General features: G+C 39.4%; 3 protein-coding genes across 5 annotated transcripts in view; all 3 read left to right on the forward strand.

Annotated features, from left to right (window-relative positions):
• The first annotated feature begins 14742 nt into the window (after positions 1-14742).
• On the forward strand, positions 14743-51505 carry LOC134529053 (probable serine/threonine-protein kinase nek3). Of its 3 annotated transcripts, XM_063362753.1 has the most exons (7): positions 18456-18661; positions 18867-19042; positions 21209-21352; positions 23158-23310; positions 28160-28302; positions 32581-32763; positions 34817-51505. In XM_063362753.1, exons 3-7 carry the CDS (start codon positions 21220-21222, stop codon positions 37199-37201), a joined length of 2997 nt encoding a protein of 998 aa, XP_063218823.1. In that variant the 5' UTR covers positions 18456-18661; positions 18867-19042; positions 21209-21219; the 3' UTR covers positions 37202-51505. The 3 variants fall into 3 exon arrangements, with proteins under 3 accessions (XP_063218822.1, XP_063218823.1, XP_063218824.1); XM_063362752.1 differs by lacking the exons at positions 18456-18661; positions 18867-19042 and adding an exon at positions 14743-15044; XM_063362754.1 differs by lacking the exon at positions 18456-18661 and having other exon boundaries at positions 18801-19004.
• LOC134529054 (uncharacterized) lies at positions 48430-51505 on the forward strand. Its single transcript, XM_063362755.1, has one exon. The coding sequence runs from the start codon at positions 48430-48432 to the stop codon at positions 49684-49686; it is 1257 nt and encodes a 418-aa protein (XP_063218825.1). The 3' UTR covers positions 49687-51505.
• A 20567-nt stretch (positions 51506-72072) lies between these two features.
• The window catches only part of LOC134529055 (zinc finger protein 706-like), a 34055-nt gene continuing 34038 nt past the window's right edge, over positions 72073-72089 (forward strand). The window contains exon 1 of the mRNA XM_063362757.1: positions 72073-72089. This exon is cut by the window's right edge and continues 162 nt beyond it. The gene's annotated coding sequence lies outside the window, so the exon portion shown is untranslated.

Consider the following 72089-nt stretch of genomic DNA (forward strand, 5'->3'; position numbering starts at 1 on the left):
ACACGATTAAACAATGTTTTAAATTAAGCTAACAAAACTTAACCAACCATCCAAATGACTTAAAAGTATTTTAAAAGTAGCTAACGTAATACAAAATACAAAACCAATGGTAAAATACCGGTAATCTACCTCAATTATCTCAACAACTATTAGCAGAATCATCACACATAATTAAAGAATCTCAAAAAACATTTATAAGAATTTTATGTAAATATTTTCATAAGTGCTTAAACTATGAAAAATTGCCAAAATAAATAGCCAAACAATAAAGCACGAATATCAAAAATTTGAATTTATATTTCGCCGTTTTTTGTTAGTTCTATCAACATAACATGACATCAATTAATAATATAATTAAATGAAAATATTTGGTTTGCGTTTACAACCGAAAATTTGGGACACGTTTCAATTGTTCCGAAGTTAATGCAAGTTATTTTAATAACGCAAGTAAGCGTATCAGATATATTAATTCATGTAACAATATGAGCTAAATTTATTTTCTAAATGAAACGTATAAACATTAATACTAATAGTTCAGTTTATAATAAACTTGCATCTGTATGTATCCTACATAAAAATTTGTGACAAGGTTATAATTCAGAAATTCATTAAAAAATAAAACACTTATTGAAATGCTGTGCCTTTGTTTAAATAAACTTTACTCAGCTGTCAAAGTTGAGGCCTACACAAACAAAAAAATCATTTTCTCAAGATCAGTTGCTATAAAAACTTATTTTGACCATTCATATAACCCTACCTCCCTTACTTCGTGCAATAATCTTTGCTAAAATTAGTCTTTGTTTGCACAATAACACTCAGTTCTGACACGTTATAGTTTTAAAAGAGATGGTTATTTATTATTTAATTCATTTTTGTTGTTTTAGTGTTATTTGGGTAACTATATTACACACAGTCTAGCAGTTTGTCAATTCATATCATCAAACTACCATTCAAACCCGCGCTCGTCGGCAGTATCACCAACGAAAAGTATGCGCGCAGAACGTGAAAATATTCGTCCGCGGATCGGGCAGGCCTGTACACTTAGGCCATTCGATTTTTCGCAGTAATCACTTGACAGTGCACCAACTCATACGCCTCACTGAAGAGATAACAAGCGCCTTCAACGTAAAAGATTATGTAGTTGCGACGTTTTTAGACGTAGAAAAAGCCTTCGACAGAGTTTATCACGCGGGGCTAATCTATACAAACTATATCAAACTAATTTCCTGGTCTGCTATACCAAGCTAGTCGCGTCCTACCTAGAAGACAGAACGTTTACAGTATCAACTTAAAGAACTATGTCTGACATCAAACAAATAAGAGCAGGCGTACCACAGGGCAGTATTCTAGGCCCTGTTCTATTTAACATATATAGCCTTCTAGAGATTTGCCACGCCCCGAACACCGCCTAGTGAAGTTAGGCTGCCATGTGCTATGCAAACGACACGTTTCTGTATAGCAGATCATACACACTTCACCTAGCCACTACCAGACTGCATTAGCTTAGATTAAATTAGGCTAGGAAAAAAAACGGATGCATTAGCTGTGTGCTAGCAATGGTGTACGACCTGGCTTAGCAAAGTGAACACAACGATGTCCGAAGCTATTGTGTTTACTCGCGGAAATCTTCCACCTGTAGAACACAGGCCATAAATACGTTTGTTTGGCGAACAAATCCCACACAAGGACGTCGTAAAATATCTAGGCGTCCACATGGACAGGAAGCTTCTCTGGCACCATCATATAGATAATAGATGTCTAGAGAATTCAAGCTGAGGTTAGACTAAGCTCACTATATCCAGTAATGAGCAGGCGATGTGGAGGCACAGTAACGAACGGTTTACTGTGCTCTACAAAACACTGATTCACCCTATTATTACGTACGCAGCCCCAGTCTGGGCAACCACTGCGAAAACACATTTATTAAAGCTGCAGCGAATTCAGAATAAATGTATTCGAATAGCTACAGACGCTCCAATGTATTACCCTACAGAAGCCTTGCATTGTGAAACGGACACGGAAACTTTGCAAGACTTTTACATTCGAACCCCAGAAACATTTTACGATAAATGCGTAAATAGTTAAAACCCACATGTTTTATCGCTCGGAAATTTTGATCCGGACGTAAGACAAAAATATAAGCGGCCGAAATCGCTCCTTGCCCACCGGCCGCCATAGTCGCGCGTGATTGGCCGCGCAGACTGCCGGCCAATGCGCGCGGAGCGAAAAAGCACAGTTCTTGCAATCCTAAGCTGGCAGTTCATAGTATTAAGTATTATTAAGTATAATATGGTTCTAATTGACATACAACGCCCAACACCGACGCAGCCCTCCCTGTAGGTCCTTCCGTGTAGGCGAAAAATACTGTCGTGTTTCGGCCCAGCAGGGCTCGAATTATCGTCTGATTTTCCACTTTTTTGGTCTCCTGTGACCTTGAATGGCGAAGCGCCCAAGAATAATCCCATACACATGTACACATTCATACTGATATTTCTAGTTTAAGAATGTGTGCTGGCTGGCATCATGGCGGGAACACGGACCAAACAGTCCAAGCTCACCACCTTCGCTTAGTAGTGCTTTTTTACTCTGTCCAACTCTTCTTCCAGAACAACCCTTCTGTTCCCGTAACCAACCTGCTTGTTAATTAATACATTAATTTTGCATCCAGCATGAATGAACCCAGGGTTTTCCCTCTGTCAATAGAGGCTTCACCTGGGCCCACCTTATCTAGTGTTAGTCTAGAGTAGTCAGTGAGGGGAGTTTGTCATGGCACTAATGGTGGCCATGGCTGACCAATTCCCTCCTAGCACATGATGCATGCGACCTCTCCTGCATGGCTAACCCCTGCATGATTAGAGCGTATAGGCTTCGGCCTGAGACGGACCTAGGTCTCTCCCTAACCCAGACCCCTCCCAAATACATTTGGTTTTAGTTAGGTTAAGAAAAAAAAGGAAATACACAAAGCATCTAAGTAATCCATAAAACTTCTTTTACTCTTAGCAGTATTTATACTTATTTCACTTAAAAATTTTAATTTTGTCATCACATGTATTCACCAAAATAAAGAAAATAATTATTTCCTCATTAATGGAGCACTATGATCCAATTGTATCTGTAGGAGACTTTAGGGATAATACTTTAGAAAAACAATGAAACTACATATTTTGATTATCATGTATGAATAAAATGTTAGGTATCTGTTACATAACAACACTGATTGACAGCATTTTGACTCATACTCTAGCTCCTATTTTTAGAGTTAAAAGTTATTTTATCTAATTATCGTTAGCTTTAATTGCAATAGCAAAGTTAAGTCTTCGAATAGGCAGCAATAGAAGTTTTCCCGTTTTCAAATAGAATAACAGTGAACTATCGCAATGGCAGAAAATGTATTATACACCTGAACCGCGTCCTTAAGGATGGCACCTTGGCGCTCGACTCTCGTCTTACCAGCAACAAAGCGTGTTGCATGTTTTGTTCTCACCACGTGGAACAATACCAAGTTGTCATAAATAAGAGCACAACGCTTTGGTAGTGTAACGTTTTACACGCAACTTTTTGTCAAATTTGTATTATTATAATATTCTCGTTCCTTTCCCATTATCGACTTGAAAAATCGGCTTCCACTGATCTTCTCAGGGCCGACGATACAACAGCGACTTCCGCCGAATTGTCCGCGAGTTGGTATTCACTATATTCCCAACAAAGAGCTCCTGTATTGGAAACCTCCAGGGCGTGACTGACTGCCTCTACGCCCTCCCCGCAGGCACACAGCCCGGGAGGGCGCCCCGGCTCCAGAGTGCCTGCAGCTGTCGCCCCCGGTTCTTGTTGCGAGGCGAGCACCCCGAGTCGTCCACGAAACAAAGCTTTCAATCTGTGAAAAATTTGCCCAAAGCTGAATTTTTGCACAGTGGTAGAGCCTACTATGCTTAATAACATACCGAAAGTTTACTGCTGTAGACCTTGTACGTATCACCGAAAACGTGCAGTTAAGTCCTAGATGGCAGCGACTTACAGCAGTTCATTAAAATGATTCGCGTATACGCAGTTATTAACGTAGACTCTCCGTAAATGCATCCAAATAATCTAGAAACACCATTTTACACATTTATGTTAAAACATTTTCAAAATGTTAATACCAAAGGTACGATATTAATCGATGAAGTAATAAGAAGTGTCTTTTATTCACAACGAAAGAATTAAAAACACGATTAACATAAAGATATATGGTCCGCCGTAATAATCACTTTTACAAACGTTGTTGCATATTTTTAAAGCTTTAAAATGGTATATTGGTTAATTCTCTGACTCAACTGACCGGGGCTCTGAAAGGTTCCGAGCGTCGTAGTGTGTATCCTACCGTGTGGGTGCTTAAGTCGCTCGGGTTGGAACAAATTTTGGTCTTAGGAAACAAAGTTTTTTAACATATGGAAAATTACATAAAACCTGAAATTTTGTACAGCAGCAGTATCAATATTTCTTAGTAACATATCAAAAGTTTACCGCTGCAAACCCTGTGCGTTGTAACAAAATCGTGCAGTTAAGGCCTAAGTTACAATTTCTTGCATTGACCCACAAAAATAAATTTTGTAAATGCAATTTCTATAGTATAATCTCATAATGAAGCCCAAAATGTTCTAGGAACTTAACTTCAATTGTTAAAAACAAACACATTTATAAAGATTAAATATATTTTCATTAAATAGGTAGTAGATTTCATTTCACTCCTTCTTTGTATCAATACAAAATAGTGATAATTCAATAAAATTGATTCAATTTTATTCATAAAAGTATGCAATCATTTCATCAATATTTTGTTATGACGTCACGTTAAACTATCGTCCATAAACCGACTTTACAGACAACCAATTTTTTTTTAATTTAAGAAAATAAAAATACAATTACATAAACATGAAAGGCCCCACGTAAAATTCATTTAAACCAACGAAGTTGCATATTTTTTAAGCTTTAACAAATGGTATATTGCTTAAGAGTGTGACTCCATTGATCTGCCCGCTGGCGCTGAAGCGTTCCGAGCGGCGTAATGTGTAGGCCTATTCTACTGCGGGAGGTGCTGAAGTCACTTGGGCTGCGGTGAATTTAGCTCTTAGGAAACTAACACTTTTAATATAAAAAAAACATAAACGCTGAATTTATTTAGTAGAGTTAGAATCAACGTTCTGTAGTAACATATCAACAGTTTATCGCCCCATACCTTGTGCATCACTCAGAAAACTAGCGGTTATGTCCTAAATCTTAGCTCCTTGTTGCGCTCTACAAATATGAATTCTACAAACGTTTTTATTATTGTATCTTCTCAGTTATCACATAAAATTAGTTTTCAAAATATTTTATACTTTTGAAAGTTTAGAAGTGTGTGTGTGTATATATATATATACACACAAATTTTTACAAAATCGCAGGAATTAATATATATATATATAATGCAAAATAAGAAAGTTGTATCAACAAAATTTTGCGAAATGTTTTTTTTTTTACAAAATCGCAGGAATTAATATATATATATATATATATATATATATATATATATATATATATATATATATATATATATATATATATATATATAAACTACAGGAACTTGAAAGTCTTTTAAATTAAGTTTCTTGATATTTATTAGTTTTTAAATGGTATATATTTAGTTGTCTACAATAACCTATTGGGTCGCTAGAGCCGTTAGAGCGTCGCAATGTGTACTGCTCTAGGCTTCATGCTAAAGTCGTTTGTGTTGGAGTGTTTTAGTCACAGGCAACAAAGATATTAAAAATAAAGATAAAAATCGCTAGTAAATTCCTCCAATTAACTAATGTAAGTAGATGCAAAAGTTTATTTGATTTTATTACAATACATCAGAATGAAAATATTTACCTAAGATAAAAACCACAAACCTTTATGGGCGCTATGAAAACTGTAAATGTTTTGTTTCTAATAGACCATGAAGCCTGGATAAAAAATAGATTACGTTACTGAAGTAATAGAATAAGACAATAACTATCATATATTTATTTGTTGATTAGTATTGGTATTAATTTTGAATTCTTTACTTAGTTTTTCTAATCTGGTTTTTCAGTCTTTACTAAAGCATTTTTTTTTAAGTTTACGAACTGAAAACATGCTCTCAAATATTGATATTGTGCCTCATCTCAAATGTGACGTCATGCGTCCGATGCCTAGAGTTATTACTTTAAAGTTCATTAGTGTTTCGATTTTCCCATTTCAAACAGATTTAGTCAAATAAAAAATAAAAGCTTAAATCGTTCTTTATGAGAAGGAAAGCTTTCCCAATTTTTTTTAGATATTTGTATACATAATTGTTAAACTTGGTATTTTTGGGTGTTCCTGTTGACAAGTTCTAACAAAATTGTTTATTGCAACTTTATGGAGCCATCATAACTTAAGAAAAAATATTAGATTATTATCTTATTTGCGATAATTTAACTGATTTTTTGTTAAATCGAATAAACGTAACATATCTGCAGCAATCCCTAAACTAAATCTTCGGAACTTTGAAACTTGGCCATGAAGGTCGCGTGCAACGCTCGTCGCGCCGGCTTGCTGCGACCAAAGCACCGCCGCAGGACGGCACACACGCCGACCCTTGTTTTGTATGTAAATCATACTTTTATTTCAATGAATGTTTAAAAAAAAAACATAATCAATAACGTTATCGACTTTGTTTCAACTTTTTATTCAACATTGAATTTTTTTAACGTGATCGTGTTGAATAGTGTATCTGGATTATTTTTATGCACTTACAGAGAGTCTACGTTATTAACTGCGTAAACGGGAATCATTTTAATGGACTGCTGTAAGACTCTAACTTCTAGGACTTAACTGCACGTTTTCGGTGATACGCATAAGGTCTACAACGGTAAACTTCAGGTATGTTATTAAGCATAGTCAACTCTAACAATTGGCAGAAATTCAGCTATGGACAAATTTTTCACAGATTTGTGATTCTTTTTGTATTTCCTAGACAAGGGCCTGGGCAGGGCGACACACCCCGCGCATGCCGTGAGTAAACGCTACGGTTCCCGCATCAACTCCCCTTCGGTGAACTGCACGCCTTAGGTGATTCCCAAAGGACGCAGGGCACTCCCGGCCGACAGCACGCGCGAGCGGAGCTAGCGAATGTACGCCCGACGACAAGAAGGCTATAGGGATGTTAGCTTCCCGGGTGTAGCCAAGTCGGGTGACTATAAGTTTATAGATGAGTTGACACTTTTATAGCCTGAGCGTCTTAGCAGAAAGGAAACCTTTCTTTATACTTTGAAAGGTCGGGTCGTTGCGCTCGTCATAAACCCTTGGAGCAGCTCCACAACACGTCCTCTTCCGATGGCAGCGCAGATTGAAAATTTTCCACCCCTTGCAGTATTAGTAAGACATATCAAAAACTTATATACAATAATTAAGTATGCAATAAATAATAAAATCTATAATAGTGGTTCAAATATAATGAAATAAATAAAAATATCAACATATTTGTCGGGTGAAGCTATTGCCTGCAAGGAAAACAGGGCGTAAGAACTTGTTGAGGACCGTCGGCATTAAAAGTGTCGGCCAAGTAAAAAATTATGATAGGAATATTTTGTTAAGAAAGATTTCAGCATTCATTTGATACATGGCTGATGTTCGACCAATACTTGCTATCAGTCCTAGACTCGTTATCATATAATGCCAGTTTTTGAAATATGTACCTTGTTAGACCTTAAATATATAAAAAAATACTGTTAAGGATACTAATACAATTAGTTAAATAACAAGCCTTACACATTTAGTTTAGGATCCCGTAGTTGGAATTTTTTATTTCAGTTTCTGAACGGAGAAAAAAATGGTTTTTTCAGGTCCTGTAATGGGCGGGTGAAGCTATTGCCTGCAAGTAAAACTGGGCGCGCGATCTTGTTGCTGTCCGTCGGCATTAAAACTGTCGGCCCAGACAAAAATTCTGAACAGTATATTTTGTTAAGTAAGGTGACAGCTTTCATTTGGTATATGGCTGATGTTCGGCCAATACTTGGTATGAGTACTGGAGTCGTTTTAATATAATGCAAGTATTTGAAATATGTACCTTATTTGACCTTAAATAATTTTAATAATACTATTAACAAATACTAAGTTTTTAAATTAAATACAAAGCGCCATATCTTGCGTTTAGGACCTTGTAGGTGGATTTTTATATTTCAGTTTAAAACAGAGAAATAAAATGGTTTTTTCAGGTCCTGTAATGGGCGCATGAAGCTATTGCCTGCAAGTAAAACTGGGCGCGCGATCTTGTTGCTGTCCGTCGGCATTAAAACTGTCGGCCCAGACAAAAATTCTGAACAGTATATTTTGTTAAGTAAGGTGACAGCTTTCAGTTGGTATATGGCTGATGTTCGGCCAATACATGGTATGAGTCCTGGAGTCGTTATAATATAATGCCATTTTCTGAAATATGTACTTTGTTTTACCTTAAATAACTTTAAATAATGTTTTTAAAAATACAAATTTTTTAGTTTAATAAAAAGCCTCACATCTTGCGTTTAGGACCTTGTAGGTGGATTTTTATATTTCAGTTTAAAACAGAGAAATAAAATGGTTTTTTCAGGTCCTGTAATGGGCGCATGAAGCTATTGCCTGCAAGTAAAACTGGGCGCGCGATCTTGTTGCTGTCCGTCGGCATTAAAAGTGTCGGCCCAGACAAAAATTCTGAACAGTATATTTTGTTAAGTAAGGTGACAGCTTTCATTTGGTATATGGCTGATGTTCGGCCAATACTTGGTACGAGTACTGGAGTCGTTTTAATATAATGCAAGTTTTTGAAATATGTACTTTGTTTTACCTTAAATAACTTTAAATAATGTTTTTAAAAATACAAATTTTTTAGTTTAAATAAAAAGCCTCACATATTGTGTTTAGGACCTCGTTGTTGTATTTTCATTTTTCACATTTTAACAGAGAAGTAAACTGGTTTTTTCAAGGCCTGTAATGGGCGGGTGAAGCTATTGCCTGCAAATAAAACTGGGCGCGCAATCTTGTTGCTGTCCGTCGGCATTAAAAGTGTCGACCCAGACAAAAATTCTGAACAGTATATTTTGTTAAGTAAGGTGACAGCTTTCATTTGGTATATGGCTGATGTTCGGCCAATACTTGGTATGAGTACTGGAGTCGTTTTAATATAATGCAAGTTTTTGAAATATGTACCTTTTTTGACCTTAAATAATTTTAATAATACTATTAACAAATACTAAGTTTTTAAATTAAATACAATGCGCCATATCTTGCGTTTAGGACCTTGTAGGTGGATTTTTATAATTCAGTTTAAAACAGAGAAATAAAATGGTTTTTTCAGGTCCTGTAATGGGCGGGTGAAGCTATTGCCTGCAAGTAAAACTGGGCGCGCGATCTTGTTGCTGTCCATCAGCATTAAAAGTGTCGGCCCAGACTAAAATTCTGAACAGTATATTTTGTTAAGTAAGGTGACAGCTTTCATTTGGTATATGGCTGATGTTCGGCCAATACTTGGTATGAGTCCTGGAGTCGTTATAATATAACGCCATTTTCTGAAATATGAACTTTGTTTGACCTATAATAATTTTAAAAAATGTTTTTAAATTACAAATTTTTTAGGTTAAATAAAAAGCCTTATATTTTGTGTTTAGGACCTCGTTGTTGAATTTTCATATTTCACTTTTTAACGGAGAAGTAAAATGGTTTTTTAGAGGCCTGTAATGGGCGGGTGAAGCTATTGCCTGCAAGTGAAACTGGGCGCGCGATCTTGTTGCTGTCCGTCGGCATTAAAAGTGTCGGCCCAGACAAAAATTCTGAACAGTATATTTTGTTAAGTAAGGTGACAGCTTTCATTTGGTATATGGCTGATGTTCGGCCAATACTTGGTACGAGTCCTGGAGTCGTTTTAGTATAATGCAAGTTTTTGAAATATGTACTTTGTTTTACCTTAAATAACTTTAAATAATGTTTTTAAAAATACAAATTTTTTAGTTTAAATAAAAAGCCTCACATCTTGTGTTTAGGACCTCGTTGTTGGATTTTCATTTTTCACATTTTAACAGAGAAGTAAAATGGTTTTTTCAAGGCCTGTAATGGGCGGGTGAAGCTATTGCCTGCAAGTGAAACTGGGCGCGCGATCTTGTTGCTGTCCGTCGGCATTAAAAGTGTCGGCCCAGACTAAAATTCTGATGAGTATATTTTGTTAAGTAAGGTGACAGCTTTCATTTGGTACATGGCTGATGTTCGGCCAATACATGGCATGAGTCCTGGAGACGTTTAAATATAAAGAAATTTGTAAAATATATGGGCTGTGTTTATCTTGATATTTCAACAATTTAAGTTTTTTATTGTTTATATTATGGTACATATATTTTGTTATGTTGTATATTTCATACATTTTTCTTTCTTTTATATGCTTTTATTTTCGTTAAATTATGTTAAAAAATGGATGTTTTCAGCGTGTGTAGTAGAATTCCCTCCCATACAGAATGGCGCCATGTTTTGCTGTTGCTGTCCAGCGCATTTACTTGACCACGGTTGTTTTGTACACATTAAATACAATCAATGTGCCCAATCTTTACAAATTAAATATCCCTAAACTTTTAAAAAACTCTATTCACCCCCAAATAAATTCCTACATATTGTTCTTTTTTTATATTGTAATAAAAATAAGATATTTTTTTTAAAAGTCGTTTAGAATTAGCGTTTATGCTATATTCTCTGTAATATGTTCTAAGCATTTTTTTTAAAAAAAGAAAAAACACTTCTTTCAATTTAAACTATAAAATCTTGGCTTTTGTTAACAACATACAACCATAAAAATAGGCATCCGTTTTACTGAGGATAGTAGCCAAAACAATTGTTGCGCACTGTTGAAAAGACCCTAAGACAATCTTGCCCAGATGTAATTAAAGGAAAGTGAAGTATTTCTCCATTTGATTCAACTACAAAGTTTTTTCATACATTTTATTTACCTGACTCTGCAAGCAGCCCTTATAACCATTGAGTGAACCTTACTAATGACATATCATTGCTTTGACAAGGAGGGGAGAGGGAATGCCCAGTTGTTACCTGGAAATGGTCTAATTTTACTAACATGTTTTAATGTAGCATATGCCACATATTATCTCTTGTGCATTTCTTTAATATTGAAGTAGTATTTGCCCTCAGAAGTGCAAAAATCAGATGTTTTAAACAAGAAAATCCACCACATACAGTTATATTACTTCTCTTGGCTATTTAAACTACATCAATGAAAAAAGGTATTATCTTAATCTAAAGGTACCATGCAAAGTCACTAAATGGCAGATGGTCAGTCTCACCAATATCTCCTTAATTTAAAGGGCTGCTTAAGGCTTGAATCGTTTCACCAATTGTTAAAGAACTCCTAGCGATCTTAAGCAGAGCATAATTTAGGCATCTGAAAACGAGACCCAAGTTTAATTCCAACCATCGGTGCTCCTTTAGTCCGCACAGACCCCTATGGTACATCGTCGCCTCGCCAGAGCATTTGCGACCCAAACACACCCCAGCACAGTGCAGAGTAAGTGAGTCTAACGCCACAAGCACCAGCTACCATAGGCGTATCGATTGTCACCCGAGCATCAATCAACCAGCATTGTAAATGTGCCATCAGCCGGGGTTTCGGGTGCGATTCCCGCGGCGAGTCTAACGAGCTGTACGTGAAAATTGGGGTGTTTTCCGGGAGGGCGCCAGGCTAGCTCTGTCGTCTAACCGTGAGTGGGTCGATCGGCCCCAGCGTGTCCCCTAGACTCAGTGGCTTGACTTGGAAAGTAGCGACGGACGGGTTAATCCCTGCACCGTAGAAAAAAAAACCGACCCGGAGTCGCGTGGGGAGTTGCGTTGAAAAAGGTATTCGGTGATGACTATAGTTACCAGTCGTGAGGGATCAGAGACAAAACTTGAAGGCTCCCCACGGTACGCGCACGTCCGCTCTGGGCCGCGAGCTGATCAGAACTGCCTCAGGGGTTGGCGTGCGGAGGGGGGGGGGGACACTCCCTCCATGCACCAAGGTTACGCTGCTCGTCTCATTTGGGTGAAGACTTGGCGAGGGGTGCCTTCCGCCAGCAGGAGCCAGTACTGCGGGCTGAGGCCGGGCTAATGGCCTTCGGTCGGTACGACGTCAAATGATACTTTGCTCCTCATCAATACTGTTCAAAATTAAACTAGGCAGTTTTGAAACAATCTTACCATTCCAATATTTATGTAATAAATAATAACCACTATTTGTCTTAGCATGATTAGGCTGAGAGTATGGCCTGCATTACTCTTTGGCACACGACACGTTTTCACGGAAACAGAGCTGGGAAGCCGCGTGAAATCAACAACCTCGGCAGTTGACCAGCATCGTTGAAGCAGACCAGGCAAGTATAACCCTATGGGGCCCATCAAATCTTTGTTATCTGAAATCCCCACTGCAATAGCAGCTTCTGGTCCCAGAGGTACTCTGCATGACAGGTCTGACCTCACTGGCCATGTACTTGAATATGTGTGTTCTGGTGTGGGATATTTTATATTTTATATATATATATTTGCATTTTTGTCTGAGTGTGCACCGCGACCCAGACTTCAACGATTAGGACTCAGTCATTGAGACATTCTCAGTTTCATTCGCGCAGGGCCGTCAGTTAGGCGAAACACAGCATCAACTATTTTCAAGTAATATGGCCCGAGGACTTTCGTTGCCCACATTTAGTTCCATCCAAACGGTGTAGTTCTCGTCTTACAGTGTTATGCCATGGCAATCTTTCTGCTTAATACTGCCGTCACCCGACCTATGTGAAAGGTCCGGGGGGTACCTGACGGGCGCTACGGGCGTCGCGATGCTCTGATTGTCCGGAGGGGCGCCAGGCTAGCGGGCTGCTAGGCCGTTGGTGTGGGGTCGTGGGTTCTCTGCCCTCGCGTGCCCCGCCAGGTACACGGCTTGAATGTAACCTGAATGGTTCTACGCTTGACTGTGAAGGCCGCTCGGACGTGTGGAGGACGGGGAGTTACGGAAAATTAGTGTACAGGAGTTGGCGAGAATACGTTTAATTTGTGAGTTTCACCGGGGGTCCATGTGGGTACACGGTACACTCTACAAGTCCGCTCCGCGGTTCATTCTCGCTACAAAAATTCTCACCAACACTAACACAGAAAAACATACCACTACGCGACACTGATGGTTACCGCGGCAGTCTCGCGGGACGCGGGTCGATGCTCGCTGGAGACGGCCAGCGCCGAACATTAACGGGTGCAGGGGGGGCTCTATGAGCGGGCTCCTAAATTAGGCGAAACACTTACGTGAGTGATACGATCTGCCGCACGGTATCACTATGAAGACGGTCGGGATAGGCCCGGTTCCGTAAAATACGCGCCGAGTCGACGTGGGCAGCTATGAATTAATGAGGTTTAAATTTAAAGATTTAGTATAGAATAAAAATTAATAAAATGAAAGAAACTTGGATGCTGCCCACGGACACACGTCTGTTCCCGGCGCGGAGTGGTTCGAGACTGCCGGACATGGCCGCCTCGCAAGGAAGAGAAACTTTCTCTTCTTTGTGAGTCGGCGTCAAAAACATATATTAATTTAATTTACTATATTACCAGTTAAAACATGTTCCAGGTGCCCAATTAAAATGTAGCACCTGGTAATTGGGTGCTTAAGGCTTAACAATAGTTTTAATGTATTTAATTATTTAAAATGTGACATCAAGTTGGCGACTGTATTTATCAACATATTGTCTCACTGTGAGCTGTAATAGTTGGATTTATCCTAATCTGACACGATTCTAGTCACGGACATTTTAATTAAGGCCAGTGGCCGCGGTGACTTTTAATAAGGTTTGTTGTCTATTGGGGTCACGCCCGGGACGCTCGCCTGACTCAATCCGGCTGGGCAAGGGGCGCGCTCCGAAAACGGGATACGGTACTGGCGGTGCGGAGCACGGGCTTAAAGGCCATGGTCGGTACGACGTCAATACTAGTAGCCTACAGCCAAGAAGTCATATTGTATGTCATTAGTGATCAGGGTTTTTGCAAAAAACTATCAAACTATTTAAACGCCAACTTTTTTCATGCCACATCCTTTTATTTTGACGAAATCCATCAGGGCTTTCACTTGTCATATAGACTGTTTTTGGCCATTGCCATTTTCCTGTGATCTCTTCTCGTGTGAAGTGCGAGTGTAATAAAATGGAGAATGTCTGTTTCTTCTCACAACTATTCCATTTATTACTATAGGCTAATTTTTTATTGGTTCACAAAATTGGCAATATTAACTAAATTTGAAAACTAAACGACGACTTAAGGGCGAACAACACTCATCACTGATCGTTACTTATGTGTTGACACTTTTTGTTTTGGATTCATGGGGGCTAGGTGAAGGGTGCTTTCCACCAGCAAGGACTAGTACTGGTGGAGTTGAGACTGTGTTTAACTGTCCCAGTAGGTCCAATGTCACTTCGGTAGCCGTTATGAATTGAGGCCGTGTGTGCGAGGATAGTTTCGTAAGTGCTGCATCATATGTTGGTCTTTCCGAGAATTATCTGGGCGTTGATATATATATATATATATATAACAATTTTATAGTTTAGAAAATTTGTGAATAATTGTTTCGATTAGGAAGAGAATTTCTTTGCGTTGTTGAAATAAAATGAAGTTAAATAAATAAAATACATTTTTACTATTGATCATCAATTAATTTTGATTTTTTTTTTATTTATTGGCTATAAAATTGGGTTATATACGCCCAATTTAATATTTTGTCTATATTATTGTTATTCTGTGGTGTCATATTGCAAAGATGACGCCGTGAAAACGGATGTTCACTATGATACCGCCCGAGTTTCGTGTTAATGTTTTGGTATTGTGTGATGTGGTGTGATGCGAGCGTCGCGTTGTTGTTGTGAAAATGCATTATTTTGCACATAATAGTTTAGTGTGTGTTTTTTGTTTTGTTTTTATGCATCTGTCGTGATACTGAAGAATAAATATTTTAAAGGTGGTTTTGCCAATTATTGTGTGACAATCATGTAAGTAGAACGAGATATTTCGATATGCTGGAGTTACAGACTATTTTTATGTACCGCATGTTTTTTTGTAATGTTTTTATTTGCATACCAAGGTAATAAACTAGTTTTGAGGTAATCTTTTGCAAGTAGTACGAAGGCGTTTTTGTTTTACTTTTCAATTTCGTTTTTGAAACTTCCAAATGCCAACTTTTTAAGCAAGTAAAATGTAGTTAGTCATGCATCATAGCCGAAGCCTTTGAAAAAATATAAGAAAAATCAAATATATAAGTTGTTATGATCAGATATTCGAGTAGGAACTTGTGTTTAGTTATTGTGTATTGACAGTTCTCTGAGGATATAAAAAAAAATTAAGCATTATTAAATATTTTTTTTGGCAAAGAAAAACTAAAAAGAGCAAGTGAAACTTTCAAATCTCAAAGTTCTGCAGACCAGTACAAATTCTGGCAGTTATGAAATGATACAAATGTTCGTTGAATTGTATAATCATCTTAAGGTCAATAAATATTTTTTGTGCTGCTAATTGAAAACTTTAAAATATTATAAATTATAATAATACTTGTGCTCATTGGTGGTTTTTACTGGTTGTCATACGAAAACCTCAAGACTGGACAATAATGATAATTTCATAAACAATTATAACAAGCCTATAATTTTCTTAGGTTGCGGCTTTTGCCATAATATCATTAAGTACCACCTCTATATTTTTACGTGACAAGTGCGGGAATATGGGGGTTTTGGAAAGGGAACATTACCATGCCTGTTTTGCACAAAATACTTTTTTTTTATGATTCTAACATTTAGGTATTGTATTGTATACTACAGTCCTACCTATTCTAGTATACAACACAACAGCGAAGATTTATCACCGAAGGTATCACACGTACTACAATCCCACCTGGTTTGGTATATTTTGGGATACCAATTTTTATCATTAAATATTTATTTTTCTGGTAAATATCTTACGTCGCAGCTTTTCCGCATAGTTAAAATAAAAATATGAAAAAAAAATTTATTTAATAAATATGTAATAGTTCATTAGAAATTACGCTTTTAACTTACATTACAATACCTTTGCATGAACAGTGCCACCGCCATATATTGTTTACCCACACGTGTTTCTGTTTTTATTTTGGAAAACTTAAGCCAATGGTATTGTTTTATAATAAAAGTAGTTAATATGATGGCATATTGCAGTTGTAGGGAAATATTAATGTTTATATTTTCTGTTTGTTTGTCCAAATGTAATTGAATTAAGAATTATTTTTTTTTACATTTTATTAGTTTTGTTTATTTTGAATTACATAGCAACAAACAATGCATAAGTTATGTTAGTGATGTTAAAATAATTTAAAATATTGTGGACGGTTGGTTGGATTAGTATAGCCACATTAAAAATACTGTGTAATTAAGTGAATGATTGATTAGGTCAGGATAGCTACATATTAAATTGGAAGTTCCTACGCAACCAAAATAAATATTGGTAAATATGTAGTGTACGGATTAGCGCCAAAAAAAATCGTACAAATGTAAAAGAACTCTCATTATATGCTCTTTTACGTCCTCTTTTCATAACCGCCTGCGGAGATAAAAAATTCAAATTACTTTTGGAGATATCGCCGTTCTTATTTTGCAATACAAGCCCTATGTAATCATTCAACAGACACCATTTTATATTTTGCCGTGTGCGCGTGAATACCTAAATAACAGAAATTTTCCATTAGGTAAGGTTAGTTACATTATAAATACTTAAAAAAAAACGGAAATTAAAAATAATATCAATTAATTTTACTTGTATAGTTTTAAATATTTATAATGTAACTGACCTGACCTAACAAAACGGGACAAAGGTAGATTAGGTCAGGTCAGCTACAGTAGTATAAATACTTTGAAACTGAACGGACATTAAAAATAATAAAAATTAATTTTAATGGTTGTTTAGTTTTAAAGTATTTATAATGTAGCTGACCTGACCTAACAAACCGGGAAAAAGGATGAACAGTAGGAACTCACGTAATTTTCTTTTTACGTGATGTAGTCGTTCAACTACGTCGCAGAAAAAGAAAAAACTTATAAACAAGCAACAATGGTGAATGCGGGAAGCCTACGATTCACTCATCCTTCTGGACATACCCGAATACTCACGTTGGCAAGCCTTCTTTCAACAGACGAGAGGCAAACGCCCGATCGTGCATCTTCGGTTTTTTTTTTTTGTTGTAAATAAATATGCAACTCATGAAAACTAATGGTCATTTAGGTTATGTTAGCTACATTATAAATACTTTAAAACAATGTGGATGGTTGATTTGGTTAGGATAGCTACATTAAAAATACTGTGAAATCATGTAAACGGTTTCCTCGCGCTGGATAGCTACATATAAAAAAATTATTTGCTAAGCAACCATAAAATGATTTTACAGTTTTTTTAATGTAGCTATACTTACCTAATCTAACCAACCATCCACAATGTTTTAAAGTATTTTTAATTACTTCTTGCTAATTTTAAGAAAAGAAGGTTTGCCAACGTGAGTATTCAGGTATGTCCAGAAGGATGAGTGAATCGTAGGCTTCCCGCCGAAAGCCGCATCAGTGCACAGCATGAAAATTAAAAAATTCCATATCTCCTAAAGTATTTGGAATTTCTGATCTCCGCCGGGTTTAATGAAAAGAGGAAGTTAAAGAGCACAGAATAAAGGTATTTTTGGAATTTTAAACTTTTTTTTAACAAATATTGCCCAAATCTGAAAATTACAAAAATTCGATATCTCCTAAAGTATTTGGAATTTCTTATCTCCGCAGGCGGTTATGAAAAGAGGACGTAAAAGAGCATATAATGAAAGTTATTTTATATTTGTACTATTTTTTTTGGCGCTAATCCGTACACTACATATTTACCTAAATATTTTATGTATTTTTTTTAATGTAGCTGTACTAACCTTAAATCAACCATTCACAATATTCGAATAAAGTTCATCAAAACAAACACAAACCAACACGAGTAAAAAATTAATGGCTGAAGCAACCACAATGCACAGTTATTGAAATGTTAGCTAAAAACTGATTTCTCAGAAACTAGTAGGAATTTATTAATGCCGTTTTCAAGGTAAATACAGGAATGTCTCTAGTGTTGCAAATTGTATTTTCATAATTGTATTTTTATATATATAGACAAAATATTAAATTGGGCGTATATAACCCAATTTTATATCCAATAAATAAAAAATCAATCAAAATTAATTGATGATCAATAGTAAATATGTATTTTATTTATTTATCTCCATTTTATTTCAACAACGCAAAGAAACTCTCTTCCTAATCGAATCAATTATTCACAAATTTTCTAAACTATAAAATTGATATATATATATATATATATATATATATATATATATATATATATATCAACGCCCAGATAATTCTCGGAAAGACCAACATATGATGCAGCACTTACGAAACTATCCTCGCACACACAACCTCAATTCATGGCGGCTACCGAAGTGACATTGGACCTCCTGGGACAGTTAAACACAGTCTCAACTCCACCAGTACTAGTCCTTGCTGGTGGAAAGCACCCTTCACCTAGTCCCCATGAATCCAAAACAAAAAGTGTCAACACATAAGTAACGATCAGTGACATAAGATATTTACCCTTCTTCTATTTTACATTTTCTCATGTTTAAGTTTGGTTAGCATATATATATATATATATATATATATATATATATATATATATATATATATATATATATATATATATAGATTTAAAATTTTCCCAAAAAAAAATCATAAAATTGTTTTGTAAAAATCCTGAAATTGGTTCATTAGGTGTTTGTAGAGACAGTGTAGCAGGCGAGCAGGCTAGTTCTTGTGTGACTTGCAACTCTGTGGCTACTTGGTGGGGAAGTGGAAGACCAAGGCGAGGTTGGAAATGTGGATTATTGGTGGTCCAGTTTGTTGACAATGGTGTGTAGACATGGACCGACAAGATGCATGTGTATTTGGTGGGTAAATTAGGTTTATAATTTTTGCAGCTAGACATTGATGTAAAATTTAGTGTAGTAAATAATGACTAGAGACCTGCGAAATTTGCGGATTCATTCGGTGATAGGCTAGAATTGAAACACATATACCTCTTAGATAATTTTGCTATTGGCTTACTGTTCATCTGGACGAAACTCAACCAGTTGTAAACCCTCAACCAAAGAAGGATCGAATCACAGACAAACCAGCTGAGACAACTTACAAGTCGGCAGCCAATGAACTTGCGTTATTTGCCCAAGTGTACAGGGGTATGTGCAGTCTATCCTGAAGGCCAACGAAAACACAAATTTTGGCAGGTCTCTAATAATGACACATTTCAATTATTAACTGGGCCATCACTTCGAACCCTGTTTCCCTTAGTTCTTATCAATATTAATTAACAAATTTGTGTTATCTTAAAACAGGTATCGGAGAGAAATTGGATAGGATAGGTAATAGTTCTTACAATGGCTAACGTTTGTGCTGGCAACGAAATTTCCGCACGTGTAAGTCAAGACTATGATTGGCAACACTGGAATGGGCTTGAGTCACACTCCTGCAAGAGCATTAATTAAATAAGTTTTTAAGAACCAAAACACCTGTGATTATTAAACATTTTACTCACAATGATACATGCTATCTCAAATTTGTCTTTAGTTTTAGTCAATTATCTGTGGTAGGCTTTAAATAAACTGGCTACCCAGAAGCCTGTGTATTTTTTTTTACCTTAAAAAAGTCAAAGGGGTTTGTTCAATTTCAGGTCAATATTTTATATTGATCTAAAACACTGTTTAACTTGTCTACAATTTGAATGGCTTAATTTTCACACACACACACGCATCCACACACACCTTTTGAAAGTTAAGTCATGTTTTTGCATAATTAGCTGCGAAAGTTATGTATATATATATGTGTGTGTGGTTTTTTTTTAGCAGAATCAATAGCTAAAGGACATTAAATAGATTACAGAACTGACATTTTTTATTTTATGTTTAAAAACAAGGCTGTTCTATCAGGGTGTACACATTCTAGAAAGTCAGGGAAGTTCATATTGGTCAGGGAAAGTTAGGGGCAGTTTCAGCCACTTCAAATCCTTGTAATTTACTGACATTTTCAACTGGTGTTTTATTGTCTAAAAGTTGTTTTTTATGTCTCTGTGGTTCACTTATTTTAATTAATCCTGCTTCTTAATAACTCTTAAGGAAATTAAATGAAATCCTACTACACATTTTCAAACCAAATTATAATTATCCTTTCATTTGTCGGTATGGCCAATAGACTGTTCCTACATTTGAAAAACTGGCAATAGATAATGAAGTGGAAGCCTTTTGGACACACCTGCAAATTCCCCTAAAAACCTTGGAATAATTTAGCAAAATTGAGTCAATTAAAATTGGTAGGTATAAGAAATAAATGCTTAAAAAGTTTGAACAAATTAAAAAAAAAAATTTAATAAAATAACTTGTGTAAGAAATAGTACTAATATGTATTATAATAAATAAAAGTTATCTGTAGTTAGTCTTTGTCAGATAGTAGCATTTGATATGATTTAACTTGTTCAAATTGGCATGAAATTACGTTCACAGTGGATAGTTAGTACACACACTGTAATAAACCGCACATGTCGAAAATATAAAAAGTTGTGGGTAAATACTGCGTGTAATATCACAAAGCCCTGCAAGGAAATAACTAAAGTGTTCATTTTATATTTAATTTGGGTTTATTCACCTCTTATTGAAAAAAGCTGCTAAATTTCACAGTTACTAGAAATTATCAGTCATGCAAAAAGTTATTTAGACACAAAACATGACACTGCTGCAAATGCGTGTTGATTACTTTATTATACATACTTATTCTTGTTATAGCTTTTAATTTTGTTCTAATAAAATCAATCCAAATCTATATTATTACTGTTTTTATTATATCAATATTTTAATTAACAGTAAACCATGTATAAATTTAATGTTTGTGAGTGTAGGAGCCATCCATATTTCCTGTAGTAAAACTGTGTTCATTTGAAACGTGCCTGCCATCATAATTTGAACAATAAAAAAAAATTCCAGTTAATCTTGGTTGTGTTAATAGCTGATTGATTGTTTTTGTGTTCAAACAGAATGCAATTTAATTGTTTAATTTTGTGTTTTCAGATCAGTAGCTCATGAAACGGTCAGGAGCAAAAATGGAAAAGCCACATAAAGTCCGGCTTTCGGATTTGAATTTTAATATTTTATGTTCACTCTGTGGTGGATATTTCATAGATGCTACCACTATTACAGAATGCATGCATTCATGTAAGTATTGATTTGTGGTTTTTCAGAACAAGCCTTTGATTGCTGATTTATTTGAAGAAAATTGATGTACTTTTATACAACTCTTTTTGCACAAAAAAATTAAGTTGTGCATCTTTGATTCCATGTAAGAATGGTTTTAGAAATTAAGATTTGAATGTTTGTATGACCAATAACATTTATAGTGACATGTATCATGATTATGTATAATTTCTTTAATATTCTTAGTCTTACAACCTACTGTAAGCCTTTCTTATTCTGAAGCTGATGTTTTGTTTTAGAATTTGGCACTGTGTGGAGAGCTCAAGTTTAAAATAACGTAGAATCACTCAATACTAGTTCCATAAGAACACATTTAATAAGTATTTTTAGAAATAAAGTCTTATCGTGTTGAATTTACTTTTGGAGACCAGAATAGTTGTATGTAAGGAAGTGTATGCAGAAACTTATGTCAATCAGAGCTTCAATTGGGAGCGACGAGTGTGTTGTAAGAGTGTGAATTAGTAGGGGCGTGTGCCCAAGCACTAGTCAGCGTAAAGTAATGATTATTTTAATTTGTACAGGTCGTTTCAAGCATTTCAAGAAGTTGTCAGTGCTTTGCTTTGCAAGGGAGCTTATTTTTCAATGGTTGTCAACTGTGGGCCTGACGGTTAGGGGTTTCGATGGAGGTTACGAGTTTGGATAAAACATGACAACGCATGATTGGTGATTTAGTTGTTTAATATGCCTAATGGTTTGCCGGGATAAGTCGTCTCTGCGTTGAAGGTCTTTATTTTTTTATTTTTGTGTTGGCATGAATCTTGTCATAATTTGGGAGATGGTGAAATTAGTGTTGCATTTAAAAGTTATTTTAAAAATAAATAAAAAAAATTATGGTATTATATCTCAATTTTTAAGACCTATATGAATTTTACCCAGTGTGTAAACTGTGTATAACAAGCATAACGACTTATTTTGTTCAGTGGATTTAGAGCGGTTAAAAAATGTTTCTCCTATTGCTATTTTTTTTTTAATTCAAGATGTCTCATCATTTCTCAACATTTCTTGGTCCAAGATAAGTTTTGCAATAGGATTTTTTTGTTTCAGATGCAAATAATTTTGACAAGTGTTTTTACATCATTAAATTCCTGAAAGCAGGCTTATTCTCACTGTTAGTGACAAAACACTTGCTGAGATACTTAATAAAGTTCCGTTTCAGCTGGTAATGTTCAGCAGGTTGATACAATTATCACTGACTGATTTTATTTAGTACTTCTTAACACCTTATGAAATTGATAGGGACAAATATTTTTTAATTAGGGATAGATTCACTATCACCATGCACAGCTATTGCAACAGTGTGTTTGTTCATACGGAGTGACAGGCTTGCCAGCTCAGGAAAAAAACACAGTATTCTTGTTACCAGTGTATCTGGGAAACCACTGAAAATAAGAACCTCAGATGAACATTTTTCCATTATGGATTTTTCGCTTAGGTAATTTTATCCGGCTACTGTAATTTATAACTTTTGTTTTTGTGTTGTGAGCTATAAGGTAAAGCAGATAACAGTTGGACAATATGGATTTGATGTATGTTTGGGTGGTGTAATTTGTTGTTTCTTGGCAAGAATTTAAAAGCTTATACAACTCAAGCCAAGTGCTTCTGAATCATAACAACTGTATAAAATAAATACTGCTTCATAGCAAGTTCTCCAACAATAAAATAAATAAAAAATAAATTTGAAAAATTTAATGCAGTTTTCTTTTTCCTCTTTGTACATTGTTTCAAGTGCTTGTTTCCCTTATAATTTGTTCTCTTTATTTTTACAGTTTGTAAAACATGCATTATAAAATACCTGGGGACAAATAAGTACTGTCCAACTTGTGATGTCCAAGTTTACAAGGAGAATCCATCAGAGAACCTCCGAGCCGATGAAACATTGCAAGACATTGTTTATAAGATTGTACCAGGACTCTTCAAAAGTAAGTTAATTTGGAAAACTGTTGGCTCCTTGTTAAAAAAACTTGTACAATAAATATTTTAGTATTTGTATACAGTTCTAGTGATTACAATATTAGTTGAAATCAAAGGAAATAAAATAAGAAAGATTTACAATTCTTTGACTTTGTACAAGAATTAGTCATGTTAATTTTTTTCCCTCAAAATTAAGTTTGTACAATTAAAGTTAACACACCAAATGTTAATTAACAACAATAAATTATAGTTTAGTTGAGTTTATTGTTTCCATTGGATATTTGTGTGTGTTTTTTTCACACCATTATTAGACAAGTAATGTTATACAAAAATAAAATAATATGCTGACAACAATTTAAACAAGTGAATAAACAAATATATCTTTTCAAAATTCTATTTTTTTCTATAATTCTTTAAAATGAACAATGATAAAAATTGAATAGCCATTTTAATGTGATTTTTCTCATTAATATTTTGTAATGTATGTAATTTTTTAATATATGTTAATAACTGTTATAAAGTGTATTAAGTGCTTTCAACGAGATTTTAACTTTGGGGTTATGTCATAACATTAATTTTTGTTTAGTACTGCTTAATGCTTCACAAAAGAACTTCTGTAACAAGAATTTTCTTACCTCACTCTCAGTTTTAAGTACTGCTTTCATAAATTTATTTACACCTTGAGTTCTGTGTAATGAGAGAGAAAAATGTACACAAGCAACTTTAACTGTAGCATGATTAGTTAGTCTCTGTTGACTACTAAAAGGAAACAATGTGCTCAATGCTTTGCCGGGACACAGAATGTTGTACTATTTTGGTTCTTCTAGCTGTGAAAAATCCATGATACGAACGGGAGTGAAAAATCAGTGCTGCTTAATATTACCTGCTTTTCACCCACTCAAGGTTAAATAATTTAATGTCTGTCATCTTGTTTAAAGAGTAATGTTTAATTAGGCGGTGACTAAATCCATTTCTCGATTTTTACGTTCATCAGGCTAGAATTAGAACAGTAGTAAGATACTGCATTTGTTTTATTAAAAAAATCACAGTTTTTCTTGAGCAATTTCAAGCCCTTTTTTTATATTGTAGTAGGGATAAGCCATGTACTATAAACTTATGAAAAATTTTGTATAGTATAACCAGTGAACGTGTACACTGTGTGACAGTCACAATTTTGCTCAGCTAGATGACAATTATTCCTTGCACATACAGAAAACACTTGGAAACAATATTCCATCGGACATTGCAGGTAGTGGGGTGCAAAGTTCTGTCTATGACTGTTAGATTCCTCAAAACTGTTATTGGTTGAATTTAAATAAAATAGTTTAAATTGAAATTGGGTAATTTATTCTTCAATAGAGAATTTACATGTTCTTTATATGATGTGTCCGAAATAAAACGCTCACTTTTGCTGATAGCTACACACAGTCTTGTACCTTCCATAAAGAGGGACCCTAATGACTTGGTATTTTGCTAGCTAAAAATAAACAAGAACTACGTTCCGTTGGATCAACGGACCACCAGACTCTGTGCCAATGTCTGGGGCCTAAATTTCTAAGTAAAATGCCCCAATAATTGACATAAACCAAGGTTGAAGCTTACTGCAGCATGGCTCCTGCACCCAGACGTGAAAATGTCAGCCTCTATGCACTCATAACATGTTTTTTGTGGGCCGTTGAACGGCGCGACCCATCGGCACAGCCAGGGCCGGATTTAGAGGTCTGGAGGCCTGGGGGCAACAGAGGAGCGGAGGCCCCCTGGCCCCAAATTATTTTCCAAATAAAATTAACAATTTTTTTTCAGTCGAGTTTTCCAATAGATAATTTATTGTGAAATCAAGTAGATTCTCTTAGTATTTAAAAAACATACATAAATATAATCTGAGACAAGAATTATATGAAATTAAATTTTAATGAACGGAACCTTCTGAGCTTTTTTCGCCGAAAAATCGTTGATGATTTCGCTGAAATCCAATTCCCGGAGTAAATCGCTTTCAATGCTCAGGAGAGAAAGCTTCGATAAACGGTTTTGTCCCATCGTGGTTCGGAGCCAATTTTTTATAATTTTCATTTTTAAAAATGAGCGCTCTCCAGTGCAATTTGAAACCATCAAAACCAAATGCATTCTCAATGCAATTTCAAGGTTTGGAAATGTAGCTCTGAAATTTTGATCTGCGAGAATTTGGTAGTAAAATAGTTCCGGAGATTGGTCTTTTCCATAGTCCTTTTGATATGAGTCCGTTTGTGGGGGCCCTCTGTTTGTGGGGGCCCCGGGGCTTTCGCCCTATACAGGAAGGAGGCAGCTGCGTTATCTCACTGCCAATCACACTGCATCTTCTCTGCACAAGGACACACCACCACATAAAATACATAAACTCGCATCGAGGCATTTCTGTAACAAAAACAGATAAGGACATGACGGTCGAACTTGACGTCACAGGGTAGTCTCAACTCCTGCCCAAACACAATACTGGTAGGAGTGTATTCAGTTGAGTCATGAATCGCAGCCCTTTATGCCATCAGGAATATTTGGATGTGTTTGATCCCAATCTTGTTGGTGATCAGCTAAACCTTGGCAAGTTGCTCCTCTAGGGTCCTTTTAAACCTTTCCACCATGATCAGACAGGATGTAAGGCTGTAGTCCTTATGCCCAGTAACAGACACTCCTCTTGGAATATAGTTAATTCAAAATTGTGGCCTTGGTCTGAGTGCAACTCAGTCGGTACTCTAAATATGGACATGAGGTTGTTGACTAGTGCATCACTGGGAATGGAAAGAAGGTAGCAAGGTGTTGCTGCTAATTAGATTATGTGTGCAGTAGCACTGGAGGTATAGGCGTGCTGGCTGGACAGCATTATTGCTAGAGTCCTCGTAGCAATAAATTATTCAAATTTATCTTAACTGCATTGCTATTGGATTTAGGGTCTAAATCCTGGTATACCCGTCAACACTCAAGAAACCAAATAAAATGAATCATTTTTGTTTATTTAACAATTATTGTTTCTATGTTCATTTAATTATCCATTATAAAAATTACTCATGGTGGTAGAAACATGCATAAAACTAAGCGTGAAACTGTTGTGACACAAGGCAGGCAATTTTTTGGAGTCTTCTAACTTCGCTGTGCTTTTTATATAATAATTATACACTGTAGGAATGTATTTTAATGCTTACGTTCACATTTAAAACATCGCGAAAGAATTTATTTACAGGATCTGTTTTGGACAATCTACAGTTTAAATAAAAATCATGTTAAGCCATCATCACATTGTGTAAACCATCTCTGCTGTTTGATATCTAAGAGTAGGTTGATGTAACTTGTGTGAAATAGTAATATTTAAGCTATATATAGAAGTTCAAAAGACCTAGGTAAATATTCAAAATAGTGATGGGTCAATTCCTGTTTTTTCTCGTTTCGGTACCGGTTCTTAAAAATCGGTTCTCGGTTCTGACTTAAACAATAAAATAAATATTATTCACACATTATTTATGAGGTGTTTTAAGTAATGAACTATTTATTGTTTTGGCTACAAAAATAGCACTAAAAAGCCTGTATCCAGACTTACATCTTCAACAATTTACTGTTTATAACACTGAAAATACCTAATAATTTGTTTGTTTTGTTCTGTCCTCAATATTTTTTATTGTATGCTTACTAATAAATGCATTGGCATAATGTTTCAGTCTTTAAGAGGCTATCAAAACAAATTAAAACGTTTAGAATAGTTTTCAAGCTACAGTAAACACACCAACCTATTTAAAATGTAATTTGTGTTAGTAAAAAAAAAATTCAAAATAATATAGAGAACACGACTTACTAAAACTTAAATTTACTATATTAATCTAGTAATTACTTCAAAAAATTTACATACACCCTATTTTAAAACATAGGAATAAAAAGAAAATGTTACAATAATGGAAATAAATACAATGATGGTGAACTTTCAAAGAATTAAAATATTAAATTGTCCATCAAACTTATTGCCTACATTGAATTCAGTTTGTTTGCACAGTCAACAGTAAATTACTGCCACACTTATGCCATTTGTTACACAATTTGCTCTATTTGGCCAGAATAATTATACTTTACAAGCATCAACAAGCATTTCGTTTGACCAGCCAATAGTAAAATACATCTACACATTCATAAACCACAAAAAAAAAAAAAAAACTCTCCCCCCTTCAAAGCAATTCCGCTTACTTAAAAGATAAAGTTACTAACCATTACACTAGATGGCTGCAGATGCAGTGAACTTACACTCCATCCACAGCACTGCACAAAAAAATGCATAAAATTTTAAAATGCCGAAAATTATTACAGAAAATTTTAAATCAATCATTAATTCTATTAAACAAATATTCTGTGGAATTTGCACTTTTAATATTGTTCTTTATACACCAGTCACCCTTACTTACGTGTCAACGACTCAATTAACTGCTTATTTTTAAAAACAAATTGAAACAAACATGGCTTCTTTATGTTCTCACATCTCTGCTGAGGCACGTTATAGAGTTGCACACATCTATGGCACCTTCAACTGTTATGTTTTGATTGTAAAACGTACTTTGTTTACAGATGTGACGAGAACATTAAATATTTTCACGTGTAATTTATTTTATAGTTAGGGATGAATATTATTCCACAGAAGTTCAAAAAAACTACTCATGTGGATTGGACGTGAGTTGAGCCATTTCATGCTGCAGTTAAGTTGTAGTGAAGGACTATTTTCGTAAAGGGTTTTGCTATACTGACATTTTAGCTGCCAGTCTCGGTGCCGGTTAAAATGCTGAGAACCGGTACCGACCCATCCCTAATTCAAAAGTAGCTGGTGAATATTGCGAGGCATTTGTGTTTCAGATGAAATGCAGGCAAGGAGAGAGTTCTACAAGCAAAGTGAAGCCACGCCGACCAGTGTAGAAGATGCTGGAGAGGACACGTCACACTTGTACACACCAGATGATGCTGTCAGTCTGTCATTGTCATACTTCAGCATACCCCCGGTTCGTTACTAACACAAGTCCATGTTGATAATAATGTTCTCTTCTGTAGGTCTTACTATAATGTCATGTTTTCGACTACAGTACACTCCCGATAATCCGCGAAATTAAGTGGCAGGGCCACCGCGGGTAGTGAAAATCGCGGATAATCCGCAAAAGAGCCGAAAATGGGAAACAAAAAAGGAAACATTAATTTCAACTTAAAAATCTAAATATTTATGTACAGTAAAAGTTACAATTAACAGTAAAAAAAATTTTAATGATGCTAAAATTTTAGGAATGTAAACATTAAAGTGCTCAACCATATGACTAGAAACAAAGTGCGACAGAGACATAAATAGCAACGCAGCCAACCTACTGCGTGAGTTCCAAGAAGGCCTGTGGCATTTTACTGTATACTGCACACAATACACTCGTCAGTAGATTTCAAATTTGCTCACTTGTAATAAAATACAGATTTACATATGTGCTGTATTTTTTCGTAGCATGCGCGGATCATCCGCCCACGGATAATAGGGAGTTTATTGTACCTTCAAAATACCAATAATATGTATTGTACTAAGGGCGGTATTCCAAGACGTTTCAGTAAGGTAGCGAATATGCACTGCCTTGTTGGGCAACTGCCGTACCCTAACTCTCGGGTCATATTCCAAAACGTGTCCTAACTGAACCCCTGTAAGGTATCAGATCGGCAGCCGTTTTAATAAACGAGGACTTGTGCGAGGCTATAAACAGTTGTACTTCGTGGAATCCATCGTAATTTTAGCTTATTTTTTAAAACTATGGAATTATAATGTGTAATAAAATATTTAATTTTGGTTGTACAAGAATAAACGATGAGTTTTTGGCAGTATTTATGTTTGCTGATTTTTAAAATATTAGGGGGGGGGGGAATTGTAATCGTAAAAGTTCTGTTAAAGTTCATTAAAAAAGAAATATATATATATATATATATACACATATATATATACACAGTTATGGATCAAATCGGCAACAGATAGGACACCAAAAATCAGTGCCCTAAAAATAAGGGACTGGCCGTGTCCTATCGTGCACTTGGAATATGGTTAGGGTACAGGTATTGCATATTTAACACCTAAACCCTTATTTTTGTGTCTGGGAATATGGCCCTAAGTGAATTATGCTTAACTAAAAAAAATTCAGTTGGCAAATAAAAAAAAACAAGAATTTGCCCATACTTTCAGTTTTATTGTTTATACTCTATTATACTTAAGAGAAAAAATGTTTCTTTACTTTTTTTTTTTACGAATTATTAATTTTTTCCGTTACAAAAAATAGTTTATTTAAATATGTGCAATTTTAAAGTACTTAATGAGAGTGAATCTCTGCTGTGGTTTTCATTCTGGAAGTAAAAAATAGCTCTTCCCCGTACTAACCACGTTTTTATGACTAGAGAAAAGTGTGGGTATAAGTTCGTAGATTGCAACAGGGTGTCTGGCTGCAGAATAAACAAAGAATAATCAAGCAATTTGACATTTCTGTCAGGGAAGTGGGGAATTTAAGTGAAATGTTTAGAAAAACAAAGTGCTACGGTGCTTCCTGTTATATTACGTCTCCGTTATTTTATTAGCACCGACTGTACTGAAGTGTGTGTGTTGCAACTAGTGCTTGGCGCGCCAGATGAATTCAGCCTATCACTTGCTGACGCGGCGCAGTGATACGGCGGTGTTTGTTTATTTCAGAACTCAGCTAAGAGTGAACGGAGAATAGTATCTTGACTGCAGCTTAATCCATATCAGCACCAACTCTTGCAAATGTTTAAAGCTAGTTAAACAGTTTTAAAGAAGGTTTCTTAAGAAAATGTCTTAATTAAGAGTGGGCGCTTGTTAAAAATATCTTGGCGTATGTTCATAAAATTTTGCGTAGAGTTTTATTAAGTCATTTTAGTTGCCTGTATGAAATTTTGTACATTTTTTACCTTGATTTAATTGAGATATTTGATTTTTAATTAGGATAATGTAAGGCTTTTTAATAAAGAACCCAAGGGAGAGACAAGTCTTAGATTCTAACCATGCATGTATTCAACCTTATTTTATACAAAGATAAAGTTTCGTTGTCACAAGTGCAGTAATTCTAATATGAAATAATTGAAATATAACCCCCTGTTAAATGCAGTGTGTAGACATCTAGGAAAATGCATCTAAAAAAATTAACCTAATACTTAAAAATCAGATGATTCTTCCATGAGACACTCAAATCATCAGAATAATTAAATTTCCAACGTTTATGTCTGCGATATCTGGGAAGCCTCAACTATTTAAAGTTAATTCCAACAAATTTTCACTTCCGACTAGTTCAGGGTTCTGGAGTATTGCTCCTTTCTCGTGTTTTGCACGACGGCTCATACAGCTGAGGTCCAAATGAAGTTGTGCAGGATTGTTCGATACCTATCACACGTCTGCGCGATGTTCTGGAACTCGCAAACAAATTGAAGAAAATATGTCAAATTTATAGTTTTTCAGACTTGACCAATAGCAAACATTCACAGAAAAAGACAAGCTGAAGAGTGGTGCCAAAGTGATAACTGCGGGAAGAACGTGAACTGCGTCGCTACGCACCAGAGGCAGAAAGGGGGGGAACACAGCGCTTTCTCCTCTACATCGCATTACCGTCGCATTGCTTCTCGAGGAAGGATTTCACACATCAGTGTGCAGTCTGTGGGATTTAGCAGGCACAAGCGTGGCTCAAGAAGTTTGCTCGGGGAGGTTTCACGAAGGGGGAGGGTAATTTTAAAAAAAATATTCTCTCTTTCAAGAAATCAATTCTGGTTTATGATTTGAGAAAGTGAAACCAAAAATTTGGTTTGTAGTCATTTATATATTGAGCGACTACAAATTCAAATTAATTATTTTTACCATTAACATAGAAACTACAAAATAAAATGTCTGAAAGAAAAAAAAATTCCTGGCTCCTGCACCTATAGCTCAAATATTTATTGCTTTATTTTATTGTTAAAAATAGGGTCACTGCGTCCACATGTTGTCGCAATTCATGGTGTTAGTGATTTAAAAATTTACTATTAAAATTAATTTTTAAATAAAATAAATAAAACAACTTATGATATTTGAAAGAATAAAGTCCACTTATAAGATTTTTTGATCCTTTTTTCATAATTTGAGGCCACTGGTTTTTTTTTAAGTCATTTATTTATTACTGTAAGTGAACTTTAATTTTTTACTTCGTGGAAGTTTTAATTGTTAATACTTTCTTTCTCAGCAGCTAGCATTGTTTAAATAATATTAAAAGTTATTTTAATGAGCTTCTGAACCAGAATTTAAATATTACAAAAAGAGGATGTTTATGCTCTCTGTGATACAACTAGAGCAATGAAACAAACACTGCACTAATAATTCTTAACTGCATAATGGTATTTGCATAAAAATTCTGCATGGCACAGCAAAACCATGATTTAAAGAAGCTGTATTTACAGAACAAGTACATAGAGACAACGCACCCAATAGCTCCCAGCGTGAGCGATGTCACGAGGGAACAGGAGGGGTTGCGGCCAGTGACATAGCCTGTTGCTGGAATGTCTGCAGTATGTCCCAGGGAGAAGGCTCTCGCTCGAAGATTGACACAGTGTCTGTCTCAGGCCGAATAACTTTGCTGACTTTGCGAGTTGTGTTATGATCTCCATTTCCTTTGTTGATGAGAGTGCACTATCATTACGGTTAACACTGTCAACTCACTACCATCTTAAATTACCATTACGTTGTCTGTCCCAAAAGCAAAATACACATACTTATTTAAAAAAACAAATATTTTGTGACAACGACAAAATTCAAGGTGGTTGTAGGACATCATTTAATTAGACATAATCCAGGTGCTCGTGTTCTATCTTAAATACTTGTTTTATTTTTTACAATTTAAATGTTGTTCAGCCCCAACTTTATCTTATGGATTTGGTCGCATTGCGTGTGGAACTCTTCCTGAATGTACCACCAACCACAATTGCTTATCAAGCATACTGTGATAAATTCATAACATTTTTGTTTGCATGAAATATCTGTTACTTCGGTAGTAACATTGTGTTGAGAATTCTTTATTTGATTTGTATCAAATGATTACAAATTATTTTTAAGGTGATTCTTCTGGAACATTTGTAGTATTTAACATTATAAGTGTTTTCTTGCTTCTTTTAAAAAATTTTATTAATCTCTTTAAAAAATATTTTGTGCTACTTCATTGCTGGTTACCTTTATAGTGATTGTAGTGAAATTTCACAGCAGTAAATTGAAAATCATGTGACTTGTTTTACAGAATCCTGCAGAAAGGAGGTTTTTTTGTTGCCCAGCTGCTGTTAAGGTGTTTCATCTTGCCAAACTGATGTGCGCTAAGCATGGACTGTATGCCAAGCAGAAGGTGGATATACTATTTTTGAGGGATGTGCTAAATCCTGAACTGACACTCATGGAAGTAATGCATGTTTATGCATGGAGGCGTGTGAGTATTTCATAACTTCTTCAAATTTACAGTGTGGTAAGAAAATAGTAGTTTTTTTGACACTAAAACAAATGCTAGCTAATATTAAAACATTTCAAAGTAACTTTCAGAGATTGTTTAGTTTACATTTTTGTTAAATTTAACAAGTACTGTTATACATGGTGAAACCTCACTTCCCACCCTCCATTTATTGCATCAAAGTTTAAATTTTATTTATTTAGATTTCCTTACATGATAATTCAATAATCATCCTTACTGTATAACCCATACCGTACAAGTGCTTAGGCACAGCTCACCTACCTTCTTTAAATGTTTCCTGCAATGGGGAAAATTGAGTTCAGACAATTTCATGGACATACGCCATTGCTGGATTATACTGGCTGTCATAGAAAACCCTCAAGAACGGACAGCGAAGATGAAAACAGTTACATGAAGAGAAAACCAAAATCAGCTGTTGTCAGTGTTTGAATGCCTAGACAGCACAGGCAGTCTGTTAGCGTCTGATGACAGGTGTCAGTTCCCGAAACATCGCAACGGTTTTGCTGTAGAAATCATGCTGTTTTTGCTCGTGCTGCCATCATTGTGTTGTCCAGAATATCTGTTTAGTTGATCTGTTGGGTTGGATCTGTTTGTAGCTGTATTGTCCAAGGTGGTTGTTTGTCTGTGTTTACTGTTTTTGTCGCAACTGACTTTTCATCCCACTGTGTTCGTCTTTGCTGTAATTTTTTCTGACTAATTCCTGCCATGGAATTCTCTGCGGTCTAGGCATTTAACAATTGACATCAGCTGATTTTGGCTGGTTCTCAGTGTTTTTATGTTTTAAATTTTTGCTTTCTATTCTTGAGGGTTTCCTACAATAACTAGTGTAAACAAGCCATGGCATATTTCCATGAAATGTTTTTAAATCACAGCTCATGTAGTCACTATTTTTCCTTGTCACACTACTCCAGTTTGACAAAAAAGTCGATTTAGTAATTTTAAAAGTTATTGTAACAAAAATATTATTAGTCTGTGTAACCTTTGTAGCAAACCGTGGGTAAAAATGTATTGAATATAGGTCTAATAACTGCATGGGCCCCTATGAGTTAAGAGAGTCATTTTGCATAGTGTTCTCCACTGGTTATTTAATTCCCAGCTTTAATACAGCTTAATCTGGTAGCATACTTTAAGCTGTATCTTCATTGTACTGCCCTTTTAAAATGAACATATAATTATACAATACAGATATCAATAAAATTATAACTGAAGTTAACCATTGCTTGTTTCTACAACAGTCCTTTTTACAGTCATGTCGTTCTACAATACCAGACGTTTTATGCAGGTGAGCATGCTTGTGCCCAGGGGTGTACGCAGGGAGGAAATAGGGGTGTTTATATAGCCTTTCCTCCCCCCACCCCCTGAAATATTAAGACATTTAAAAAAATCTATTATTCCCACCAACAAAAGAAAGTAATTTGAAAGCAAACAGCTGGCATAGAAGTTCTAGCTCCCCACCCCACGAAATGAAATTCTGCATATGCTCCTGTTTATGCCAGCACACTGATCTCATTTATCCATCTGTATTGTAGGATAATAGCCGGTGTTTACACTGAAGTAGAAACTGTGAAACTTGTGCAAATGTCAAACGCAGGAGTACAGTCGCCTGCATTCATGCAGATAAAAGGTACTCTTGGGTTTTCCCATGCAAGCATATTTGTTTCTCTGGCTTGTCTGTACAATTTTAGCTGTTGCTTCTTCATGATTCAGTGCATAGATGCGCCCTATCAAGCTGTCTATTGCTGTGCAGTGTATAACAGTTACGGTAAATGGTGGAGTCTTCCTTGATGTAGCAGCTGGAAAACAGACTGGGCGAGGATATTAAGCATGTGACATTGAGCATAAGGAGGCTCTTTTTAATTCTGCAAAAATTGGAGAGTTTCACTATGGTTTTATATTTTCATAATATTGAATGCTCTTATTGTTTGATAATTGTGTATGCATACATGTAAAGATTACAGTTCACTATGATGATAATATTAATTAACGTGCTAACATGCGTATGTCTGGTTTGCAGAGAGGACCTCTGCATTTGAGTTACCGCATTGTTGACAATGAAAGCAAGCAAATCAAACATGATGTGCAGAACGGCAGTGGTGATTATTTGCCATCTCACCTGATAGGTACTCCTCCTCCAGTGGAGTGTAAATGCAAGCCCATCAAAGCGGTTCACGACGAAGGGGAAACCGTCGAGAACATGTTGAATTACGTGTTTGAGAAGCAGCCGGCGGTGGTGGCTTCAGGCGGCGCTGGGGAACATCCTAAACCGTTCTTGACGAAGGAAGACGAGTGGAAGGAAGTTCAGCTCCAGATCAGCGAGAGTGGTGTCATGAGCTTCGTGAATGTGTCTCGGGGAGCTGGCAGTAAGGATGAGGCTGTCGGCATGAGGGAAATTAAGTCCTTGAATGCAGTTACGTTTCCCAGCATTGAAAACATCACTGTTGATGATTCTTCGTTGTCTGTCCTTACTGGTGGAGGTCATCTCATTGGGAGGTCATCGAATCAAAAGAATGAGCCATGTTTGTTGAACAATAATAGCAACAGTATTAATAACAAAAACAACAATAATAATAATACTAACAAAGGTAGTAGTGCATTAGTTGCTGCTTCACAAGCATTTTTTGAGCAAGAACGTAAAAATAAATATGTTTCTGCTGCCAGTAAGATTAATGAGCAAAGTGTTAACAATAATAATAATGAGAAAACTCTTGATTCTGCAAGAATTAACATTTGTGTTGAGGCCAGTTCCACTGTGTCCCGAACAGATGGGCATGTGCAGGAAATATTGCTTTCACAAGCAACTAATAGCTGCGAAAAAAGTACAGTGTCTCGAACAGAAAACATGACAGTTTGTGTTCCTGTTCTGACGAAACCAGATGGCTTTGGTAAAAACAGTGATGTCAAAAATAAATTAGAAAATCCAATGTTGTTGCCTATAACTTCAAAATCAAATGTTTGTGCTACCAACTCCGTCAGAGATGTACATGCAAATGTTAATTCTGCAGGAATTGCACAGCTAAGTGACACTCATCCATTGTTGAACAATGTTGATGTCAGTTCTCATACTACCAGTAATACCAGTAAAGAAATACCCAGATCATTCAGTTCTTTAAACAACACACATTTCCCTCCCAAACATTCGAGTTCCAAAAGAGACCCCCCAAAAATGGCTATCGTGGCACCGACCCCATCCTTGCCACTGGCTAATGGGGGTGCTAAAAGTCATTTAGGTCCACATGCAGTCGGGTGCAAACCATTGAGGCTACCTCCCAGGACTTGGAATCCGACCATTCCACGTTTGAGCATACCCACTACCAAGTACCGCTCACATATAGGTGTCGATACTAGAAAATGTTTTGATGGCTCAGTAACACCTGAGCATAAATCGGCAATGAATTCTGCTTTTGATGCAAATGTGGGGAATAGAGTTAGTAATTTTGATAGTGTTGGACCTCTCGCACCACCAAGGTTTTTTAAAATGCGAAATATGCCGAGATATTTAGGAAATCCAGCCTCGGGGGTCAAGCCGATGTATCAGGTGGCCTCCACTGTGTTCAGTGAACCCAAACAAACTGCCGTGCAATCTCCGGTAAAGAAACCATTACCGCAAAAGGTCAAGAACTCGATTACATCAGCATCATCCGTAGCGAACCCTGGTCGTTCTGGAGAAACACCATCGACATTTCTACCCAAAATTGCAACGAGCACATCAGCATCTGCAGACTTACCTTCCAACTCGTGTGCACCAACACTACCACGTTTGGTACCCACTTCGTCCTCAAACTCCTCCGGCATGTTCCAAAATGCAAAGCATTCAGATTCAGGTGCGCTTCCTAACAATTCCACTTTCAATTTCAGTCCGGTGTCCTCTTCGAACTATGTTAGTTTTGCAGACCTGTGCAAAAGTAATGCGATGCCTGTGAGGCACTTGGGGGAGTCTATGTCAACCTCGTCGAGCGAGGCACTAAAGAATTTCACCCTGAGCAGCGTGCAGGCCGGTAGTCCTCCAGTTAGTCACGCCCGTAAACTGCCCGATCTTCCCCATCAAGGCCAGTCGCCAGTTGGACCGGGAGCCTTCCACCTCCTGCCACCATCTGTCGACATGATTTTCAAACCCCAGCTCAGGCTGCACAGTTCTGGGGGCAGCAGGTATCAGTGCACTACGCCTGCAGTTCAGCGAGTGCCCGCCACCAGCAGTGTGACTGGTGGTCCGAAGACACACGGCAGTGCTCTGCCGTCAGTCTCCCAGATACAGCCTGACAGGCACGCATTTGTCGCCAGCGTGAACCACGAGCAGAAAATGGACACGAGTCAGGTTGCATCAGATGCTGCTGCTTTAAACAAGGCCTTATCTTTATTGCCAGTTCCAAACCAGCACTTTTCTAACGAATCGTCATCATGATGAAGACTCTGTTGAATGTGGTATGTAGCACTGAAATAATTTTATGTGACTGCGCTAGGATTTCGGTGGCTAATGTCATAGTGAGAAAGAAAAAAACTTTTCGCTCGTTTTATGAGTGTTGATGAAATATTTTAATAAATTTTTATGATATTATGCAGGGACTTAAATTCTATACTTCAAATAGTTTACGACTGTTATTGTGAAAAGTGATTAAAGTAGTTTACCATCAAGACAAAGTGAAATACGGGTGATAGAGAACTATCCAAAGAATTACCTCTAAAAGCAGTAATAGAGGCATATTTTGAAACACACGTGCAGTTAAGTGAAGCGGGTATGGCAGCTCAAAAGACATATTTAGTTAATACTGAGGTGCCAATGTGGTGCAATAAAATTGTAACCAAAATTTGTTTTGAAAAGGCTTTATTTTATATTTTAAATGTTTAGTTTTAATTAAGTATTTCGAATATGTTTTTATGGGCATGGGTTTCAAAATTAGTATTGATCTGCTTAATTTTGAAGATTCCTGCATATTTTAAAGTTATGTCCGGACTAATGGTTTGATGCTGAATTTGTGTGGATTTTTTATAGTGAACAATTGTTTGATAGTAAAGGAAAATGAAACATTCATTTGTGGGTATTGAAAAATGTCTTAAGAAACTATCTCAAATTGTTATTTTTTTGGGATTCTAACTTTTTTATAGAATTGGTCTATTTGCCAACCTTGCCTGAAAACTTAAGTTCCATTATGATACCAGCACATTTTTTGCTTTGTCTTAACAGGGCACACACATCCCAATGAGTTTGCTGAATGCTTGTGGTCTTTTCAGGTTATTTTCTAAGATATAAAGATTTAGAGTAGTAGAGAGGAAATTATTTTTAGAAAGATTGCAAAGTTTATTTTAATGTATTGCACACAAGTAGATGGTAAATTATGTGTCATTTTGATTTTTTGATGAATGCAATGCGGATTTTGTGAAGGTAGGGTGGTTTGTTCTCAACTCCTTCAGGAGTACAAATTTTTTTTGTAAACATTTGCTTGTTTTTTGTTTTATATTAGGTACTCTCCATGCTGTTTTCTGTGTGTGTCTTCAAATATCCATATCAGGTTTTTTTGCTTTCTGAATTTGTAAAAGCATTGATTCTGACGTATTGTGGTAATTTTTTTTTAATTTTTACAATTGTCTTTCTATGTTGTTCATTGAGAGTGGTTGGCAAGCGAATGGTCAAGAATAAAATTTAATAGGCTGTATAGGGTATTATAGGTTTATGTGGCTAGCCTGGAACTGTACAGGTCTATGTTGCTAAAAGTTATACCCCTTTAGAATTGCTTAAAAAGAGTAAGTGTATGAATTCAAAAGTGATAACTTTGAACTTGAGACACTTTGTGCAGATACAACAGATTTTTAATTTTTTTCTAATCAAAATTACTCTTTAACTGGATTCCCAAAATATGAAATAGACCAGTACAGATCCAGGTTTTCATGTATAATGCAGGATGAACTAGGTTCAAAAATAGTTGCATCACAATTAATTGAATAGCTTCAAAGCTTTTAAGTGGAGTTGAATGGTCGTCCGTGAGGTAGAATGTTTGCGTTATCGTGATTAATTTTTTTATTAATCTATAATGAATAAAATAAGCAATTATAAATATTGTTGTATTTTGTTTAGTGGGACTAAAACACATCAGCAGTGCCTGTTGTGGGGTCATTGTCTACAGTTTGGCATGCTACCACGGGCCTGTTTGTGCCATCTATTTGCGAAGTGTTTTCCTTCTGCCTTTTGTCTCATGCTTCCCTCTCGCTGTTTTTGTTTTCAGATCAGTTCCATATGAAACATATTTTTATAAAATTTCATAGCTGCACTTAACTGTGGCCATCAGAATAAATTTATCTTTAGTAATATTGTTTTATCTCAGTAAGCACGTGTGTAAGGCAGAAAGCACTAGCAAACATTTTTCCTGTTTCTGTAATATGAGAAATGTTGAGTAGTTATAGTTAGGAACAATTTGTTAGGTTTTGTTACAGTCTCCTCTGTCATGTGTGTTTGGGTTGATCGTAAGGGGTCTGCCTACCTGGCGCGAAGTTGCACTGTAAAGTATTTGATACACACTTCTTTACAGGAAACTGCTCAAAATTTACAGAGTCCCTTTTCGCACGAAAATGTCAAATTTTCTGGCTACCTGGAATGCTTACCTTAAAACAATGAAATTATTTAGTCACTGCATTCTCTCAGTTGTATGCAACTGGACGAATTGATGCCTGTGTCAGCGTCGCCATCAGAGCTTTGTTACGACTCTGGAAATAACAATAATTATAACCCCATGTATGCAGGCCTCCTTACTTCCTAGGCAACTTATGTGCGTAAACATTTAAGCACTTTTCTGTTGGTACTGGTTTCTGCTACGTACACAGACAGAGAGTACTCACTACAACTGACATATGTAGTAGTGTTACTGTCAGTTTTCTTTAGAATATTTTTACTATGAGACTTAGTTGTGGTTACTTTGTGCACTTGTAATTAATTAATAATATAAGTAGTAAAAAATGTTTTTGTTTTTTTTGCTATTGAAAAGAAAAGTTGCTGTTTTTTATGCACAAATTCAGCATTGAATAAATTGACAAATTTGAAAGGTGATTATGTTAATATTATCAGCCTGAGTAATATTTTTGTAACTTGAGTAAATTACTGAAATCATAATGATGTCTCTATTTTTGTTTTACATGTACTTTTGTATTGGAAATGTAATTTATTACTATTGTTTTTATGTACATAAATATTTATATTGTTTAAAATATGTCCATTAGATGGCAGAACTGCTGGAATTTAGGGTTTTAGACAATAACAGCTACTTGCCTATCTGTTAAAAAAAAAACAGAGAAACTGTCAGAATTTCTATTTTTTGTGTGAGAGATTTTTTTAGGTGATATCCATAGTGTCTCACACAAAATTTCTGCTTTGATCTAGCTGAAAATATTCAGAGAGTGAGAATTTGTGCCTGTTTCTGATACTCCTATTGTTTTTACAGTATTAAACCTCGAAATTTTACAAATAGCTGTTGAATATAATTGTGGCTGCATTGTTAGTTGTGAACACCCTTCTAAAGATGATTTTATAACTTAAAACATGAGTTTGCAGCAAGTATTGAACAAAATTAACAAACAAGCTTGTTAACTCTTGAGTATTTGTTTATTTCAAAAATTTTCATTTGGTGTCCTTCATGGACACATAGTCAGCCCGATGAAAGTAGTTATTTTATTATGTTATCTGAAATTTACAAGCTGATTTTTTTTATACCGGATGGTTTGCAAATGTCCAATTTATTTATTCTTGTTCATTGAAACATTGACATGAACTAGAAACACTGATACATATCTTTCATAAAGTCTGAATTAGTTTTTTTGCTACATTTTGTATGCCCTCTCTCTTTGTGCTAAGTAATTGGTTTTCATAAATGTTAAGTCTTATTGTGGCTTTATTTTAATGCAGTTAATCAACTGGGAATTTTTTTTCTGTCACTGCTATTGGGAAATTCATTTATGTGTAGCAATTAATTCACTAACAAATGTATTACTATGGATTTGCTTGAATAAAAATGTAAATGCCATTGGCTGCAAACATTTAAAGTGCTTAGATCTGGTGCCAGCTGCATTTCCCATACATAACTTAAAAACCAGGAAGATACGGCAGCAGGCCAGTTTTAAATTCCTACCATATCGTACTGTTATAAAAGAAACAAAATCTGTTTTGGAACTGAAAATTTTACCAATTCTGCCTTGTTTCTTTTTCTCTACAATATTTTTTTTACGTGAACTAAATTATATAAATGTTTTATCGAAAAACTAATTTGAAATTTCCAATCAAAGATTGTTCAGCTTCGTCTTTTCTGTCCCCCCCCCCCCCCCCCCCCCCCCCCCCACCACCACCACCATATACCGTTCTTAGCCTGTTCTTTAGGTCTATGAGTGTACCTCATTCAATCCATGTGTTCGCATGCATTTCTTGAGTCTAAATAAAATCGTGGCGGAATGAGAATAATCATTGCATTATCTGAGAAAGTATGACAACTCCATGATTGCACTCACTGTGAAGTTTTACACATTAATAAAAGTATAAATGTTTTTTTTTTATCGTGGTATAACTATGTAGGGTCTGACAATGATTAAAACATAATTAAATTCAAAAGTTTAAATCATTTGTAAGTCATTCTGTATCACACATTTTCACATAATGTATTTATGTGTAGAATCATAATAAATGTTTTGTCTTTTTCATTACTGCCTGCAATCCCTGTTTTTATTTTCTTTTAGATAATCTATTAAATTGTGATATACCTTTGAATGAAGTGTTTATATTTAACACCAGTAGACATGCTGTTTTTTATTCAATCTAATGTATGCATTTTAGTTCTTCTTGAAAAAAGGTTTGTACAGAGACACCTGTGTCACATTGCAGGTGGATAAACATAGAATGAATGCAGTGATAATTTGTATTTAACTTGAATTATTTTTTTGTTATTAGCATTCTTTAAAACAAATCCTATTTTTTAGAGGCACCAATGTGACTGGTTAAATGTATTATATCCAACTAGAATAATATATGTTTGTTGATCATGAATTCTTTTTTATGTGCTGTAGTTTTATGGTGTATACGTATTTTATTTTTATTTTAGTAAAATTTATATTTTCTTTTAATGCATTTATGTATTGTATATGTCTTTATACAGTGTAAATTTCAGAAAGTGCTAAGTGCTTCGAAATAATATGAATATATATTATTGACTTGATTTGCTTCGTCATTTTTTCTTGAATATTGTCACAGTTATTTAAATATAGCCAATTTTAAAAAAAATCAATTTGTATGTTTTAAGTGTAAGAATTAATAATAAATGCTTAAGTATAAAACAGTTTATAACAAAATAGATAGTTTTTAACTACGCAAATAGGGATAATTGTTTATGTTTCACAAAGTAGTGCTTGATTATAGATACAGTTACTAGGTAGTTGGCATAAACCCATACATATGTGTGTGTATGTATATTTATATATATATATGTGTGTATATATATATTTATACCTTTAATCAAAGACTTCAAATAAAAAAAAAATCAAATATCTTAAATGTGATCAGAGTAATAAATTGCTGCTATAGTTGACTTTAATGCCAACAAAACTTTAACCATCCTTTTAACAAATCAAATAATTAGTAAAGTCATAGAATTTATAATAATTAAAGGTAATGATGTTAATCTTTTTTCATTAGTGTGTACAGCATCATACCAGTATCATGCTACACTGTGTTATGTATATAAGTATTTAAGAGAATTTCAGGACATCCATATTATTTAACAAATTGGTAACAGTGGCAACAAAAGTCTAACTTCCCATGCAGCAAATGGTTGCCTATCATAACCTAAAAATCAACCAGTACCCTTTTCATGAATTTCATACTACTCCATACTTGGAACTTGCAACATTTCTTTGTTATATGTGCCACCTGTACATATCAAAATTACTTTGTTTTAATAAAGTTCTTGAATCTACATTGTAATTAAATATATCACCAGCCCAGTAAAGTTATATAAGAACAAAAACTTGCTTATTTAGAGCATAGCTACCATTAGAAACAATGGAAAATACCAACTTCTTTGAACTGCAAAGAAATGTTTGTAATATTGTGATGGAGACATTTTTTTAAATGAACTTATGTAAAGGTTTTGAAAGTGAATAAAAAAACTAAATAATATAAAACTACACATAACGTAAATTACTTGTACAGTTTCCCGTGGAAAGCGACCACATGAAACGCCTTTCCGTATAAATGTTTGGTACTGTAAATTTTCGCCACCACACGCATTAAGATGGTATTGGAATTCCCGTTCTTGAATTGTTAAGAAGTACAAGGTCTCGCAATTTTAAACATTTTAAATTCAATTTTTTTTTTTTATCTTCGTATTTGGTGAATCAATATATTTCATAGTTACCTATTAGTGAATAAACTTATTTTGTATAATTATGTATAAAATAATTAAATTTTTCACTCTCCATTAGTAAATTCAAGTTTCAATAAGCAGGTCATTGCAAACAAATGAAAACAAGTTAAAAATATGAGTTAAAAAGAGAGGTTATGTTCCGTTTGTAAACTTAAATATATTTGCGTTGCATGCTTTTCTTCAAATGAGTTATTTTGGGTAATTTGGTAAATTTATAAATTTTTTTTAACCAAAATGTGTTCTCTCCTGTATCGGTGAATCGGCAACAGTTGTATCAGCATATCAGCAAAATTTTGTGAATTGGTACAGCTCTAGTTGCAATGTGAGGTTATAATTTTGTGTTGTAATTTGCAAATATTTTGTTAAGAACTTGTACATCATCCTAGAAGAAAAATCAACGAAAAATTCAAACCAATCTTCTTTTGAAGGGAAGTCGTATATCTTCAACTACTTGGATGTTTCTAGACTTACTTTGCAACATAAACATTGCAGTCTTGAAAAACCAGTTTTGTATAGAACCTAGCTACACAGCCGTGGGTTTGGTCCTTGTTCATCAAAAGGTTTAAATAATCATTAAGGATTAACTCTGTGTTGTTCCACTTATCTCAAATCCATGAAATTTAGCTTATTTGTAGCATGCGATTGTTTTTGAAAGGGGTTTTCTTATACTGGAATGCATGTCTGCTATCCAACTAGTCTGTAGTTGGTGCTGCCATTTCTAAAATAGATACTTCAAAGTGGCATGTCTCTTTTTCTCCATAGATACACACATTTAAATATTGCGGGTAATTTATGTGTGGTGTTATTCTTGCCAGGAACCGCTGACTGCTCTGCTACACTTTCTGGGTATAAATTTAGTTTTCTTTTTTGCAGCAAAAGATTTAATAAAATTAACTTTATAATTATACATTGTATTTCTATTTTAGTTAATGCTGAAAGCAAGACAACTTTAGTGTGATTTTGTTGCTGAGATATATCCTCGATGCTGTTTATCATAGACGACCGTTGAGTGTTCATGTTATGTTCCAACCTTTTGGTCGGCATCCTCCACCACTCCTCCCAAACATTCGCCCTTTAAGGGTAGATTGGGAGTCTGCTTACAGATCCTTTCCTTTACGGTCCAGAGCAAGTAATGTTACGACAGAGATGTCAAGGGATTACTCCCCCCTTTGATCGGGAGGGTGTTAGAGCTTCGGCAATGACCAGCGACTGGGGCCGCCAACCCAGCATAGTCACCGCCTCAGCCCCCTGCCTCACTCAGCAAGTGCAGGGCCGGATTTAGAGGTCTGGAGGCCTCGGGGCAACAGAGGAGCGGAGGCCCCCTGGCCCCAAATTATCTTCCAAATAAAATGAACAATTTTTTTCAGTCGAGTTTTCCAATAAATAATTTATTGTGAAATCAAGTAGTTTCTCTTAGTATTTAAAAAACATGCATAAATATAATCGGAGACAAGAATTACGTGAAATTAAATATTAGTGTTAATGAATATTTCTGTTAATATCTAACAATAATATAATCATGTATGTACGAAGTACTGTAGGTAAAGGTAAAACAGCGAAAAAAGAATATCAAAGGATTTGTGGGGGGCCCCCCGGTTGCCCTCCCCTAAATCCGGCCCTGAGCAAGTGCACAGTATGAAATTACTGAAGCTGTTATCAGTAAATGTGTTGTGCATGGAGTTCCAGCTGAAAGTGAAAAATACTATTAAATACACCCGCCCCTCGAACTAACGCCCTAATTCGGTCCAGAAAAACGGAGAGCTAACTTTTTTAATGGCGTTGTTACTTCAAAACCGTGCAAGTTGAACAGCATTACTTAGAGGGGTGGGTGTGTGGAGTTATGGTTGTGTGTGTGTGTGTGTAAATATATATGTATAATTTTAATTTTGAATCATGGCAGATAACTTACCAATTCGATTTAGTTTCAGAAGTGAAATACTACCCAGCGTAAGGAATGTAGCTCTCTCACTTTCATGAACCGTTGAATTATTTCAACTCTAAGAAACCTAATTGGACATATATTTAATTACATTGGTTCATTTATTATTCAAAGATTTTTCTTGATTTTACATAAATTAGTTTGCTTCTTAGAATTTTAGAATTATGTACTGTATCTGTGTGTAAAGAGCATGTCAAAATTTATTTTTTAGCATTTGGCTTTTGAAATCTAGCTAGCCGTTTTTTGGAATTTGGATTTAAAAAAGCATATTTGAACACATGTCATTTTCAGAAGCTTAAATTAATTTTCAGTGGCTCTGATAGTTATTTTGAGTCCTTTCTTAATCCATATATTTCTTAGCTTTTTGACTACACACTGTAACAAATATATGATGCTAGCATTGTTGCCAATGTTTTATAATATGGACTTCATTGGAAATATATATATTTTTTCTATAGTTCTAAACAAAACTGGTAAAATGCATGTGCAGAACAAGAAAACATCTCTGTGTTTAAAAGCTTTAATAAAGGAATGTAACATGTAGTTACTATCTTGTATGTATGGTCGTCTGTTATTAGTGACTATGTTTATCTGCAAGGTTTTGTTGACTCATCTCTTGTTAGCGTCGAAAAGATTTTGAGTGCACCTAACCTTAACCTTTTTGTTCTTTTCGTTACATAATCTTAAGTTTGATTTATGATGACAATTGCAAAATGGTAAATAAACAAATGTCCAAGTAAATACACACCTGTGCAATAAATATTACATTTATTGCTAACCAAGCCAACATTTCAATTCATCGAAGAGAAAAGACAGTACATAATATATTAGAGTAGAAGCACTTGGCACATTGCATTTCGCTGTAGAACTGCTCAGGGTTGTCACAGAATGAATAGAAATAAATAGTGTGCATCATATTGTGTACATTTATTGAAGTGTTGATGGTTCTCTTGACTATGCTTAGTGGATTATATTGTATGTTATTCAGAATGAAATTGTAAGTGCCTTCTGAAGAGGCTTTAAAATATTTTGAAATAGTGTTCTATAACAGTGCTTTGTATTGATGAAATTGTATGACTTTTAAGATGTTACTGAAAACAAAAGATATATTAGGCCATGTTTGGTTGAGATTATTAAATTTTATGCATAAATAATTATAATTATTTCTTGCTTTATGCTCTCAAAGCAGTTGAACTTTGTAAAATAAATGAAGTGTGTATTTTATTGAGAGTTTTTTGTAACTTTTTAAAGATTTTTGAATGGGCTAGTAATTTAATGTAAATTTCTGAGACAGTTTAAAATATTTAAACTAACATCACTTGGAGAAAATGCATGTGTGTTGTATATGTTACATATTTTCATATTTGTTAATATGATAAATTCCCATATGAATAAAGAAGCTGAAAATAATTGCTAACATTCTAAATAGTTCCCACAAACTTATAAAATTAAAATACAGTAGTATCCCGATTATCCGGGTGAAGGTTATCCGGATGGTGGATTAACTGTGTCATGTTTCAATTACATAAACCATAAAAACAAAATAATTTCTAATATTTTTATTTCTGTGTATGCACAAGGGCAACTTAACTTGTGTTGCATTAAATGCTACAGATTAATAATGTGACAAATCAACAAACAATATTTTGCTTTTCCTCAATAGCTATTCGCTTCCTCAATTGCATAATTATTTCAGACGACAGCAAACATTTATATTCCGCCATCCTGCTTGTCAACAGCAGCTCTGGAGAAAAAAGCCAGAAACACTCAGGACTAGTTTACCTTGTGCCACTAGGATGCAGTAGTGGCAAATCATAGCACACACACATTTAGTAAATAACAAGAGTCTGGAATTACATTAACGGGTTTAATAATCTTTCTAATAATAGAAAACGTTAAGTTTATGCTTGTGTAATTCTTATTAGAACTGAAATATATATCCTATATCAATAACATTATTATTTTGTAACTCATGTTGGCAGTGCCAACATAGGAAAAAGATATTATGCCCAAGCCCTGTTTAGTAAACAATGCAGTACATGAATTTTTAAATTTAATTTTATGTTGTTTAATCTCTCAAAGATATTCAAAATTTACTTTATTGTACTTCAAATTAATTTAGATTTGTATTACTTCTGTAAATTAATTTTAATGGGAGTAGTGTCTTGATTATAATGGTAGTCAGCAGTACACTTACCTATTTGGAAAATAAATTATCTTGGTGAAAACACTATCTTATGGACAAAAAACATATGTTACTAGCACTGTTTTCATTAGCGCTCTGTTTTACGGGAACATATTAGGATATTACTTTGAGGGAGGGGTGTTACAGTGTTTGTCTAGATAATCGGTATGAAAAAAATTTCAATCGTGTTTTTTTTTTTTCATATTGCTTTAACCGTGTTTTTCGGTTATCCGTGGACCCCTTGTCGGTTATTACCCTAAATAATCGGGAGTCTACTGTAGAACTAACTATATTTTTATATTTAATACTGTGTTCAAACAAATTTTCTCCTTGTTCAATACACCGATAAAATAATTAATGTTTGGCATTCCAATGAACTTTATAATAAATATAGCATCATGTACAATTAAAAACAAATATTTATTATGAGTTTAAAGTTGTATATTTTGTAAAGTTCTTGCGATGGTAACTTGTAAATGTCAAAATGTGCAACTGATTTTATTGTGTGTATGTTTAGTTTAGAGGAAGATTTTATAATTCATTACTTCATTAGTCTGTTTTTCTCATGATAGTTATGGCTTTGCTTGGGTACATTTAATGTTTGTAACCATGAAAGTTACTATTGTGTGTTTTGAAAGGTATTGCACATTGTATTCTATTTGTTTTTTCTTTTTTTTTTCAGTTTTTATGCACATTTTAGATATAAGCTTTGCACCAGTAAACATTAAGCCATTCCACTTACTGCTAGTAGTTAAGAGGAAATGCAGGAAAACATTTATTACATCTCACAAGTAATTTTTTCAGTAAAGTATTTTTCCAGTTGTATTATTTTAAACAAACATTGTTGGGGAATGAATGTTAACTCTGCATGTCATTAGTTTTTGCCATACACAGAATGTTCATCACTTGCCTGTGAAAAATATTAAGAATAAAATGTCATCCCGATATAAGCATTTAATTTGAAGCATGTGTAAACTCTACGTTAGAAGGTATAAAAATGTATTTATGTCCTTCAATTATTTCGAATTCACAAATCTTATTATTTTCTATTTAACTTCTTTGTGTGAAGAAAGTGGAGACTCCATTTAAATTCTCATTTTTGGATATTTAATGAAATGAACTTTGACTGGTTTGTATTGGATCAGACTAACACAAGGGTCAGCAGACCGAGGCTGCAAGCTGCATGCAGCTCTTTTCATAGGATTTTATGGCACTATAACTCACTGCGCTGCCTCAGCACAAAAAAATCAAACCGTACAATTACAACGCATATCCTCAACCTGCGCTGTCGAATTACTACCATCGCACCGCCCCACCTACCCACTCGCATCCCTACCGTCGCACCGCACCACCTACCCACTCGCATCCCTACCATCGCACCGCACCACCTACCCACTCGCATCCCTACCGTCGCACCGCCCCACCTACCCACTCGCATCCCTACCGTCGCACCGCCCCACCTACCCACTCGTATCCCTACTGTCGCACCGCCCCACCTACCCACTCGCATCCCTACCGTCGCACCGCCCCACCTACCCACTCGCATCCCTACTGTCGCACCGCCCCACCTACCCACTCGCATCCCTACTGTCGCACCGCCCCACCTACCCACTCGCATCCCTACCGTCGCACCGCCCCACCTACCCACTCGCATCCCTACGGTCGCACCGCCCCACCTACCCACTCGCATCCCTACCGTCGCACCGCACCACCTACCCACTCGCATCCCTACCGTCACACCGCCCCACCTACCCACTCGCATCCCTACCGTCGCACCGCCCCACCTACCCACTCGCATCCCTACCGTCGCACCGCCCCACCTACCCACTCGCATCCCTACCGTCGCACCGCCCCACCTACCCACTCGCATCCCTACCATCGCACCGCCCCACCTACCCACTCGCATCCCTACCGTCGCACCGCCCCACCTACCCACTCGCATCCCTACCGTCGCACCGCCCCACCTACCCACTCGCATCCCTACCATCGCACCGCCCCACCTACCCACTCGCATCCCTACGGTCGCACCGCCCCACCTACCCACTCGCATCCCTACCGACGCACCATCCCGCCTACCCACTCGCATCCCTACCGTCGCACCGCCCCGCCTACCCACTCGCATCCCTACCGTCGCACCGCCCTGCCTACCCACTCGCATCCCTACCGTCGCACCGCCCCGCCTACCTACTCGCATCCCTACCATCGCACCGCCCCACCTACCCACTCGCATCCCTACCGTCGCACCGCCCCACCTACCCACTCGCATCCCTACCATCGCACTGCCCCACCTACCCACTCGCATCCCTACCGTCCCACCGTCCCGCCTACCTACTCGCATCCCTACCGTCGCAGACTATCACGTGAAAAAATAACACTAGCTGTATGCACTTTTGGAACTATTTTAAAAGATAACTTTTACAGTTTATATTTGTCATAACTGCAGTTATTTGCTACTAATATTGGCACCCTACTACATCACTTTAATTTAGTCAATTACTCTTTATGTTTATATTTCTCTGTTCGCAGACTGAACGTTTAACCATACAGACAGCTATGGGATCCACATGTGATAAATAACTCGTACTTGATTTCATGTTCTTTCTTTGAAGAGTAAATTTTCAGGTACCACAGGCTGGAAAGGTTTTGTTTTATGTGACATTGCTCAACACTAAGGAACCAAATGAAAGAAGCAGACTGGAGTAAATAATGCTGAACATCTGCCGTTACCTTCTCTCAAATGCCCACGCTGTTGACGAGGTGTTAGACCCAAATGAAAGAAAATAAATTTCTGCTAGGCTCAGTGAAAGTAAACATAAACAAACTATCCCTGCGTCTCTCTTAGCCGGAGGCTGGCACCAGAGGTAAGCACTACACACTTTTCTGCTGTGCTTATTTCTTCTGGCAGGGGGCATGATTCTATCAGGCAGCACAAATCCGCAGTATACCAAATCACATTTAACTTGCTCGAATTCTACTGTATGATTGTCTCCAGACTTTTATCCACTAATTCTTTTAAAGTTGAGTCCTTGTGTAATAAATTTTTTTCCTTGCATTTTTAATGACGGGCAAGTCCACTTAATTTACATGCTTAATGTAATCACTAGCTTTGTTTTTATACTTGGATAAGATGATTTGAAGTTATCTGCAAAATATTTATTGCACTAATTTTTTCATTAAGTCATTATCTATAGCAGTTACAATTTATATTAACCCATTTTTAATTCATCCAAAAAAGTTAGTTATTTTCATGGTAAACTCTTAGTCTTAGTTTTTTTTTTCAATGTTTGTTTGGCAACCACTTTTAAAACGTGATTATTTTATAGTTATTGCCTGATTGGTTGTTATAGTGGGTTTTTTTTTACATTAGCTAACTATGTATTGAGATCTCGCAAATATTGTGTGTGTGGCTGCAAACTTTATTCATAATGTAAATAAATTTGTTTTGTAATTGAATTGAAAATGGGCATCTTAATCAAAAAATTTTATAAGCAACATTGCAGTTCTAGTGACTGGCTTAATGCATGTAAGTTGGTTACTGTTCATACTGTTCAATATTTTAATGTCATTATTTTGGTTGTATAAGTTTCTTGTTTGCAGTTTTTTTTTTGTGTACGCTTGATTATTTCAAGGTTGTGGATATTTTCATGAAAATATGCTTTCTGGATTTATGAAGATGGTAGATAAATATCTATACTTTTTATTTTAGGAATTGAAATAAAATCCTATTGGTGCTAATTTTGCAAATGGCTGTGTGAAATGAAAATGCAAATTGTATTTTAATCCATTTGCTTCTGATGTTTACTTCAAAGATATTTTGGGTAGGTTAGTCATGTTGTCTTAAACCACCCCAGAATTGGTCAGACCATTCAATGGGTTGATTCAGTTCGGCTCTGTAACCTTATGTTTTTACTCATTTATATAAAAACATCTGTTTGAAATATTTTAACCTAATAGTTTCTTAAAGTAAATGGTAATTTTATTGTGACAAGTGAACTTTTGAAATAATGTTGATGTCAAAAGATCCTTCTTAAATAGCTATAAAGGTATGATTCCTAGTAAATACTTTCCAGTGATGCATGTAAGTCTTTTTAAAATGTAATAAATTCTGTATTGAGGGCATTTTGCATTATTTAGTCCAACTTTGTAATGAAAGCCATAATTTTGAAAATAAAATTCTACCAAATATAAAAATAACAGTGGTTTTTATGTCTATTTTTTATAATTGTTTCTAATGTATATTCAAGATAGTCAGGAGTTTTTGACATATTTTTGCTGCCAACATGTCTTGATCAAGCATGCTATTCTTTCTCAAGCACAATATAATGGAAATAAACTAGTACAATTGCTACTAAATAGAAAGTAGTCAAAAAAATTTCCTGCAGAATTATGGTGGAAAATGTAATTAATTGACATAACTTATATTTATAGTTTAAAATTAGTTTTGATCATAGAAATGAATGCGGTTAAGTTTAACAAAATAACTTACATTTTATAACTTGTAGAGTAATTCTGCCAAATGAAGATTAATGTTGTGTTGCTTACTGGCTGAAATACTGAACATGTCATAAAGACATTTTTCTTTAGAACCTGACATAACAGTATGGGGAATTACTAACAGTATTATAACACAATATCCTGCTAAGGTAAGTAGGTACCTACTTAAAAGGTTCTAAGATGAAACAATGCATCTGCCTTGGACCACGATGAATGCCAGCTGATTTTCGCCCCTGGAGGGGGGGTTAGAAGGACAATGTGACCTCGCCCCAAAATGCATAAGGAGAAGTGACAAACTCTTTTCCTAAATACTTACAGGCGAAATACATAACAATATTATTTAGAAATTACTTGTGTGAAAAACATATCTGAAGGCGTAATAATTCTGCCATTGCTTATAATTTTAATAATTTGTTTGAACAAGAGTCAAAATGGAGTCTGTTTGTTTCTTGTTTTAACTACATTTAAATACCAAAGGTGGTATTCCAAGACATTAGGGTAAGGTATCAAATTAGCACAACTTTATTGGGCTACAACTGTAAGCTAACTCTTAAGAGGTTTTTGTTAATATTTGGTTATGCACTCAGTTGTCAATATTAATTAATTTAGGCCCTTGGCCACCAAGAGAATAAAGAGCATTTGCTAATCATGGTACCGTGAGGGGGCAAACACACGTGCTGTGTGTCGCAGTCTCTCTTGGAACACTAGGATGAGATTAATATTGATCAAGTATTGAATTGTATTTATTTATGAACATCCTCTATAGGGAACACATTGACAATCTAATCTGCATTTTGTCACTACAGAGTAGCATCCTTGATTCTTATGGGCAGTCTGTGAGAGTGTGTTACTGCCAGTGGGTACTGGTGGGGTGGGGGGTGGGCTTATCTATCACAGGAGGTGCAATGTCAAACTGTTTAGGAATATACTCAAGGATGGATAAGGCTGGGTTCGAATTTTTAAAAAAAGCTAGTGCCTAGCAGGCTGTGCACATGACTTGTCCGAAATCTGGTCACAATTGAAATCTTACTGTTAATTTCAACCAATGAAATTTAGCTATGTATCCGACATCTGGTGGCAGTGTTAGTAAATAAATATATTAACACAAAATGATTATCTATGACATTTGACCAGCAATTTATAAGCACAATTTTTCAACAAAAGAAGGGATATATAAAATGTTTAGTTAACCATTCTAAAAATGACTTTTTATTTACAAATTTTCTAGTGACTTATAAATAATAGCAGTAATTAATTTATTATCAGGAATTACACCTGAACGTTGTTAAATTTCAACAATTTATAGCCACAATTTGATAGATAAATATAAACATTTCTCTAGGCCCGCCAAAATGACTCCCTTCTTTACTGTCAGTGGTTTTTACTCCATGTGTCAGTACTCGCCAGTGGTTGGTAAATCTCCTACCTCGATAACAAGCAAATCCAAGCATTCTCATATTATCCATGTTGCAAATTGCCGTCACCCGGTATCTGTAGAAGGCCCGGCAAGTACCTGACGGGCGCTACAGGCGTCGCGGTGCTGCTGTTGTCCAGGGGGCGCCAGGCTAGTGGGACACTAGGCCGTTGGTGATGGGTCGTGAGTACTCTGCCCCCGCGTGCCCTGCCAGGTACGCGGCTGGAAATCTACCCTGAACTCCCTACTTCGCTGTGAGACCGCTCGGCCATGTGGAGGACGGAATAGTGTGGAATAATCGCAGACGACACGGTTTATATTAAATTGGCTTTTAATCCACGGGCTTCTCCGGTGGTATGCATGGGTACGCTGTACGTACTCCCTACACATACACTATGCGGTGGCAGAACCGCTACAAAAGCTAGGATAATGCGCTATGCTGCGTCTGAGCTGTTGTACTATTACATTAATACACGCTCATTACAAAACAAAATATGACACCAGTGGCGTAGCCAGGATTTGTGTATGGGGGGTGTTAAGAAGCATACCCCCCCCCCCCCCCCCCACCTAGATTAAAGCGGGTGGTCCGGGGGTCCTCCCCCGGGAAAATTAGGATTTTAAGGTGTAAAATAGTGCTATATTAGCAGTTTTCAGTACTTAAATTTAAATATTGTAATGGTAAAAATTTATTAATTTTAATATGAAATTTGTTTGAGTGATGAATAAGAAATTAATTAAAGATTTGGTGCTAGGGAGGGGGGGTTGAACCCCTAACCACCCCTCCTCCCCCCTCACCACCGGCTAAGCCCCTGCACGACACTAACATAACACTAAATTTGCCGCGGCAGTCTCGCGGGGACGTGATTACTAGTTCGCTGGAGGCGGCCAGTGCCGAAAGTTAATTGTCTTACGAGGTCTCGATGAGCGTGGTCCTAAATTCTATTCTACACTTACGTGAGGTTGTAGCCGGCAGGCGTATGCGCGGTGATCTTAACGAAAATGAGTTGGCTGGAGTCGGCCAGTGCCGTAAATTGCGTGGTCCGCGACGCGGTGCGGAATCACCAAGGAAACAGTCGAGATAAGCCCGGGTCCGCGAATTAACACGCCGAGTCTACGTGAGCAGCAATGAATTAAAAAAGTTTGGTTATTAAATCAAGTGCAGAGTGAAGGATCGGTGGAACAAAATTAAAGGCTGCTCACGGACACACGTCTTGACCCGGCGCAGAGTGGTTGGAGACTGCTGAACATGGCCGCCTCGCAAGGGAGGGAAACTTTCAACTCCTTTGTGAGTCGGCGCCAAAAACTTATATCAACTTAATTTGCTCTTATAAGCTAAAAACACATTCCAGGTGCTCAATTAAAAGGTATCACCTGGTAATTGGGTGCTTAAGGCTTAACAACTGTTTTATAGTATTTAATTATTTGAATTGTGGCATCAAGTTGGCGACTGTAAATTTATTATTAACATTGACATTGTACGGCCGAAGGCCACCCCAAAGACCGACCTGCACCCGCCAGTACTCGGCTCCGCTAACGGAAAGCACCCCTAGCCATGGCCCACCTGAGTCAAGTGAGCGGACCGCAGCCCAAGGTAGAGAATAGCGAACCATTTAAATTACGCATGCAACGCACTCCCCGTGCCTATAAAATTCCCTACACAATAATAAAGTAATCAGAAACAAACAAAAGCCCCTAATTAATAGAGTGCGACGTAGGAGTGCCGGGTCACTCACGTGTAGCTTTCTACTAAAACAGCTGTGAGTGCAACCCTTGTGGCCTTCAGCCTAAATTCAGTAGTGAAACGTGTGACGTAACGCAAACCGCCCCAAATTAGCATTATCATTCGCCACTGGAGTAGTTATCAAGAAACTGACAGTCTCCAGCTTGACTCTAATATTCAAACTTATTTTAGACAAACTTATTAAATGTCAATTCTAAAACATATATAGATATTAAGTTAATCATTAAGTTTTATTGTATGAATTTAGAGCCACTTGCTTTTTATTATTAATATAATTTTTTACGAATAACGGAACTTTAGAAACTCTGGCGCGACAGGGAGCTCACCCCTCCCCTCGCGCCAGGGCCAGACGCCAGTACAGCGCGACTCGCGGACCGGGACGGACGCACGTCCCACGGGGAGCCAGCATTCTTTGTGTTCACCGAACGTCCATCTGGTAATTATAGTCACAACCGAAACATTTTTTTAAATACTCCCCGTGTGCGCCTGGTCTTTTTCCGGTGTGGGGCCTAACCCAGCCGCGTTAATTTAACACGCCCCACACAAAGCATTACGTGGGGCCGTGCAGTATACGGTACGGGCCGTCTCTCGCCACCCCAGAATTTAGTTAATCACCCAGTGCACAGGCACAGGCTACATCCAAGCTTAAACGTGTTTTTAATTTAGTAGCGAGCCGCGGTCCACACAGGTGGGCCCGCGCATCGCAATTTACCGATTACGAGATTAGCCGACGCTAATCGAACGCTCTCCCTCAACTGCGACTGGCGTGAGGGCTTAATAAGTAAACACACGTAGAGGCACGCAGGTGTCCCTCTCAGATAACGTGTGGAGTGTAATCGTGTACGTAAGAGCACCACAGGGTGCCATTTTGTCAAGTGTAATTGTAATAAAAGTGTGCCGTCATCCGGGGTCTCGGGTTCGAGTCCCGGTGCGGATCCTAGTGGGGATGGCTGTGGCGAAGGTAGTTTGTCCGGGTGGGCGCCAGGCTAGCTCGGTGTCTAACCAATAGGTGGGTCGTGGGGTCGGTTGCCCTGCGTGGCCCACTAGGACCGTCGGCGATGTTGCGTGGGTGTAAGGAATTCCCTACTCGGCGGTGGTTGGGAATCGTAGGGTCAAGTAATCGTACGCTGAAATGAGGCAATAGATGACGTGCGTCATTTATTCAGGCGACTGTGGTTCGGGTGTAGCGCCGTTGGTTACACGCCACGTCGTACAACAGTTGACGTCACAAGATACAAAATTACACAATTACACAGAAACGAGTCTGAAATTTACTTAATAGAACGTTGCACAAGTTTACAAAAGAAATGTTACACGAGGGTGCGTTACACAGTTTTGCGAAGGAAATGTTACACGAGGGTGCGTTGCACAAGTTTACAAAGGAAATGTTACACGAGGGTGCGTTGCACAAGTTTATAAAAGAAATGTTACACGAGTGTGCGTGGCACTAGGCGTTTCTGGGCCTGGTTACTCACATGATGGGTGAGGGTGATTGGAGGCGGCCAATCCCGTAAGTCTACGTATTAAGGCGGTGCTCGCGTCCACGGTAATGGAGCGCGGACCGCAGCTAAATTCGTTCAAAATTTCCCCTTGCGGGTGGTGTCAGCACCGGAGCGACTGATTAACGAAAGTTCTGTTCCTCGGGAGACGGCCCGTGCCGGATGCTGAACCTACCCCGTGGACCAAGTGTGGTGCAGGGGGGGGGGTTTAAATTTATGCGGCCGGATTAGGTCCTGGACCGAAAACTGGACCGGGTACGCACGGAGAGGTTAGTAGAAAAAAGGTTTTAAGAAGTGACTATATTTACCAGAAGTGAACTCGGTGTGGACAAAGGATGATGCCTCTCCGTGGGACGTGCGTCCGCCCCGGTCCACGAGTCGCGCTGTACTGGCGTCATGTCATGGCGCCCGACCGAGGCTCGGTGGCCCTCGCGCCAGGGTTGACCTCATTACGTTATTTTCTATGTGACATGTTAAATATTAGAATTTAATGACGTTAAATTCTTACAGTAATTATTAAAGTTGAACTAATGTCATTTGTCCCTTCTACAAATTGAAGTTATTGTTTTTAGGAATTATTTCATTTAAATGCTACGGCACACCAGCGACTGTTCGTTTCTTGCCGGATTGCTCTGGTGGGGGTAAAAAACGTAAAACAAGGGATGAATAATTATGTCACATTATCTAATTGATTAATTTGGGCAGAAGGCCGCCAGGGGGCTACTCACACATGTCTTGACGTATTAACACACGTGAGTGTCCGGGCACTCCTACGTCGCACTTTTGTTAATTGACTGTTAATGTATACATAATACTGTTTAATAATCTTTGCTTGTTTTTATATCGTGATTGGGTGCGATGACGGTCTGTTTATTTGGGGGGGGGGGGGGGGTTCTACCTTGGTTGCTGGTGGCTCGCCTGACTCGGGTGGGTCATGGCTAGGGGCGCGTTCCGTTAGCGGAGCCGAGTACTGGCGGGTGCAGGTCGGGCTTTGGGGTGGCCTTCGGCCGTACGATGTCAACCCCCCCCCCCCCCCGCGAGAAGCCCGACCTTGCGCCGCGAGTGGCTCCGCCACGTGAGGGCGCCCCTAGCTCCGGCAACAGCACCGCTTCAGCGGTGTCCGTGATGGCCGCAGCTGGTAGGCTCTGCGTCCTGGGTGCTGGCCTGTTGACGTTGTCCCTCAGCGTCTGGTACGGCGTGGATGGGTACAGCCTCCTCTCCCGTTCCGGTGTACCGGGCGGGTTTGGAGTAGAGGCCTCCTCGTCCTCGTCGTTCAGTTCCGTCACCATGGGGTGGTGTCGGCGTGGTCGTTCTGCGGTTGTGCCCTAAGCACCTCCCCGGACTCGTTCTCGGGGGGTGACAGTTGTTCCGAGTGTGGCTGCGGTGTCTCGCAGCGTGCGGCGGTGCGAAGGTGGCCAGGGTGCCGGCCGGCAGGGGCGGCGGCGACCAAGGTCAGGTGGCTCTCGGCAGGCGGGCAGCAAGTGCGGGCGGGGCTCGGCACGGCCCGGCTCAGCCTTGCCGACATGCGGGCGTTTCGCGGCCCGTCGTGCCAGACGGATGACAGGTGTCATCGTCTGAGTGACGGTCACGTGCGTTGGTGGGGCGGTTGGGATTCCAGGTACCGTGGCATCGACCTGCATTGCGTCAGGCAGATGCAGGGAGCTCAGGCGACCCGGTAACCGCGGTGACGTCACGGTGTTGTGGCGCGGTGGCTTTGGGCTCCAGAGTGCACGTCGCCTCGGCGGCTGCTGTGGCAGGCCGGCCGAGGGGCGGCGTCGTGGCGCCTCTGGAGCACAGAGGGCGCGTCGCTTCGGCAGCTGCTGTGGCAGGCTGTCCGAGGGGCGGTGTCGTGGCGCCTCTGGAGCACAGAGTGTGCGTCGTCTTGGCAGATGCTGTGGCAGGCTGTCCGAGGGGCGGCATCGTGGCGCCTCTGGAGCACAGAGTGCGCGTCGCTTCGGCAGCTGCTGTGGCAGGCTGTCCGAGGGGCGGCGTCGTGGCGCCTCTGGAGCACAGAGTGCGCGTCGCTTCGGCAGCTGCTGTGGAAGGCTGTCCGAGGGGCGGCGTCGTGGCGCCTCTGGAGCACAGAGTGCGTGTCGCTTCGGCAGCTGCTGTGGCAGGCTGGCCGAGGGGCGGCGTCGTGGCGCCTCTGGAGCACAGAGTGCGCGTCGCTTCGGCAGCTGCTGTGGCTGGCTGTCCGAGGGGCGGCGTCGTGGCGCCTCTGGAGCACAGAGTGCGCGTCGCTTCGGCAGCTGCTGTGGCAGGCTGTCCGAGGGGCGGCGTCGTGGCGCCTCTGGATGGCAGAGTGCGCGTCGTCTTGGCAGCTGCTGTGGCAGGCTGTCCGAGGGGCGGCGTCGTGGCGCCTGTGGCGGCTTGAATGCGCTTCGCCTCGGCGGCTGCTGTGGCAGGCCGGCAAGGGGCGGCGTCGTGGCGCCTCTAGCGTTTTTGATTTTGCTTCAGGCGGTGACGAAGACTGCGTCGGCGTCGTGCGTGTCTGTCTCGTTTTGGCATGCTCCATCCACTGTGCCTCGAAGCCAGGCGGGCACCGCGGAGTGAATCCCGGTGGCGGGGCCTCGCACAGGCGTCTCGGCGTCGTGGCCCTGGGCGTTTCGTTGTCCAGCGTCCCTTTTGAGACCGCGTACTCGTGTGGCAGTGGGGACGGCTGTCTGACGTTGAAGCCAGGCGGTGGCGACGGTGTGGCGCGACGTGTCGGTGTCGAGTCTGCTGGCGTCCCGGATGAGGCGTGTGTCGGAGACGATGCGGGTTGCGTCGGAATGGTCCTTCGCGGCACGGTGACGGTGGTCAGGTGCGGTGGCAAGGCCATCCCGGCGTCGTGAGGTGTCTCCGACACGAGGCGGGTTCGGGACGTCGTGACAGACTGAGGTGGGATGGTCGGCGTCGTGCGTCGTTCGGTCGGCTTCGGCGGGTCAAGCGTCGTCACAGTCATGTTGAGTGGCGTCTGGTCTGCGAGGGTTGTTTTGGCTGGTGGCGTTGGGCCCGGAGGCGGAGGGAGCAGGATTGGCGGCGAGAGGGTGACGAGCGTCGGCGTCGGGACGGAAGACGTCCTTGGTGAGGAGTAGTGCGTCGGCGTGAGTGGCGTCAGGTTGATGAAGCGTGGTTTCGCTGGTGACGGTGTTTCCGGACTTGGGTCGGAAGGCGTCAGGTCTACGAGGGATGCCGAGGTTGGTGGCTCCGGGACAGGAGGCGACGGGAGCGGGATTGTTGGTGGCAGGATGACGGTCGTCGGCGTTGGGACGGTTGTACGTGACGGTGCGGATGTCGTCGGGGCGTGCGTTCGTTATACGTAATGCGTCTGCGTGAGTGGCGTCTCGATGTCGTGAATCGTCGCGGCGTATCGTAGGGGAGGAATTATTAGCGTTGCTTCCGAATACTGCACTTGGGTGGCTCGTTCTGCGGTACACCGCGCGCACGTGAATGTGAAGGACTCGCGCCTCAAAGTCCCTTCACGCTCGTTGGTGCAGCTACGATGCCATAGGCCGGCACACTCGTCGCAGTGGTAGCCCATGCTACTTCCTCCAGGACACGACAGGTTTCCACACATCGTCATTCCATATAGCCGGTACTCTTGGCAATATCCGCACTCGTACCCCGCGGCGGTCCTGCCATGTGGGTACCAACTCGGGCAGAGATGGTAACACCCGATGCATTGGTCGGCATAAATTTCTTGTTTTCGTGGTTCTGTGCGCACGGGGCAAGTCTGCGCGCGAGGCTGCGCTCGCCGGCTGGGCAGGTGCCCGGACAGCCGCACAAAACGGAGGCCGAGAATGGCCGCGGCGGGGGTGATGCGCAGATCGTTGTGCGCAGCGACGGCCGAGAGCGCCCGGACAGCCGCACAAAGCGGAGGTCGAAAACTGTCCGCGTTGGGGAGGGGGTACGGATGAGCGTGCGAGGCAACGGGCGAGGGTGCCCGGACACTCGCACAAAGCGGAGGCCGATGATGGCCGCTGCGGAGAGGGGGGTCGGGCTGTGACGTAGGCTTCTGCGTCGCGGATGGCGCTGGAGTGCCGTGCTTTGGGGGGGGGGGGTAAAAACCCCTTTGTCCGCTTGCTTCGTCGCGCCGGCCTGTCTGACCCTAATTACTTTTGCCTGTGCAAAATGGCCGTCCCATGTCCGTGCTGTGGCTTGGTCTGGCCGTGAAAAAAAATTATAACTTAATAATGGCTCAATTTTTTCGTGTTTTCGTGGGAGTTCTTGAAATTTTGTGTAGAGAAAATCTTGATTTTTCTATCTTCGCCCCACGTTGGGCGCCAAATGCCGTCGTCCGGGGTCTCGGGTTCGAGTCCCGGTGCGGATCCTAGTGGGGATGGCTGTGGCGAAGGTAGTTTGTCCGGGTGGGCGCCAGGCTAGCTCGGTGTCTAACCAATAGGTGGGTCGTGGGGTCGGTTGCCCTGCGTGGCCCACTAGGACCATCGGCGATGTTGCGTGGGTGTAAGGAATTCCCTACTCGGCGGTGGTTGGGAATCGTAGGGTCAAGTAATCGTACGCTGAAATGAGGCAATAGATGACGTGCGTCATTTATTCAGGCGACTGTGGTTCCGGTGTAGCGCCGTTGGTTACACAATTACACAGAAACGAGTCTGAAAGTTACTTAACAGAACGTTGCACAAGTTTACAAAAGAAATGTTACACGAGGGTGCGTTACACAGTTTTGCGAAGGAAATGTTACACGAGGGTGCGTTGCACAAATTTACAAAGGAAATGTTACACGAGGGTGCGTTGCACAAGTTTATAAAAGAAATGTTACACGAGTGTGCGTGGCACTAGGCGTTTCTGGGCCTGGTTACTCACACGATGGGTGAGGGTGATTGGAGGCGGCCAATCCCGTAAGTCTACGTATTAAGGCGGTGCTCGCGTCCACGGTAATGGAGCGCGGACCGCAGCTAAATTCGTTCAAAATTTCCCCTTGCGGGTGGTGTCAGCGCCGGAGCGACTGATTAACGAAAGTTCTGTTCCTCGGGAGACGGCCAGTGCCGGATGCTGAACCTACCCCGTGGACCAAGTGTGGTGCAGGGGGGGGGGGTTTAAATTTATGCGGCCGGATTAGGTCCTGGACCGAAAACTGGACCGGGTACGCACGGAGAGGTTAGTAGAAAAAAGGTTTTAAGAAGTGACTATATTTACCAGAAGTGAACTCGGTGTGGACAAAGGATGATGCCTCTCCGTGGGACATGCGTCCGCCCCGGTCCACGAGTCGCGCTGTACTGGCGTCATGTCATGGCGCCCGACCGAGGCTCGGTGGCCCTCGCGCCAGGGTTGACCTCATTACGTTATTTTCTATGTGACATGTTAAATATTAGAATTTAATGACGTTAAATTCTTACAGTAATTATTAAAGTTGAACTAATGTCATTTGTCCCTTCTACAAATTGAAGTTATTGTTTTTAGGAATTATTTCATTTAAATGCTACGTCACACCAGCGACTGTTCGTTTCTTGCCGGATTGCTCTGGTGGGGGTAAAAAACGTAAAACAAGGGATGAATAATTATGTCACATTATCTAATTGATTAATTTGGGCAGAAGGCCGCCAGGGGGCTACTCACACATGTCTTGACGTATTAACACACGTGAGTGTCCGGGCACTCCTACATCGCACTTTTGTTAATTGACTGTTAATGTATACATAATACTGTTTAATAATCTTTGCTTGTTTTTATATCGTGATTGGGTGCGATGACGGTCTGTTTATTTGGGGGGGGGGGGTTCTACCTTGGTTGCTGGTGGCTCGCCTGACTCGGGTGGGTCATGGCTAGGGGCGCGTTCCGTTAGCGGAGCCGAGTACTGGCGGGTGCAGGTCGGGCTTTGGGGTGGCCTTCGGCCGTACGATGTCAAGTGTAATCAAAACTTCTACGTGTTCCGACTCCTCATTGGCAGTCATGTACCGCCGAGTAGACCTCGCGCCCAATGTAATGAACCAGTGTAAATCATGAACAATAAAACGTCCACCCCGCACCTCCCGTGCGCGACGTGCGACCCGTAGAACAACCAGAACAGTGTATGTAAATTAACCTAAACAACCCAACCTAATCAGGAAACAAATTCCATCACCGACGACGGTTCTAGCGGGCCACGCTGGGGCAATGAACCCACGACCATCACACGGTTAGACACCGAGCTAGCCTGGCGCCCTCCCGGAACAGAAATCTCTAAGAAAGCCAGCCACCCTGCTAGGACCTGCGCCCGACCTCGAACACGAGACCGCGGCAGACGGCAACATATTGTCTCACTGTAAACTGTTTTAGTTGGATTTTTCCAAATCTGACTCGATCATTGTCACGGGCACTTTAATTAAGGCCAGTGGCTGCGGTGACATGTAATGAGGTTCGTTGTCTACTCCCTGCGTGCGGTGCTCGCACGGAGTAGCTACGACGCACTTGTTTAATGCCTGTGAATTAATAATTGTGTCCTAATGTCTTGTTCCTTAATTGTTTTATGGGGTCGAGCCTCCGGGATTTCGTGCCCTGAAGTTTATTTGAGTCTAGTGGGGTCACGCCCGAGGTGCTCGCCTGACTCTGACGCCAACCGCCGGTGCTCCCTCTGGTTCGCACAGGCCGTTATGTCACAACAACACTTACTCTTAAGTGCATCGAACACGCCCGAGCGTGATGTCCGCCGAGTAGGTGACAGTGCACCGCGATGAACACCAAGGCGACGACAGCACCCGGCGGGGTGTGGCAATGCGCTAAACTAAAGCAGTAATTATTCTTTTAAATCAAAAACAACCAAATTAATAACAATTAAAAGATGATTAATTCAAGGGAAATTATGTACAATTGTCCAATAATCATATATTGTGAAATATGTCCTTTAAGTTCAAAACTGGTTGGAGCTGTTTTCCCGCACTTCACATGTCTAGGCGCGAGGTCGCAGGGCGCCCTCGCGCTCAGTTACCGTCGGGAGCTCGCAGGGGTCGGTCATTCCGCGAACGCAGAGCCTTCAACTTTCGCGCTACATCCAAGTCTCAGCAATAGTGTAAGTTCTTCAAATCCTTTTACCAGCTCTGCGCCGACCCCACTCAGTCGCATGCCTTTTCGTGCGACTCGTTAACTAATCATTTATTCCCAACAGGGAGATTTTCAACTCTTTACGTAATTTTCCTGTCCAGAGTTTAAGGACAGCGTAAATGAGTTTTACGCAGTTTTCAGGCTTCGAAGCCAAGTAATCATTCTCGTCAAAGGCTCCTAGCCAGCCTCGTGTGTCGAGTTCTAATTCGTTCATCTACATATTTAACTTTCATCTAATTTAAATGTGTAACATCTACGTGTAATCTAACCACATCATAACTGTTTAATAAGTTACTGTAACTTGTATGTTTGTATCTAACCGGACTTACGGACTATTCGGGACTTTAATATTTTGCAACAGGCTAGATTGCAACTAACTATAACATTTATTCGTACGTGCTGTCTTACATAATAACGTCAATCTCTGCATAAACTGCGGCAGCATTGCAACTCCGTGACTATCCGCCGCATCTTTCACGTTGATAATCGGCCACTGTATAAGTCCCTACATACCACTTTACAACCTATCCTGGCCGCGCGCATCAACTACGCATAGAGACTCGCGTGCCGCGATGGTCAGACAATAGACGCGGCCAGTACTTGGACCAGTTTGTGTAACGATTCTCAATAAAGTGCAGTGTCGTGTTAACCAGTTTATTATTTATTCATAAGGCATCCTGGGTGGCCTGAACAGCCCGGGTAGGTTTCGAACTACGACGCGCTCCTGCCTGCAGCCACGAGGCCGAACCCCCGTTAAAATCCCTGAGATCACTTTTCAAATTAATAACTACTTAAAAAACTTAGACAGGCAGTGGGAGTGGCGTCAACTCATTCCCGCTGGGCTAGGGGTGCGATCCGAAAACGGGATCTGGTACTAGCAGTGCGGAGTACGGGCTTAGAGGCCATGGTCGGGACGACGTCAAAATTAAATTATAATAAGAAACCAGGACACGTAATTTACGTAACATTCTTTAACATAAAGCTGCACGTGATATTAAACAGATCAATAATATATTCACTTTCAGATACCAAAATTCCTGGATGCGAATCACACATATCCTTTCTGCACCCGCGGCTAGATTTCACTGCCTGAACAGTAAACATTGCCTGCCAATATAAATCGGAGATAGCTGCTGGGGATGAGCGAAATGGTTATTTTCCAATATGTACCAGTTATGGCAGTTATTTTTCCAATGAAATAATTGGTTATTTAGATGGTAACATTATCAGTTAATGGGCACGAAGATTTGTTTTTATTAATTCACTAATTCAATTGCGAAGGGCGACTTAAAAATTATTGGCCATTAAAATTATGGCATAAATTTTACAATAAATTATTTTTTTTATATTTAGAATACAGCCCTTCCATGCTGATGCCAGTACCACACAACCGAAATGTTTGTGTGTCCAGAAAAAAGGGAGTGATTTGACTGGAGGAAATGATGCGTGCCAGGTAAAAACTGTAACGCCCCTCGTGCCCAAAAACTATATTATTTTTAATTAATTAAAAACACCTTGGAAACTGCTGGGCAAAATATTAAGAAAATTAAGGTTAATTACCAGAAGGGACACGAGGCGGTGAACAAGATAAAATTTACACTCTCTGCACACTAGTACCTTGGGGAGTTCGTGGATCTATAAAATGAAGAAGGTATTTGATAAATAAATACACTACATCGGTAGCTTGGTCTATAGGTTTTCCTGGTTTATTATTAAGAGATTTTGTTTTCGCATTATTTCAACATGACAATAAAGATCTTAGTAAGTAACAAAGTTAAGGGGATGCCCTGGGATTATTTCAAACAATACATATTACACCTTAACAAATAAATGATTACATAAACAAAAATTTAAAAATTGCACCAAAATTTGATTCTCCCAACGATTACATATACATGAGTTTCCTTGATTTTACATGTTCCTGGGATTACGTTCTTAAAGCACTGCTCGCTGGTATCTTTTTTAATAATTTAGTTCCTTCTCTGCAAGTGGAATATATATATATATATATAATATATAAAATTCTCGTGTCACAGTTTTCGTTGCCATACTCCTCCGAAACGGCTTGACCGATTTTGATGAAATTTTTTGTGCTTATCCGGTATCTATGAGAATCGGCCAACATCTATTTTTCATCCCCCTAAATGGTAGTCCACCCCTAAATTTTTTTTTTATTTCCAGTTTTTGGTAGGAAATCACCATGGCAACGGCTGTTGCTTTGTTGATGCTTCATTCGTCTCTATGGCAACGGCTATTTCATTGTTAGTGCAGTCCTCATCACCGTTGAAATTTTGCAAGTACTTTAAATATCAAAAATTGCCCTTTTTTTTCAAGTATATATATTTTACAGACTTGAAACTTCACAGTAATGTTCCTTATGTTACGCAGGATGACATTTTCCGAAAATTAGATCCCATAGCATAGGTGGTTAAAACCAGGCAACAGTGGGTACTTTGTCTGCATGAGAACAGTATTTTGAATTGTTCATGCCTTCTGCGTCTCCATGGCAACGGGCATCGCGCGGCAGTGGCGTACCCACAACGAGGAGCATGTATTATGAGCGGCGCAAGAGTGATCTGCCTGTAGACTGCCGTAGCGAAGTACGGGTACATCAGTTTTATGTTGCGTGCACGAGTCGGGAAACCATCGGTACATTATACAGCATTGTAATAAATTTTCACGGAATTTTTTATTATTTACCATTACTGTAAATGGGAGATGTGGCATAATTCTTTTTCCATTAGTATAGCCGTGCGAAGCCGGGTCGGGCTTTATATATATATATATATATATATATATATATATATATATATATATATATATATATATATATAGCTCGTATCACCCGGGTCTTCCCAGGATGACGTCGGACCGAGAGGAAAACTCTTCTAAAGGGGGAAATCAGGTGCAGGTCCCGAAGATCATGCGGGGAGCAATTTCTCTCCCCGGAAAATTTGACCATGTCTGAAACACAGCCCAAATTCAAAACGAATTAGACCTGCTTCCAGACAGTCATATACAGTCGGCGCGAAAGACCAACAAACGGGAAGTTGGGGAAGAAAAAAAAAAGGCTGGATTACTCACCAAACAGGGTGTGAAATAAGGGCTCGCGAGGTGTCTCGCGTCGACATCAGGATGGTGCGTACCGAGAATTCGGGGATGCGCGGAAGAAACTAAAATTTTTAGGAAAATAAAAAAATAAAAAAATTTAACTAAACACGACTTCTTCTAAATACTACATCTGACTGGCTACTGTATCACTGGGATCACATCCCTAAAGCAAGCTGACTACATTCTTGTGCACACGAATTCGCCGTTGCCGCGAAAAGCCTCTTAGCACAGAGGACGCCGAGAAGACGTGGTCAGTAGCCGAGCTCGGAGAACTAAGTGCCGGCGATTGCGGTCAAAGCTTCTAATTAAATCGGGTGCTCAGCCCTAAGAAAAAAGGGGGGGAAGGTTTGGCTCAGGACCGAAAACATGCGGAGGTGCCCGAGGCGGGCGTGACAACAACACGACATGCGCGCTCTCTACCGGCGGTAACAGGAAGCTACAAAGAATCGACTTCAACAGGCCGCGAGAAGGAAGCATAGGGCTTAAGGGCGCCGCGGCGCTGCTCTCAAGTGGCGTAAAGGGGAACTAACTGAGGCAGTGAGCTGACTTGCCACCAGGTGTCACGAGGGTGAGCTCTGCACACTGGCGACCAGGCCCGCAGTTACTTTTTTCGCCGCTAGATGTCGGGGACGTCTCTGTCGGACCAGGGAGAAGGTCCTTGTATTAGGCCATTGTGCCGTCAGATCACTTCTCCTAGCTTGATTTCTCAGAACTAATGTGAGGTGGAGAGAGAGGAAGGGGGGGACAGAAAATGCCACTAGCTTGAGAACTTCGGTCCACTGGAGACTGCTTCGTGAGGAGACTTGCTATTCTCAGCAACCCTCTAAGAAGAAGCAGCTCGCAGGCCAGAAGCTGCTCTATGCGATTTTGGTCATTAAGATAAAAAATATTACAAACTCGGGACGTGACTGCAGGCGAGAGAAATTTCAACCGGGCTGACCATGTCCACATTAGACAGCAAAATATCAGATTGGCCCCCTGGGAAGGGGCTTCGGTCCACTGGCACAAAGTTTAAATACGTGGCGTACACCGGCCTAACAAAAAGTAAATCACCCCCATTAACAACCAGATAAATAAAAAAATAAGAAATCCCAAAAAAAATTTAAAATTATAGAAAAATTTAAAAAAGGTGACGAAATGCCTAATTTCCGGCACAAAACTATATGATTATATTGAAAGTCTATAAAATGCCAATGCTAAGTTTTCTCTCTTGGAAGAGGGGGGGGGGGGGGCGAAGCGTGAGGTGGTTTGTATCTAAGCATGAAGAAAGACTGCAGAGGCACAGCCAATTAGTGCCCCCGCAGGCAAAGGGACTTAGCAAAATTAGGATGCAGCAGTAAACCATCAATCGCACTGGAGAAACCTGCTGCTCGAAGTTATTTGCAACTAATACCCACCCAAAGGCCCGGGGGGTGGCAGTGAGTCATGATGGAAGAAGTATGTCCTACAGTCACTGGGCCACAGTGACTGTAGGTGGTTTTTACTGGCTCTAAAGCCTTGAGCGCATCAGGTATATGCAATGGAAAGGCCATATGCTGGCTAGCCTGATTGTAGGTGCGACAGAGCTGCTGCACGGCCTGTATAGGTCCACACGACGGTAATTCCGGAACACAGGGCCACACTTCGAGCCTTGCTTATTTCGGGTCACCTATGAATCCTTCACCAGTAGCCATGCTTCCCGCATACACTCCGAATAGCAGCCCTGCCACCTCCATTGGTCTGCATTTCACATATGCTACCTTGTGGCAGCTCAGGCACTTAACGACTGCAGTGTGCCTGATGGCCATGGCACGAATTCTCACCAGCCTGCAGACCACCCAGAAAACACTTCACGAGCCACCTCGCTTTCGTAGTCGGGCAGTTCTCTGTTGCATCGTCACTTCTCGCCGTCTACTTCTTTCTTCAACAGCCAACAACACCCCAGTAAGGATGTGAGGCCAGGGCGATACTGTACACCTTCTGACTATGCCACAGATTTTGATTTGCACCCACTTTTCGGTCTGAGACATAGCGAGCCCTTAAAGAGGCTTGCACCATCTCCGACATCCACTTCAGGCGAGTATTGATTGTTCTCTAGGTTGCCCAAGTTGTGAAAATTACTGCTGTTCTGATCCATGAGTCAGTATTTGATATTCCTGACTACCCCAACTGGTCGTTCGAGCTGGGGCCTCCACAATCTGCCACTCGTGGGATGCTCTGGGTTTCAGACATTCGCTGCCTACATTTTTCCAGCACACACAATGAATTTCACTACCCTTCCACAACGTCAGAGGCAATAAACCCTTGGGCAGAGTAATCGCTGCCTGTGATGTGCACACTGTGAGGTCTCGGCCGAGACAATAGCTGACATGCTGGTCCCCACTCCGACAAGTACCAGTCCCTGCTAACAAAAACGTTCTCCAACCTGCACGCACGAGTCCAAAACAATAAGTGTCACCACGCATGTAACTATCAGTGCCATGTGTTATTTACCCTTTATTCTCCTTATAATTTCCTAAGTTCATTCATTTTGTCCACTGATTGTAATTTCTAATGTTGAAATTAAACAGAGTAGTTACAGCAAATAAACAATAGCTGTTTGACTCATGCTTTCAACTGATATTTAAAGGAAAATTATACAGCACTTTTAAATATGCAGCCATTGGGTTTCCAATCAAGAAATTTATTCAAGAGAAGTGCAATATGTTTAGTTTGTAAGTTTCTCATAAAAGTATTAATTTTTTTGTTTGCATGTTGGCACAACACAGAGCTGTTTATACCCCCTCCCTTCACAATCTCTTCTCCGGCAGTTTTCATCAGGCTGCGATCCACGGCTGACACATCGTTGTGTGGGGAGCATTCATCTTTGTTGCAACTGATCTTATTAATTCTGGTAAATATACTCAATCTACCTTAAAACCTTTTGTTTGTGACTAGGGGGAGCACTGATGGATGTCGCCAAGTTATTGTTGGTTTTAAAAGTAGCTAACATAATATAACTAGCCATCGGTACTATTTTACAAAATTTTAATGTAGCAAACCTAACTTAACCAACCATCCACATGATTTTAATGTATTTTAGTACCAAAACATATTCCAATGAATTAACTTTCGAATCTCTATCGGAATATTCCACCAGCAAAGGTGGTGGAAAAATTCCGACAGGTTGCCACATAATCTGATATTTAATTCCACTAGCATGTTGACGTCGACCCAAGTGTCTCCTCGGCTCCTTCAGGCCATTATGCCTCGTCAACGTCCTCTCTTGTTTCCCCAGTGCAACCATTAGTGCAGTGCATCGGCCAGGGATGCACCCGCGTGCGCCCTAGCATGCCAGTGGCTTCTTTTGTGCAATAATAATTCTGTGTTTGTATATTTTCCCAAATGGTCACGGGCCTCAACGAGTATGTAAATAATGTAATCATAATTTATTAATTCTGTAAATTTGCTGTTGATTAATGTTTCGTTTAGCTGTGTAAATATTCTGTGTTTTCTCAAGTGTGCTAGTATGTAATTGCAGCCTGGCGCGCCGCGGGGCGGGACCTCTCCCACGCCAGCCTATTTCTCTTCCCCTCCCCCGCAGCCCGCGAGCTCCGGCCCGCTGGCGGGCGGGGAAGGGCAGTCGTGTTCAGGGCTCAAACGAGGACAGTCGTATACGCCGCTCCGCGCTGCTCGCGAAGCTCCTACCTTGAGCTCGTGGCCAGTCTTACGTTTCTAGTTCACGGGTTGTCGCGGCAGTTAAGCTGCCTCCGCGAGTCATTCGCCGCCTTACTGAATTTACGAGTTTTCGAGTGACGTTACCCGCCGAGAGTTCCAGAACGCGGACATGCAATTACGGGTCTCAGAACCTTTATCGTCTTACAAAACGTTACGTAACAGGCCGCGCACGTATTGCGCTTCTTCACGGAGTAACCTTAAACGGGGTCAGTATTACGTTGGAAAATTCCCAATCCGTGTCAGGACGTCCTAACGGACAGTACGGTTTTATGGGAGTCCGGGTCGCCGCGGGAAGGGCGCTTGTTCCGCGACGGTTCCGCCAGGTTGCGGCAGGCTCCAAAACGTCAATAAAAGAGGCTCGTGAAATCGTCAACGCCGAGTTATCCTTGGAACAGTCTACCACTATCCCTCTTCACCTAACTCCTCCCTCCAGGTCCCGCAGTTCCCGGTCCCGGCCACGTTGGCCTGGACCCACACCTCACCGACGAGAGCAGTACGGGCATAACTGGACAGTCACGCAAGCAGGGAATCGGGGGCCTCAAGCCGAGGGACGTCAATGTGTTCAAGATTATATTTTAGCAAATCTCTTTCGGAGTCAAGTCATTCTGCTCACTGAATTTTTCCGACAGCGTTAAGAATAGGCCCACTGGACTGTTCATGATGCCGGTTTTCACCACGCAGATAACATTGACACTGCCCGATACAGACAAGTTGCAAAACATATCACTTCCACCCAGTGGCACAGCCATATGATCCATACTGCCGCCGCAAATCATCGCCAGCCAACAGTCTGCCACCACCACCACCAGGTGTGTGTTTATAATCACCTGCGGAAGAGTCCTTGTTCGTACTGCCTCTCTAGTACGATTGAAGTGAAGAGATCAGATGGATCAGTCAGGATGCCACATATGGGCCACCTCCGACACCGCTGCCACCGTTAGCTGAGAAAGCTGCTGGCGAGGTACGGCATCGCAAATATGCCGTTTCGCCACATATTTCGGTTAGTCAGCAGACCGCCGAGGTAGTGATGGCCAGTACCTTGTCAGGATTGCAATTCCCGATGCCACCGCCCCCAGCTCTCTTGCAGGTTGCTAGTGTGACATCAGGCTCCATCACCATCACCCAGCCATACTGCCAGGTAAGGCAGCATGTTCCTGGTGCAGTGCCACTGCCCTTGATGTTGCCACCCTCAGCCATTGGGAAAGATGCTGGTGTGGTGCTGCCTCGCCACCACATCGCATCTCCGCACTTTTTGGCCGACTAACAGGTCGCTGATGTAGTGTCAAACCACCCCTTTGCACCTGCACTACCCCTGATGACACTACCACCCACTGTTCCACAAGTTGTTAGAGGGAAGTTGGACAGCTTCATCTTCACTGCACCATACTACCAGATAATCCAGTAGGGCCCTGACACTGTGGTGGCATGTACCGCCTCCAAAGATCTGCGCCGATGACGACGCCGCTCCCAGCTGCCGAGAAGGCTACAGGCAAAGTGCCGCATCTCAATAATGCGACACCGGGCATTTTCTGGTTGTCCATCAGGCTGCCGAAGCTGTGCCGGTGCCTCCCTATCGCAGACATACTGCCAACGAGGCACACTTCTACCATCCAACTGTTCCAGATCAGTTCCAAGCTAGGTAGCAGGTCGACAATGCCCTACCAACACACTCCGTCGCCAACACGATGTTAATGCCTACAGTAATGTTACAGCATACCGTCTGCTGACAATTCCTAACTCCATGCTTTACGTGTAGCCAGGTTTTCGTTTGTCATATCTATGGACAAAGGGCCAATACCT

Source organism: Bacillus rossius, chromosome 2 (genome assembly GCF_032445375.1).
Source record: "Bacillus rossius redtenbacheri isolate Brsri chromosome 2, Brsri_v3, whole genome shotgun sequence".
NCBI classification, from domain to species: Eukaryota; Metazoa; Arthropoda; class Insecta; order Phasmatodea; family Bacillidae; genus Bacillus; species Bacillus rossius.

What these genes read in the sequence shown, in the direction of transcription:
- LOC134529053 (XM_063362752.1), top strand. Translation starts at nt 21,220, where the DNA reads ATGAAACGGTCAGGAGCAAAAATGGAAAAGCCACATAAAGTCCGGCTT. An exon ending in TACAGAATGCATGCATTCAT is followed by an intron (nt 21,353 to 23,157) that starts GTAAGTATTGAT and finishes TTATTTTTACAG; the next exon opens with TTTGTAAAACATGCATTATA. An exon ending in ATGTTTATGCATGGAGGCGT is followed by an intron (nt 32,764 to 34,816) that starts GTGAGTATTTCA and finishes TCTGGTTTGCAG; the next exon opens with AGAGGACCTCTGCATTTGAG.
- LOC134529054 (XM_063362755.1), top strand. Translation starts at nt 48,430, where the DNA reads ATGAACTTTGACTGGTTTGTATTGGATCAGACTAACACAAGGGTCAGC.